At 42.0% G+C, this 72,089-nt stretch overlaps 3 protein-coding genes across 4 annotated transcripts; 1 reads left to right on the top strand and 2 right to left on the bottom strand.

The window, feature by feature from the left end:
* Positions 1-24,830: 24,830 nt before the first annotated feature.
* LOC110509833 (isotocin-neurophysin IT 1) lies at positions 24,831-28,858 on the bottom strand. The gene is made up of 4 exons (XM_021590966.2): positions 28,783-28,858; positions 28,447-28,574; positions 25,571-25,775; positions 24,831-25,193 (listed from the first exon to the last, which is right to left on the bottom strand). Coding segments are annotated over exons 1-4 (480 nt in total). The 5' UTR covers positions 28,784-28,858; the 3' UTR covers positions 24,831-25,047.
* A 3,857-nt stretch (positions 28,859-32,715) lies between these two features.
* Positions 32,716-62,821, top strand: LOC110509832 (ATP-dependent RNA helicase DQX1). Of its 2 annotated transcripts, none has more exons than XM_036967795.1 (12): positions 32,716-33,300; positions 47,265-47,651; positions 47,995-48,188; positions 48,521-48,962; positions 53,380-53,688; positions 55,884-55,983; positions 56,109-56,267; positions 56,910-57,101; positions 57,246-57,371; positions 57,497-57,687; positions 57,987-58,177; positions 61,756-62,821. In XM_036967795.1, the coding sequence occupies exons 2-12, from the start codon at positions 47,322-47,324 to the stop codon at positions 61,970-61,972; spliced, it is 2,451 nt and encodes an 816-aa protein (XP_036823690.1). In that variant the 5' UTR covers positions 32,716-33,300; positions 47,265-47,321; the 3' UTR covers positions 61,973-62,821. The 2 variants fall into 2 exon arrangements, with proteins under 2 accessions (XP_036823690.1, XP_036823691.1); XM_036967796.1 differs by lacking the exon at positions 32,716-33,300 and adding an exon at positions 45,270-45,396.
* Positions 62,822-65,136: 2,315 nt separating this feature from the next.
* LOC110509830 (endothelial differentiation-related factor 1 homolog) lies at positions 65,137-68,924 on the bottom strand. Its single transcript, XM_036968119.1, has 5 exons — positions 68,627-68,924; positions 68,125-68,176; positions 67,819-67,979; positions 65,888-65,981; positions 65,137-65,732 (listed from the first exon to the last, which is right to left on the bottom strand). Exons 1-5 carry the CDS (start codon positions 68,702-68,704, stop codon positions 65,671-65,673), a joined length of 447 nt encoding a protein of 148 aa, XP_036824014.1. The 5' UTR covers positions 68,705-68,924; the 3' UTR covers positions 65,137-65,670.
* Positions 68,925-72,089: the final 3,165 nt, after the last annotated feature.

The raw sequence follows: 72,089 nt of genomic DNA, 5'->3' as shown, positions 1-72,089 counted from the left end.
CAGACCCCTTGACCTTTTCCACATTTGGTACATTAGCCTTATTATAAAATGGATGAACAATTTTTCAATCTACAAACAATACCCCATAATGACAAACCAAAAACATGTTTTTTAGAAATGTATGTGTGTATGTATGTACACTTTGTGTTATGGAAATGTGACATTTACATAAGTATTCAGACCCTTTACACAGTACTTTTGTTAAAGCACCTTTGGCAGCGATTACAGCCTTGCGTCTTCTTGGGTATGACGCTACAAGCTTGGCACACCTGTATTTAGGGAGTTTCTCCCATTCTTCTCTGCAGATCCTCTCAGGCTCTGTCAGGTTGGATGGGGTGCTTCGCTGCACAGCTATTTTCAGGTCTCTCCAGAGATGTTGGATCGGGTTCAAGTCCGGGCTCTGGCTGGGCCACTCAAGGACAATCAGATATTTGTCCCGAAGCCACTCCTGTATTGTCTTGGCTATGTGCTTAGGGTAATTTTCCTGTTAGAAGGTGAACCTTCTCCCCAGTGTGAGGTCCTGAGCGCTCTGGAGCAGGTTTTCATCAAGGATATCTCTGTACTTTGCTCCGTTCATATTTCCCTCGATCCTGACTAGTCTCCCAGTCCCTGCAGCTGAAAAACATTCCCACAGCATAATGTTGACACACCCATGCTTCACCGTAGGGATGGTGCTAGGATTCCTCCAGACGTGACGCTTTTGGAAAAACTCTAAGCGAGCGGTTATGTGCCTTTTACTGAGGCGTGGCTTTCCGTTTGGCCACTCTACCATGAAGGCCTGATTGGTGGAGTGCTGCAGAGATGGGAGAATCTTCCAGAAGGACAACCATCTCTACAGAGGAGCTCTGGAGCTCTGTCAGAGTGACCATCTGGTTCTTGGTTACCTCCCTAACCAAGGCCCTTCTCCCCCGATTGCTCAGTTTGGCTGGGCAGCAAGCTCTAGGAAGAGTCTTGGTGGTTCCAAACTTCTTCCATTTAGGAATGATGGAGGCCACTGTGTTCTTGGGGACCTTCAATACTGCAGAAATTTTTTGGTACCCATATCTGTGCCTCGACACAATCCTGTCTCGTAGCTCTACGGACAATTCCTTCTACCTCATGGCCTGCTTTTTGCTCTGACATGCACTGTCAACTGTGGGACCTTTATAGAGACGTGTGTGCCTTTCCAAATCATGTCCAATGAACTGAATTTACCACAGTTGGACTCCAATCAAGTTGAAGAAACATCTCATGGATGATCAATGGAAACAGGATGCACCTGAGCTCAATTTCAAGTCTCATAGCAAAGGGTCTTAATACTTATGTAGGTACAGTGGGGCAAAAAAGTATTTAGTCAGCCACCAATTGTGCAAGTTCTAACACTTAAAAAGATGAGAGAGGCCTGTAATTTTCATCAAAGGTACACTTCAACTATGACAGACAAAATGAGAAGAAAAAAATCCAGAAAATCACATTGTAGGATTTTTTATGAATTTATTTGCATATTATGGTGGAAAATAAGTATTTGGTCAATAACAAAAGTTTATCTCAATACTTTGTTATATACCGTTTGTTGGCAATGACAGAGGTCAAACGTTTTCTGTAATTCTTCATAAGGTTTTCACACACTGTTGCTGGTATTTTGGCCCATTCCTCAATGCAGATCTCCTCTAGAGCAGTGATGTTTTGGGGCTGTTGCTGGGCAACACGGACTTTCAACTCCCTCCAAAGATTTTCTATGGGGTTGAGATCTGGAGACTGGCTAGGCCACTCCAGGACCTTGAAATGCTTCTTACGAAGCCACTCCTTCGTTGCCCGGGCGGTGTGTTTGGGACTCAAAATCTCACGATACATGGCCCCATTCATTCTTTCCTTTACACGGATCAGTCGTCCTGGTCCCTTTGCAGAAAAACAGCCCCAAAGCATGATGTTTCCACCCCCATGCTTCACAGTAGGTATGGTGTTCTTTGGATGCAACTCAGCATACTCGACAAGTTGAGTTTTTTTACCAAAAAGTTATATTTTGGTTTCATCTGACCATATGACATTCTCCTAGTCTTCTTCTGGATCATCCAAATGCTCTCTAGCAAACTTCAGACGGGCCTGGACATGTACTGGCTTAAGCAGGGGGACACGTCTGGCACTGCAGGATTTGAGTCCCTGGCGGCGTAGTGTGTTACTGATGGTAGGCTTTGTTACTTTGGTCCCAGCTCTCTGCAGGTCATTCACTAGGTCCCCCCGTGTGGTTCTGGGATTTATGCTCACCGTTCTTGTGATCATTTTGACCCCACGGGGTGAGATCTTGCGTGGAGCCCCAGATCGAGGGAGATTATCAGTGGTCTTGTATGTCTTCCATTTCCTAATAATTGCTCCCACAGTTGATTTCTCCAAACCAAGCTGCTTACCTATTGCAGATTCAGTCTTCCCAGCCTGGTGCAGGTCTACAATTTTGTTTCTGGTGTCCTTTGACATCTCTTTGGTCTTGGCCATAGTGGAGTTTGGAGTGTGACTGTTTGAGGTTGTGGACAGGTGTCTTTTATACTGATAACAAGTTCAAACAGGTGCCATTAATACAGGTAACGAGTGGAGGGCAGAGGAGCCTCTTAAAGAAGAAGTTACAGGTCCGTGAGAGACAGAAATCTTGCTTGTTTGTAGGTGACCAAATACTTATTTTCCACCATAATTTGCAAATAAATTCATTAAAAATCATACAATGTGATTTTCTGGATTTTTTTATTCTCATTTTGTCTGTCATAGTTGAAGTGTACTTATGATGAAAATTACAGGCCTCTTTCATCTTTTTAAGTGGGAGAACTTGCACAATTGGTGGCTGACGAAATACTTTTTTGCCCCACTATCTAATTTTTACTTTTAAAATATTTGCAAAAACATTCTTGTTCTTGTGTATGTATGTATGTGTGTGTGTATATATATACAGTGCCTTGCAAAAGTATTCGGCCCCCTTGAACTTTGCGACCTTTTGCCACATTTCAGGCCTCAAACATAAAGATATAAAACTGTATTTTTTTGTGAAGAATCAACAACAAGTGGGACACAATCATGAAGTGGAACGACATTTATTGGATATTTCAAACTTTTTTAACAAATCAAAAACTGAAAAATTGGGCGTGCAAAATTATTCAGCCCCTTTACTTTCAATGCAGCAAACTCTCTCCAGAAGTTCAGTGAGGATCTCTGAATGATCCAATGTTGACCTAAATGACTAATGATGATAAATACAATCCACCTGTGTGTAATCAAGTCTCCGTATAAATGCACCTGCACTGTGATAGTCTCAGAGGTCCGTTAAAAGCGCAGAGAGCATCATGAAGAACAAGGAACACACCAGGCAGGTCCGAGATACTGTTGTGAAGAAGTTTAAAGCCGGATTTGGATACAAAAAGATTTCCCAAGCTTTAAACATCCCAAGGAGCACTGTGCAAGCGATAATATTGAAATGGAAGGAGTATCAGACCACTGCAAATCTACCAAGACCTGGCCGTCCCTCTAAACTTTCAGCTCATACAAGGAGAAGACTGATCAGAGATGCAGCCAAGAGGCCCATGATCACTCTGGATGAACTGCAGAGATCTACAGCTGAGGTGGGAGACTCTGTCCATAGGACAACAATCAGTCGTATATTGCACAAATCTGGCCTTTATGGAAGAGTGGCAAAAAGAAAGCCTTTTCTTAAAGATATCCATAAAAAGTGTTGTTTAAAGTTTGCCACAAGACACCTGGGAGACACACCAAACATGTGGAAGAAGGTGCTCTGGTCAGATGAAACCAAAATTGAACCTTTTGGCAACAATTCAAAACGTTATGTTTGGCGTAAAAGCAACACAGCTGAACACACTATCCCCACTGTCAAACATGGTGGTGGCAGCATCATGGTTTGGGCCTGCTTTTCTTCAGCAGGGACAGGGAAGATGGTTAAAATAGATGGGAAGATGGATGGAGCCAAATACAGGACCATTCTGGAAGAAAACCTGATGGAGTCTGCAAAAGACCTGAGACTGGGACGGAGATTTGTCTTCCAACAAGACAATGATCCAAAACATAAAGCAAAATCTACAATGGAATGGTTCAAAAATAAACATATCCAGGTGTTAGAATGGCCAAGTCAAAGTCCAGACCTGAATCCAATCGAGAATCTGTGGAAATAACTGAAAACTGCTGTTCACAAATGCTCTCCATCCAACCTCACTGAGCCCGAGCTGTTTTGCAAGGAGGAATGGGAAAAACTGTCAGTCTCTCGATGTGAAAAACTGATAGAGACATACCCCAAGCAACTTACAGCTGTAATCGCAGCAAAAGGTGGCGCTACAAAGTATTAACTTAAGGGGGCTGAATAATTTTGCACGCCCAATTTTTCAGTTTTTGATTTGTTCAAAAAGTTTGAAATATCCAATAAATGTCGTTCCACTTCATGATTGTGTCCCACTTGTTGTTGATTCTTCACAAAAAAATACAGTTTTATATCTTTATATTTGAAGCCTGAAATGTGGCAAAAGGTCGCAAAGTTCAAGGGGGCCGAATACTTTCGCAAGGCACTGTATATATACATACATACACTTTTTTCCCCCATCCATTTTAGAGTAAGGCTGTAACGTAACAAAATATTAAGTCATGGTCTGATTACTTTCTGAAAGTACTGTATATATTCAGTTTTGCCAATTGATTGTTGAAGTTCTGTTGAAATGGTCGGAAAAAACAATGTTTCTTATAAAAAAGAAGTGATGCAGTCAGTCTCTCCTTAACTCTTAGCCAAGAGAGACTGGCATGCATAGTATTTATATTAGCCCTCTGATGACAATGACGTGCCACTCTGTTCTGGGCCAGCTGCAGCTTAACTAGGTCTTTCCTTGCAGCACTCGACCACAGGACTGGACAATAACTAAGATAATACAAAACTAGAGCCTGCGGGACTTGCTTTTTGGAGTGTGGTGTCAAAAAAGCAGAGCATCTCTTTATTACGGACAGACCTGTCCCCATCTTTACAACCATTGAATCTATATGTTTTGTCCATGACAGTTTTAAAATCTAAGGTAACACCAAGTAATTTAGTCTCCTTAACTTTTTTAACAGCCACACCATTCATTGTCAGATTCAGCTGAGGTCTAGAACTTAAGGAATAATTTGGTACCAAATAAAATGCTCTTAGTTGTAGAGATGTTCATGACCAGTTTATTGCTGGACACCTAATCCAAAACAGACTGCAACTCTTTAAGGGTTTCAGTGACTTCATTAGCTGTGGTTGCTGATGCATTTATGCTTGAATCATCAGCATACATGGACACATGCTTTGTTTAATGCCAGTGGCCGGTCATTGCTGCAGAGGATACGTTCATTAGAGATAACTGCATGTCAGATTGCAGACCAAAAAAATGCTTTAGTTCAAGTAATAGACACATCTCAACATCAACTGTTCAGAGGAGACTGTGAATCAGGCCTTCGTGGTCGAATTACTGCATAGAAACCAGTACTAAAGGACACCAATAATAAGAAGAAACTTGCTTGGGCCAAGAAACACAAGCAGTGGAAATATTTCCTTTGGCCTGAGTACAAATGTGAGATTTTTGGTTCCAAATGTCTTTGTGAGACGCAGAAAATCTGACTTTGTAGATTACATTCCTTTCTCCCTTTTTTCTCTCATGTTCTTTGTTTGTCTGTATGCTATCCTCTTCTAACCAGATGATTTCTGCATGCGTGGTTCCCACCGTGAAGCATGGAGGAGGTGGTGTGGTGGTGCTTTGCATGTGACACTGTGATTTATTTTGAATTCAGGACACACTTAACCAGCATGGCTACAACAGCAATCTGCAGCGATACGCCATCCAATCTCATTTGGGCTTAGTGGGACTATCATTTGTTTTTCAACAGGATGATGACCCAACACATACCTCCAGGCTATTTGATAAAGAAGGAGAGTGATGGTAGTGCATCAGATGATTTGGCCTCCTCAATCACCCGACCTCAACCCAAGTGCGGTGGTTTGGTTTGGACTGTTACTAGATGGGATGTTACTAGATGACATCACTTGCATAGATGAATATTAACAATTTACCTTACTGAAAATAAGGTGACGGAAAAGCAGCCAACAAGTGCTCAGCATATGTGGGAACTCCTCCAAGACTGTTTTAAAAGCATTCATCATGAAACTGGTTGCGATAATGCCAAGAGTGTGCAAAGATGTCATCAAGACAAAGTGTGGCTACTTTGAAGAATATAAAATATATTTATATTTTAACACTTGTTTTGGTTACGACGTGATTCCATATGTGTTAGTTTAGATGTCTTCACTATTATTCTAAAATGTAGAAAATATTAAAAATAAAGAAAAACCCTGCAATGAGTAGGTGTGTCCAAACTTTTGACTGGTACTGTGTATATATATGCTATCTAGCTAGCTAGAATCCATGGATCCATTTTAGCTAGATATCTTGCTATTCGTGAGATCGCCAGCTCACTAACTAGCTAAATGTGACAGATCTAATGTGACTCAAGTCAGCCTGGCTATAACTAACTTTAGCGAGATACTTTATTCTAAAAAAATAAAACGATTTAGAAGCGATCTGTGCAGTTTGTCTAGCTAGTGATTTTCTATAGCTAGTATCTTGGTTAGCCTACCCACATTGAATGTCGTTGATTGAGGCTAGCAAGCTAGTGTGTCAAATTCACATTAAATAGCTTTCAAACACAATTATAGAAGATAGCAAGATAGCAGGTAAAAATAAGGCAGAGTGTAATTTACATTAATCATTGTGTCTACATTGCTTGAGCAAACTTATTTTTAGAAGATTAGGATGAAAAGGTGGTCTCGGTACGTGCTTCCCAAACTTGGGGTCAGGGTCCCCTGAGAAGATCTATACAAACAAATTATTATATTTTCTTCTATTCAAATGGGTGTAGAATTAAACCTTTTTGTGTCAAGTAAGGACTGTTTACACTGTTGTTTGCTGTTGGCTAAATCCTAGCCTACTATTAAATACATTCTTTTTCCACAGGCTCCCATTTCATGACATGCACAGGCTGCAGCAGTGGGTAGCAGATTTCAGGTGGATGAATTGCAAACAAAGCCAACACTCTCGTCTCTGTGCCCATCACTTTGAACATAAGTGTTATCAGCATGATGACAAGGGAAAGGTCCGCCTCATCCCGACTGCTGTGCCAACCATTTTCTCCTTCCCTGATCATCTTCAAAAGGGGTCACAATGCCCAATTGAAAGACAAAGGAATGTGGTTGGTACAGAGGTAAGTGTGAACGTTGATCATGCGAAAGCGTCTGCTGTACATGATCACACTTACTGTGCAAGTAACGTCGTTGAGGATGCAGATGCTGCAACATCACTGTGATGCTGGATCTGCATGATGACACAAGTTGTGTGTCAGATGTAGGCCTACGTTACAATGATATAACTGTGATAGTCGATGTAAGTGAGGAAAGTGTGGCGTCAGAGGTCCATGATACTGTGGTTAGTGATCATGTTTATGCTTGGACACCCCTTGTTCCTGAAAACAACTACTGTAGGCTACTGACGTCACCAGGCAACGTTCCCACACCTCAGCTGAGCAATGAGAATCAAAATCCAATACCGACAAACCCACGCTCTATCCCAGTTTGCCTGCATTTTTTTGTCTTCATTGGCGTGAGTGTTATTTACTGTTTGTTTTCACATGCCACATACCCGAGGTCCTCTTGTGTGTTCCACCTCCAGCTAACGTTGATCGCATGCCATTTATCCAATTTCAATCGTTTTCCAAGCTGGCCGCTGCTGATTCCTTGCCTCTACCAGAGAGCTACCTGCCTAACTATAGTGGAGCTGCAGGCTGCATCACTAGGCGACGTTCCCACATTTCAGCTGAGCAGAGGATCCAATACGACAAACCATGCAGCAGATCCTCAATGGTATAGTGTCTTGGTTAAATACAAAGACTCCTTTACATTTGAATTGACAATGGTGCTTTTGTGCATCTAAGATGTTTTATAAGCGGCATGATTAGAGGCATAACCATATGGCTTTGGAAGTATAGGAGAAACTATTGTTAATGCTATCTATCAATCTTGCATACTGTTTTCTGAAAGTTATTTCAAAACATTTTACTGCAGTGGCCTAAGTCAGGGTCACACAGTGTTTCTTGATAGTCTTAAGCAAATATACTTTGAAACAAAAGTACACACCAAACACACATGGTTATGGGCTTAAAACAAGACACCTCTAACATGTCAGTTATAGAGTTGAAATGCATTACATTTTGAGTGCATCCCAATATTAAACTTTATACATCAGAGAAGACTGAAATATAACAATCGCTTGACATAGAAACAACTGATTTTTGGCATTACATTTTATTTTATTCATTATGATATTGTAAAAAAATATTAATAACATTCCACCCATGAGGCCACTAGAGGGCGATTTGGTAATTTGCCTGCAGGAAACTTTTGTTGGTCCTTTTCCTACAGAAAATAATCCAACTCTTAACACTGATTTGGACTACCTGTTTATTTCAAAGCACCCACACTGATGAAAGTGACCTTATGGAATTCCTAGATATTGTCACACCCTGATCTGTTTCACCTGTCTTTGTGCTTGTTTCCACCCTGTGTTCTCTGTTGGACTATTGCCAGTTCGTCTTGTCAGGTTTTACCAGCGAGTTTTCCCATCTCCCTGCTTTATCAAGTTCTGGTTCTGACTGTTCTGCCTGCCCTTACCCCGAGCCTGCCTGCTGTTCTGTACCTGCCTGACTGTGACCCATTTACGAACCTCTGCCTACCCTGACCCTCCCTACTGTTCAGTACCTTATACACTCTGCCCTGGATTACGGACCTCTGCCTGCCTTTGACCTGTCTTTTGCATCCCCCCTGTTTGGGTCAATAAACATCTCTTGTTGTCTGCATCTGGGTCTTATCCTGAGGTAATGGCAGACTTGGACCAGCTCCACAATGCTGTCTCCCTTCAAGGAGCCACCATTGGAAGACACGAGGAGTTACTGCAATGCCTTTATGGAAGGACTCCATACCCTGGCAGAACGCCATGATCAGGCGTTCGATAAAATCCACCTGCCACACTACGGGAGTCTTGACGTAGCTGGAGCAGCCTCTCTCCTGGACAACGGAGAATCAAACACCTTCCGAACTTCTGCCACAAACTCCTCTAGACTGAGCCAGACAGCAGACTACTCCCACACCGCCGTAGCCCAGGCTCCCTCCCTCTCGGACATCCTCGTTATGATGTACGACATCCTCGAGCGGTCCGAGGGGAATGAAGAAGGCTGCAGCTCAAAAATGAGGGAGCACTGGGAGAGAAAAGCCCGTCAGGTTCCAGAATCAAGAAGGGGCGAGTACCCTGGAGGGCCATACGGTGAACTTTTCCTCTTCCCTTACTCGCACCCCTTTCCATGCCATCCTGCTGTGGGGGAACCAGACGAAATCCCTCTGGGTACTCATTGACTCTGGGGCCAATGAGAGTTTTTTGGGGGGATGCTACCCTGGTGTCTGAGCTGGGCAACCCCACTCAGCCCCTCTCCATTCCCGTGGACGTTAGAGCGGTGGTCGGGCGCTCTATAGGCCAGGTCACTCACAATACCACTCCCATCAACCTACAAGTGTTAGGGAACTACAGCGAGGCAATCCAATTTATGCTGATTAAGTCTCCTCGGGTTCCCGTGGTATTGTGAATCTCTTGGCTCCAGCAACACAATCCCATCATAGACTGGACTGCTGGTGCCATTATGTGCTGGAGCCCATTCTGCCGTGCCCATTGTCTGAAGTCAGCACAGCCTGCCCCAGGACGTCCAGCTCACAGCCCAGTCTTCCTACAGGCTGGTACGCAGGGTGTAGGGTGCTATGGTCAATGTCTCCACCTAGTAATGAAATACAGAAGTGGAACAAGTAAAAAAAACTATTGGAAAACTGGGAAACTTTCTTTCAACTACAGTAGGTGTAATTGACATACAAATATTACTATATAATGCATGTTGAATATGTTGAGTATTGGAAAATTAACAACAGGGCTAAGCAACACTAGGGATAACAACAACAAAAAAACATAAGCTTAGGCAAAGAGATCTAACAAGTGGTTTGGACAACAGTTAGTGAGCTACTAAGCTCCCTCCATGTGTAAACAAGAAGTACAAATGGGGGGGGGGGGGGGGGGGGGGGGTTGTCACTGGACCAACAAACCGATGGGGACCTTCACAAAAGCCTGCTATAGTCCTTCTCTAGGTTAATACCTCTGGGGACTAAAGTATCTAAGGAATGGATCCAGGACGTCTCTCTGGACCTTCAGTATTTGTCAACATCGCCACCGCGTTTGTTTTGCTGACTTGTTCAATTCCAAAATAAAATAATTCCCAAAGAGAGTGTCTTTGTAAATAACTCCCGTGTATATTTGGCCTTGTGTTTTAGGTTATTGTCCTGCTGAAAGTGAATTTGTATCCCAGTGTCTGTTGGAAAGCAGACTGAACCAGGTTTTCCTCTAGGATTTTGCCTGTGCTTAGCTCTTGTAGACGAAAAATAGAGAGTGAACAAATGTGAACAATGATGATGTGATGAAGATGCCACTTGCTGACGCCAGCCTGGCGTGTTGATTCAATTTGTCCGGATGGATGGCTTTATATTTGAATCTCACAGGAGAGAGTCACACCTTCACTGTGGAAGTCTCGGGGAAGAGACGTTCCCAAGGAAGTCCTGAGGTCTGACGCCAGGAGAGGTATGACGACTGATCAAATCTATTTATATAGCCCTTCTTACATCAGCTGATATATCAAAGTGCTGTACAGAAACCCAGCCTAAAACCCCAAACAGCAAGCAATGTAGGTGTAGAATCACAGTGGCTAGGAAAAACTTCCTAGAAAGGCCAAAACCTAGAAAGAAACCTAGAGAGGAACCAGGCCATGAGGGGTGGCCAGTCCTCCAACTCAGACTGATAAACTTGAATTTACGAAATTGATGTTGCTGTGTGTGAATTAAATTGTGATGTTTGGATTGTTTCAAGATTTCACAAAGAGCTATGCGTTTTGATATGTCTTATTGCGTTGTATGTTTTCTGGATGGTGTATTTTTAAAGTGACTGGATTGTGTCAATTATTTCCTAACTAATAAATGATTAGTTGAATTGAGTAAATGCATTCCTCATTTTACAGAGTAATTATTTGACTATACGCTTATAATTTAGTAGGTCTATTGATAGTTATTAATTACACTACAAATAACACATGCTTGGGTACCACCTTGACATCTGTGATCTGTTTGCCTCAAATGGATGCTAGAACATTGGTCGCCAGGATTAGCTGCTTAACAGTGCAAGATAGACACATGTTCATTGTAGTCCTAAATCGGTGATACAATAATTCTCTATCTTGCTAGATCCTACAGAGATGCACAGGGTATGTTGCATTTATTCACATAATAATGGAGTCAGATTGATAAATGTAGTTTATTATTCAACATTTTTACACACCTACACTCTATTCCGTTTATTTGTATTCTAAAAAAACCACCCATACCCATAACATGAAGCAGCCACCTCCATGCTTGAAAATATTGAGTGGTACTCAGTGATGTGTTCAGTACATAAAGTTAATTTCTTTGACACATTTTTTTCCAGTTTTACTTCAGTGCCTCTTTGCAAACAGGATGCACTTTGATATTTTTATTATGTACAGGCTTCCTTCTTTTCACTCTCATTTATGTTAGTTTTGTGCAGTAACGACAATGTTGTTGATCCATCCTTGATACACCATCCAAAGTGTTATTAATAACTTCACCGTGTTTAAAGGGATATTCAATGTCTGCTTCTTTTTTTACCCATCTACAGGTGCTCTTCTTTGCGAGGCATTAGATTAGCAACTTATTATGTGACTCGTTAAGCACATTTATACTACTGAACTTGTTTAGGCTAGCCATAACATAAGGGGTTGAACACATTGACTCAAGACATTTCAGAATTTCATTTTTAATACATTTGTAAAAATGTATAAAAACATAATTGCACTTTGACATTATAGAGTATTATGTGTAGGCCAGTGACACGAAATCTCAATTTAACCCATTTTAAATTCAGGCTGTATCACAACAAAATGTGGAAAAAGTTGAGGAGTGTGAATACTTGCAGAAGGCATTGTAGAAGAAGGGGAGTAGTCTTGAGACAGTTGAGACACATGGATTGTGTATGTGTGCCATTCAGAGAGTAAATGAGGAAGTCAAAAGATTGAACTGCCTTTTGAAAGGGGTATGGTCGTAGGTGCCAGGCGCACCGGCTTGAGTGAGTCAAGAACTGCTGGGTTTTTCACGCTCAACAGTTTCCCATGTGTATCAAGAATGGTCCACCTCCCAAAGGACATCCAGCCAACTTGACACAACTGTGGGAAGCGTTAGAGTCAACATGGGCCAGCATCCCTGTGGAACGATTTTAACACAATGTAGAGTCCATGCCCCGAAGAATTTATGCTGTTCTGAGGGCAAAAAGGGGTGCAACTCAATATTAGGAAGGTGTTCTTAATGTTTTGTACACTCAGTGTTCAAAATTTTACATATAAGTAAGAGCATATTTGCATATCATTTACATCAGGATGCATAACCTTCCACTTCTCTAAGGGGTTCTTTATCTTGTCATTTTTACTCTGATGCAGCACTTGTTGATTGTTTTTGTGTTGGAGGACAGAAAGAAAGTACCTCATGTTGTACTCATGTCAAAAAAAGACAGGTGGACCCCTATAATGTCACAGCAAACAGTACAGTATATCTGACATCACTTCCAATATTTGTTTGACATAACTCATGTCAATGTAAATACAATGTTGTGAGCGTTTTATAGAATCCTGGAGTTGGTATATTGTACTACTTGTACATGAAGCTTTTATTAAATACTGTATCATTTACAATTTGTGTACATTTTGTTATACAAGGCAACTTTACTGATTAATTGGGACACAGCTCAAATTATTAACAGGCAAATCATCAAACTGCATAACTATTTTCACCAACTCTTCATTTTGTAACAAGTGGTATGTATTGTTGTGATTGCGTTGTGTTAAATAAAAAATATCATACAACTAACTGTTAGATCTCCTGAGTTGCACATGTAGGGATAATTAGAGCACATGTGATAGAGTTCTTAATACGTTACTTGCCTATAACTGCATACACAAAATTACCTTTCATGCTGAGAGTGGTTGTGGTCACTGGTGCCTGCAAATTTCCCCTCCCCAACCACTCTGCAGCCACGCAGATCCATGTCCCTGGCAACACTGGCAGAATGCATAAAATGTGGACGTGAGATGGTGTGTGGAGAGATACAGTTGAAGTCGGAAGTTTGCATACACTTAGGTTGGAGTCATTAAAACTCGTTTTTCAACCACTCCACAAATGTCTTGTCAAGAAACTATAGTTTTGGTAAGTCGGTTAGGACATCTACTTTGTGCATGACACAAGTAATTTTTCCAACAATTGTTTACAGACTATTTCACTTATAATTCACTATCACAATTCCAGTGGGTCAGAAGTTTACATACACTAAGTTGACTATGCCTTTAAACAGCTTAGAAAATTCCAGAAAATTATGTCATGGCTTTAGAAGCTTCTGATAGGCTAATTGAGATCATTTGAGTCAATTGGAGGTGTACCTGTGGATGTATTTCAAGGCCTACCTTCAAACTCAGTGCCTCTTTGCTTGACATCATGGGAAAATCAAAAGAAATCAGCCAAATTGTGGTTCATCCTTGGGAGCAATTTCCAAATGTCTGGAGGTACCACGTTAATCTGTACAAACAACAGTACGCAACTATAAACACATGGGACCACGCAGCCGTCGTACCGCTCAGGAAGGAGACGCGTTCTGTCTCCTAGAGATGAACGTACTTTGGTGCGAAAAGTGCAAATCAATTCCAGAACAACAGCAAAGGACCTTGTGAAGATGCTGGAGGAAACAGGTACAAAAGTATCTATATCCACAGTAAAACGAGTCCTATGTCGACATAACCTGAAAGGCTGCTCAGCAAGGAAGAAGCCACTGCTCCAAAACTGCCATAAAAAAAAGCCAGAGTACGGTTTGCAACTGCACACGGGGACAAAGATTGTACTTTTTGGAGAAATGTTCTCTGGTCTGATGAAACAAAAATAGAACTGTTTGGCCATAATGACCTTAGTTGTGTTTGGAGGAAAAAGAGGGAGGCTTGCAAGCCGAAGAACAACATCCCAACCATGAAGCACACAGGTGGCAGCATGATGTTGTGGGGGTGCTTTGCTGCAGGTAGGACTGCTGCACTTCACAAAATAGATGGCATCATGAGGGAGGAAAATTATGTGGATATATTGAAGCAACATCTCAAGACATCAGTCAGGAAGTTAAAGCTTGGTCGCAAATGGATCTTCCAAATGAACAATGACCCCAAGCATACTTCCAAAGTTGTGGCAAAATGGCTTAAGGACAACAAAGTAAAAGTATTGGATTGGCCATCACAAAGCCCTGACCTCAATCCTATAGAAAATGTGTGGGCAGAACTGAAAAGCGTGTCCGAACAAGGAGGCCTACAAACCTGACTCAGTTACACCAGCTCTGTCAGGAGGAATGGACCAAAATTCACCCAACTTATTGTGGGAAGCTTGTGGAAGGCTACATGAAACGTTTGACCCAAGATAAACAATTTAAAGGCAATGATACAAAATACTAATTGAGTGTATGTAAACTTCTGACCCACTGGGAATGTGATGAAAGAAATAAAAGCTGAAATAAATCATTCTCTCTACTATTATTCTGACATTTCACATTCTTAAAATTAAGTGGTGATCCTAACTGACCTAAGACAGTTAATTTTTACTAGGATTAAATGTCAGGACACTGTAAAGTCCATGGAAAACAAGAGCACCTCCTCCCAGCTGCCCACTGCACTGAGGCTAGGTAACACGGTCACCACTGATAAATCCATGATAATCGAAAACTTCAACAAGCATTTCTCATGCCTTTCTCATTTCCCATGCCTTCCTCCTGGCTACTCCAACTTCGGCCAACAGCTCCACTGCTCCACTGGACACTGTGCTATCTAACCTCCAAACGAGCTTCAACGCCATACAACACTCCTTCCGTGGCCTCCAACTGCTCTTAAACGCTAGTAAAACCAAATGCATGCTTTTCAACCGTTCGCTGCCTGCACCCGCACGCCTGACTAGCATCACCACCCTGGATGGTTCCGACCTAGAATATATGGACATCTATAAGTACCTACAGTGCCTTGCGAAAGTATTCGGCCCCCTTGAACTTTGCAACCTTTTGCCACATTTCAGGCTTCAAACATAAATATATAAAACTGTATTTTTTTGTGAAGAATCAACAACAAGTGGGACACAATCATGAAGTGGAACGACATTTAGTGGATATTTCAAACTTTTTGAACAAATCAAAAACTGAAAAATTGGGCGTGCAAAATTATAAAGTTAATACTTTGTAGCGCCACCTTTTGCTGCGATTACAGCTGTAAGTCGCTTGGGGTATGTCTCTATCAGTTTTGCACATCGAGAGACTGACATTTTTTTCCCATTCCTCCTTGCAAAACAGCTCGAGCTCAGTGAGGTTGGATGGAGAGCATTTGTGAACAGCAGTTTTCAGTTCTTTCCACAGATTCTCGATTGGATTCAGGTCTGGACTTTGACTTGGCCATTCTAACACCTGGATATGTTTATTTTTGAACCATTCCATTGTAGATTTTGCTTTATGTTTTGGATCATTGTCTTGTTGGAAGACAAATCTCCGTCCCAGTCTCAGGTCTTTTGCAGACTCCATCAGGTTTTCTTCCAGAATGGTCCTGTATTTGGCTCCATCCATCTTCCCTGTCCCTGCTGAAGAAAAGCAGGCCCAAACCATGATGCTGCCACCACCATGTTTGACAGTGGGGATGTTGTGTTCAGGGTGATGAGCTGTGTTGCTTTTACGCCAAACATAACGTTTTACATTGTTGCCAAAAAGTTCAATTTTGGTTTCATCTGACCAGAGCACCTTCTTCCACATGTTTGGTGTGTCTCCCAGGTGGCTTGTGGCAAACTTTAAACAACACTTTTTATGGATATCTTTAAGAAATGGCTTTCTTCTTGCCACTCTTCCATAAAGGCCAGATTTGTGCAATATACGACTGATTGTTGTCCTATGGACAGAGTCTCGCACCTCAGCTGTAGATCTCTGCAGTTCATCCAGAGTGATCATGGGCCTCTTGGCTGCATCTCTGATCAGTCTTCTCCTTGGTAGGAGGTCTTGGTAGATTTGCAGTGGTCTGATACTCCTTCCATTTCAATATTATCGCTTGCACAGTGCTCCTTGGGATGTTTAAAGCTTGGAAAATCTTTTTGTATCCAAATCCGGCTTTAAACTTCTTCACAACAGTATCTCGGACCTGCCTGGTGTGTTCCTTGTTCTTCATGATGCTCTCTGCTCTTTTAACGGACCTCTGAGACTATCACAGTGCAGGTTCATTTATACGGAGACTTGATTACACACAGGTGGATTGTATTTATCATCATTAGTCATTTAGGTCAATATTGGATCATTCAGAGATCCTCACTGAACTTCTGGAGAGAGTTTGCTGCACTGAAAGTAAGGGGGCTGAATAATTTTGCACGCCCAATTTTTCAGTTTTTGATTTGTTAAAAAAGTTTGAAATATCCAATAAATGTCGTTCCACTTCATGATTGTGTCCCACTTGTTGTTGATTCTTCACAAAAAATACAGTTTTATATCTTTATGTTTGAAGCCTGAAATGTGGCAAAAGGTCGCAAAGTTCAAGGGGGCCGAATACTTTCGCAAGGCACTGTAGGTGTCTGGCTAGACTGTAAACTCTCCTTCCAGGCTAATATCAAAAATCTCCAATCGAAAATCAAATCTAGAATCGGCTTTCTATTTCACAACAAAGCCTCCTTCACTCACACCGCCAAACTTACCCTAGTAAAACTGACTATCCTACCGATCCTCGACTTCGGCGATGTCATCTACAAAATGGCTTCCAATACTCTACTCAGCAAACTGGATGCAGTTTACCACAGTGCCATCCGCTTTGTTACTAAAGCACCTTATACCACCCACCACTGCGACCTGTGTGCTCTAGTCGGCTGGCCCTCGCTACATATTCGTCGCCAGACCCACTGGCCATCCAGGTCATCTACAAGTCCATGCTAGGTAAAGCTCCGCCTTATCTCAGTTCACTTGTCACGATGGCAACACCCACCCGTAGCACACGTTCAGCAGGTGTATCTCACTGATCATCCCTAAAGCCAACACCTCATTTGGCCGCCTTTCCTTCCAGTTCTCTGCTGCCTGTGACTGGAACGAATTGCAAAAATCATTGAAGTTGGAGACTTATCTCCCTCACCTACTTTAAACATCTGCAATCTGAGCAGCTAACCGATCGCTGCAGCTGTACATAGTCCATCGGTAAATAGCCCACCCAATTTACCTACCTCATCCCCATATTGTACTTATCTGCTCTTTTGCACACCTGCACATGACCATCTGATCATTTATCACTCCAGTGTTAATCTGCTAAAATTGTAATTATTCGCCTTCCTCCTCATGCCTTTTGCACACAATGTACATAGACTCCTTTTTTTACTGTGTTATTGACTTGTTTATTGTTTACTCCATGTGTAACTCTGTGTTGCTGTCTGTTCACACTGCTATGCTTTATCTTGGCCAGGTCGCAGTTGTAAATGAGAACTTGTTCTCAACTAGCCTACCTGGTTAAATAAAGGTGAAATAAAAATAAATAAATAAAGGAATTGTGAACAACTGAGTTTAAATGTATTTGGCTAATGTGTATGTAAACTTCCGACTTCAACAGTATATAGATAATCCGTTTTATTCATTTTGGTGGTTCAAAGGATCCAGTCAGTGGTAGGGTTGGGGCTGGGGTGTATATTCCAGAAGTCAATGTTAGAGTACTTAAGAGGTTAACTGACTGTGTCCGTGGATTCGGCCGAGTTAATGGCCATGATCATAGGTTTGAGATGGGCGAAGGAAGTGAAACCCCTGAGTGGTGATCTGCTTTGATTCGGCTACAGTGTTGAGTAGTGTGAAGACGGGCAGGTCGGATAGGGGAGACTTGTTTGTGGACTTAATGGTGCTGTTAATCGGATGGGAAAAGATGGGAGTGGTGATAAGCTTTTGGACTTCCTGACGGGCCGACCCTAAATGGTGAGGGTAGGCAACATCACCACCACCACGCTGACCCTTAACACAGGGGTGTGTGCTTAGTCCCCTCCTGTACTCCCTGCTCACCTACAACTGGCTACTCCAACACCATTATCAAGTTTGCTGACGACATGACGGTGGTAGGCCTAATCACCAGCGACGATGAGTCAGCCTACAGGGAGGAGGTCAGTGACCTGGTAGTGGTGCCGCAGCAACAATCTCTGTCAATGTCAGCAAGACCAAGGAGCTGATCGTGGACTAATGGAAACTGGGGGCGAGCACTCTCCCTCAGAAGGTTGAAAAAGTTTGTAATGGGCCCTCACATCCTGAAAAGGTTCTACAGCTGTACCATTGAGAGCATATTGAGTGGCTGCATCACTTCTTGGTATGGCAATAGCATCGTCCTCGATCTCATGGTGCTACAGAGGGTTGTGCGGAGGGCCCAGTACATCACTGAGGCCGAACTCCCTGCCATCCAGGCCCTCTATATCAGGCAGTGTAAAAAGAAGGCCCGGAAAATCGTTAAAGACTCCAACCACACAAGCCATAGACTGTTTTCTCTGCTGCCGCATGGCAAGAGTTTCCGGTGACACTAACAAGCTCTTGAACAGCTTCTATCCCCAAGCACTACGACTGATAAATAGCTAACAAAATAGTTCCACGGCTGAGTTGACCTTGCATTTATATTGACCTTTTATTTCAATATTGCACCGTCTCCATGCACAATCACAGGGCCCTACACACACAAACACTCACTCCATCATCATTTGCTCCATACATTTACATTGACTCTACAAACCCACACACCCACTCACATGCAAACTGCTACTACTCTGTTTATCTTATATCCTGTTACCCCTATTTATATCTACCTCCATCACTCCAGTATCCCTGCACAAGTAAATATGGTATTGGATCTGACTTTTTAAATATTTCCTGTATATAGTATGCTTACTTACTTACTTTATTGTGTATTTCCTATTTCCTATTCTTATTTCTTGTGCTTTTTTCTGGTAATACATTTGTGCCAGCCCCTCCCTGCTCTGTCTGCTGGGTTTTGCTGTGCTTACCCTCTGCAGGAGATTGGTGATTGAATAATTTTGCACGCCCAATTTTTCAGTTTTTGATTTGTTAAAAAAGTTTGAAATATCCAATAAATGTCGTTCCACCTCATGATTGTGTCCCACTTGTTGTTGATTCTTCACAAAAAAATACAGTTTTATATATTTATGTTTGAAGCCTGAAATGTGGCAAAAGGTCGCAAAGTTCAAGGGGGCCGAATACTTTCGCAAGGCACTGTACATACTGCTTTACTAATTTCATATGTATAAACTGTATTCTATTCTACTGTAATTTAGTCAATGTCACTCCGACATTGCTCCTCCTAATATTTATATATTTCTTAATTCCATTCTTTTACTTTTAGATTTGTGTGTATTGTTGTTAATTGTTAGATTCGACTGCACTGTTGGAGCTAGGAACACAAGCATTTCGCGACACCCGCAATAACATCTGCTAAATATGTGTATGTGACCAATAAGATTTTATTTGATGTTTTGGAATATTTGTATTCTGTACATGCTTCCTTCTTATCACTCTGTCATTTAGGTTAGTATTGTGGAGTAATTACAATGTTGTAGATCCATCCCCAGTTTTCTCCAATCACAGCCATTAAACTCTGTATGTCACGCCCTGACCTTAGAGCTTTTTATGTCTCTATTTTGGTTTGGTCAGGGTGTGATTTGGGTGGCCATTCTATGTTTCTTTTTCTATGTTTTTTTTATTTCTTTGTTTTGGCCTGGTATGGTTCTCAATCAGGGACAGCTGTCTATCGTTGTCTCTGATTGGGAACCATACTTAGGTAGCTTTTTCCCACATGGTTTTTGTGGGTAGTTAATTTCTGTTGAGTGTTTTCACCTTACAGGACTGTTTCGGTTATGCTCTTGTTTATTTTTGTTATAGTGTTCAGTTTTAATAAAACAAGCATGAACACTTACCACGAAGCGCTTTGGTCCGATGATTCCTCTTCTTCAGACGACAAAGACCGTTACACTGTAACTGTTTTAAAGGGACCATTGGCCTAATAGTGAAATCTCTGAGCTGTTTCCTTCCTCCCCGGCAACTGAGTTAGAAAGGACGCCTGTATCTTTGTAGTGACTGGGTGTTTTGATACACCATCAAAAGTGTAATTAATAACTTCACCATGCTCAAAAGGATGTTCAATGTCTGCTTTTGGTTTTACAATTGTTGCCTTTCTTTGCAAGGCATTGGAAAACCTCCCTGGTCTTTGTGGTTGAATCTAGAGTAAAGTGATTGAAATGCACTGCTCAACTGAGGGACCTTAAAATGATCTGTATGTGTGAGGTACAGAGATGAGGTAGTCATTAAAAAATCATGTTAAACGTTATTATTGTACACAGTGAATCCATGCAACTTATTATGTGACTTGTTTACTCCTGAACTTATTTAGGCTTGCCATAACAAAGGGGTTGAATTCTTATTGACTCAAGACATTTCAGCTTTTAATTTTTAATGAATTTGTAAAAATGTCTAAAAACATAATTCCACGTTGACATTATGGTGTATTGTGTGTAGGCCCAGTGATCCAAAATCTCAATGTAATCCATTCAGTCAACAGGTCTCCTGTAATGATGCAGCTGGCACACTTCCTCTATGCCTACCTTCATGTAGGCGGGCTGAAGCAGGCAGAGACAAGGGCACCCATACTCGTCTTGGAGATGATAGTGCCCACAGGAGGGGCTGGAAATATCGCCGGTGAGAAGTGTGACCATGCAACAGTGTTTTTTTACCCCAATATGTTCCCCTTTTTTGATTGATAGTTTACCATATTCCTTAGCTCACATTACTTATTTAGGCCTTTGGGAAGAACATTTCTAAAAGAAACTAAGCCATTTGAGAGTGTTGGAAGATAGCTCATGTTTTTCTCAGATTTTCCTTAATCTCTCCTCATTCTTTGTCCGTCTCTCTGTCCCCTCTCTCAGCGGGCAGCATTGTGAATCAGATAGGGATACCGCTGCACCTCGTTGCCATGACAAACGCTAATGGGGGTAGTCCGTCATTGTAAATAAGAATTTGTTCTAAACTGACTTGCCTTGTTGAATAAAGGTTCAATAAAAAATGAAAATTAATAATTTACAAAAATGAGTGGTGACTTTTCCATGGCAACTAATGTCATGCAGACCTTGGCCCAGGCTACAGACATTCAGGTGCTATGCATGATGGCTCGCCACTTTAAGGTTTAAGAAGTGTGTGTATGCCATGGCTAACACTGTGCTCTCTCCCCAGCACCCCTATAAAATGGAGCTTGTGTTCTGGCTGCTGTCTGGTAGAGATGGAGCCCTGGTAAAGGGCATGTGGGAGGAGTTTCTGCACTCTCACAGACACACTCTGCCTGAAGCTCTCAACAAACACATAGATAGGTGCCCAATACCATTGGTTGTTTAATGCACAATACAGTAGTATATTGACACATCAAGTGGTTTGTGATGATGTGAATTGAGGCTCAATTGGTAGTGCGTGACACTTGCAATGCTAGGGTTGTGGGTTCGATTCCCACGGGGGACCAGTACAAAAAGTTGCTCTGGATAAGTGCATCTACTAAACTGTTTTGTACAGATAATTATCAGACTCCAGTTACAAATGCTGGTAAACACTCCAATACATTTTGTTGAATTTTTTTCACAAATGTAGTGCACTGGGCCTATACTAGTTCTGTATTAGTGGACCAATACAGACGTCTTCAGCACAAGCAAAAAAAAACATCTTCATCCCCACCCCCAATAACAAAATCACAGCACCCCCAATAACAAAATCACAGCACCCCCAAACTACTTTCCGCGGCTATGGCATTGCAGTTCAGGCACTCTAAAAAGAAAAGGTTCCTTGAGTATCCTTTAGGGGTTCTTCAAATTGAAAATGTGGGGGAACCCCTATAAGTTATTTGAAGAACCCTTTAAAAGGGTTCTTCAAAGAACCCCTTTTAATGGATCCTCAGAACCTTTGAAGAACCTTTTGGGGTTCATTTTTGAACTATCCCCCTCCCCTAATAATAATTATTATTATGTGTAACAATAACAACAACAACACACTATTTTAGTTATCAGTGTTTATTATGATTTTAGTGGCAAAGCAGAATAAAACATTGAAATATTAGGTAAACTCCAAGCAGAGCCTCAAGTCCAATGGGTATATCCTCTGGTGTGTTGATGTTAATGTGTTGATGTTCTCCGTATCCATAGCCAGAATGATTTTGCAGTGCATGGTGATCGAGCAGGTTTCCTGTTTTATTCATCAGAGGTGTAGGGAGGGTGAAGTCTGTGAATCCCCAAAATATTAATTTTTCAGATGATAAAACGTGCACAGGAGAGAATTCATACCTTGGATTTTGAGGTGAATGTGAATGAAAAAAAAAACTGTTTTGATAATGGTTTTCATAAACATATCTTGTCCATAATGTAGAGGCCTATGGGATATTCATTGAAGAGGTCAGGGAGGAGGATGGTTAATGTGATCAGCATAACATACCAATTGACATACTTTTGTATGTCAATTCCAGACACAAAAGTGAGCAGTTCAGTCATCTGCACCCAATACAGCCAGCCTTCAACATATTCTTATAGCCCACATAGTCTCTTACCTCTTTGTTGGTTGATATCCATTGAATTGTGTCCATTTTCTGATTTAAAAAGATTGGCACAAAAATGAAAATATAGATGGTATCATCATAAAACAATATCAATTTAGTTCATGCAAGGGACAAACCTTACCATAAATTGAGGAGATCTTGCACCAAACGTATCAAAGTTTGATAAGCCTGCACCTGCTGTCTTATCAAACTTTGTGGATCTTAGAAGAATCCTTGTTGAACCCCTAATTGTTAGTGTGTGGTTTGTGTCATGTTCCTGGCACCTACTACCATACCCCGTTCGAAGGTACTTCAATATTTTGTTTTGCCCATTCATCCTCTGAATGACACACATTCACAATACATGTCTCTATGGTCTCAAAGCTTAAAAATCCTTCTTTAACCTGTCTCCTCCCCTTCATCTACACTGATTGAAGTGGATTTAACATCAATAAGGGATCATAGCTAGTTACATAGTTACATCAATAAGGGATCATAGCTAGTTACATAGTTACGTCAATAAGGGATCATAGTTTTCACCTGGATTTACCTGGTCAGTCTATGTCATGGAAAGAGCAGGTGTTCATAATGTTTTGTACACTCAGTGTATATTACAGTATGATTGTTTATTGTATATGTTTTATCTGAATTTAGATCAAATTGTGTGATTGTCAATTAAATGTGAAATCCTTTTGCAATCAAACCTCTGCAGTTTATTGCATGACTATCAATGTTGACTATAAAAGGTGTGGAGGCAATTGTCAAAGACCGAGGCCTGTACTCTGGAGCGGGATCGATTTGGAGGTGGAGGGTCCGTCATGGTCTGGGGCGGTGTGTCACAGCATCATTGGACTGAGCTTTTTGTCATTGCAGGCAATCTCAACGCTGTGTGTTACAGGGAAGACATCCTCCTCCCTCATTTGTTACCCTTCCGGCAGGCTCATCCTGACATGACCCTCCAGCATGACAATGCCACCAGCCATACTGCTTGTTCTGTACGTGATTTCCTGCAAGACAGGAATGTCAGTGTTCTGCCACGGCCAGCAAAGAGCCTGGATCTCAATCCCATTGAGCACGTCTGGGACCTATTGGATCGGAGGGTGAGGGCTAGGGCCATTCCCCCCAGAAATGTCCGGGAACTTGCAGGTGCCTTGGTGGAAGAGTGGGGTAACATCTCACAGCAAGAACTGGCAAATCTGGTGCAGTCCATGAGGAGGAGATGCACTGCAGTACTTAATGCAGCTGGTGGCCACACCAGATACTGACTGTCACTTTTGATTTTGACCCCTCCTTTGTACAGGGACACATTATTCCATTTCTGTTAGTCACATGTCTGTGAAACTTGTTCAGTTTGTCTCAGTTGTTGAATCTTGTTATGTTCATACAAATATTTACACATGTTAAGTTTGCTGAAAATAAACGCAGTTGACAGTGAGAGGACGTTTCTTTTTTGCTGAGTTTATGTTGAGTGGTCCTCCCACTACAACAAGGGAAACCATGCAGTTTATTAGGCTACAGATTAAATAAATGATGATGAACTTCACAGGGTGGTGAATGTGCAATGTGATGAGCTTGATGCACCTTTACAATAAATATTGAGGGTCTTATTCTGGTGAGATGATGATCGATGCTTGGCTGCTGTTTGACAAATTAAAAATATATCGCTCTTATCCATGGTAATCTCATATTGTAGGTAGCCTACCCACACTGTATCTGTGAGCTATTGGCTAGAGTGCATGTGCCAAGACCAGGGTGGGCACATTTGCAATATTACACAACAGTTTTTGTAACAAAACCATCAGTAGTTGAAAATGCGATGGAAACCCATTTAACTTGAATTTTTAATTCGGCACATAGGAATTTATTGTCAAAGGTTATTTTTGTGTGCACTATGTCATCACGCACAGCTTTTTATCCAGAAAAAAGTTTGCTTGATGGAAAAATCTCTGGTGGGAAAATATGCATATTGATTTATGCAGATTTGAGAATAATCACGTAAAAATTGGTCACAAATTGGATGGAAACCTAGCTCTTGACTATCCTGACAGTTGTTTTTGTACAGTAAGCTTTATTTGACTCTTGAAGCACAAGCGATTACACAAACAGTTACAAGCAAAACTAATCCTTTACATCTATGTCTGTCTTCTGTACAAAATGTATGTACATAGGTATGCCTCTGACATTGAGATGTGACAGATTTTTTACACTGTCTTTCAACTCAGGACTGCCACTGAATTAGAGGCTGTTTTATTTGTGGACTCTGTGGGGAGGGGTGTGGCTAATCATGTTCAGAAGCTTCATCAGCAGATCATGGCCATGGCTACTGCTCACTGATTGGCTTATGTATTCAGCTTCATCCTCCTCAGTACAGGATTGGTCAATACTACAACCCTCTAAAAGAGAAAAGACCAAAATAGACAATCTGTCACACAACTGTCATATTAAACTGAATCTGTATGGACTCACAACAAGTAATACATGTAAATAGTACATTATTACCATTGGCTAACACAACACCACATTTATTCCTAAACTCTTTAGTAATCGTGGAGCAAATAGTTTGGTTGCTGACAATGACAAAGTATTCAATACCACAAGAGCTTGGCACATGATATTAACAATTCAATTGTCTATTTAAATTGCCACAACCAGCAATCCATAGAAAAACAAACCCTACTGCATACAATGCGTTTTGCTCCTTTGCAGAATCATTCAGTGTGAACGGAAACATTTGCTATACATGAAAATAGGAGTATAGTCTTTGTCTTACCCACGTCACAGCAGATCCCCGGTGCAGCACAACGTCCCTCCTCAGAGCCACACACTCTTCCTCCGGCCTCACAGGGGGAGGGCAGGTAGTTCTCCTCCACGCAGCCAGCTGCCTCTGGCGAGCCCACGTAGCAGCCCATCCCCTCCCCACAGCAGATATTGGGGCCAAAGCAGCGACCCCTGTCCCCGGGGCCACATGACATGCACTGGAAAGATAATAGGAAAAAGAAAGTTATAGTTATATTGTTATTATAGAAACAAATTATATATTTATAGAACATTTAGTTTTTTCATAACAGTACAATACAATATACAGTATTGATAAACAAATACATTCTAAACCAGTTATAATTGTAAAATATAAAGATACAAAAGCATTCATTAGAAACAGTTCAATTAATTACCATTTTAAAAGCTTCTATGAAAATGTAAATAAATCAAAATAAAAGAAGAGTTGGATGGATCTTATAGCTTTCCTAGACGCAACAACTATGAAGCAACTATCAGCAGACAAAAAAGAACCAAGTATGGATGGCTTTCCCATAGAATTCTATTAAACATTTTGGGGTAAAGTAGCCCCACTATTTACACAAATGACAACACACGTCACTCAATTCAGTACTTCCTAGTTCAATATCAAACAGTTATTTCAGTTATATTAAAACCAGGAAACTCTCTGTAGTGTCCCCTGCTGATTATAGACTCATAAGGTTAATAAATTGTGACAATAAAATTATACCAAAGCTTATAGGCAATAGGATGGCAAAAGTCTTACAGACTTGATAATCAAACAGGGTTTATTAAAAAACCTCAAACAAATACAAGAACATGTTTCAGTTTAATACCATACGCAAACAAAAACAACAACATATAGATTTATCAATAATGGCTGTTGATGCCAAAAAGGCTTTCGACCGTCTTGAATGGCCTTTTCTATTCAAAACTTTTACATTTAATACAAATATTGTATAAATGTCTTATATCAAAAATATACACAAATAACGCATTATCTGATGAAATTGCTTTAGAAAGAGGCACAAGACAGGGATGCCCCCTCTCCTCTCTCATGTTTGCACTGGCAATTGAACCGCATGCAGAAAGAATTAGACAGGACCCAGTTAACGTAACAGGTATCAGTAATGGTAAACATGAATATAAACTAAACTTATTTGCAGATGATCTCCTGATATACCTGACCAATATTTAAAAGTCAATGCCCCCTTTGCTAAAAAATATTTTTCAGAATACTCAAATGTCAGGTTATAAAATGAATGTGGGAAAAAATGAACAATGCCAAGAAAAATAATAACTCACGATCTACAGCAATGCTTTAAGTGGACCACAGAAAATATTAAATACTTTGTTTGCTTAATAAGTGACAACAAACAACACATTAATAAAGATAACTTATCGTGTAACTTTTTAAATGTTTTACTTTAGTTTATTTGGTAAATATTTTCTTAACTCTATTTCTTTAACTGCATTGTTGGTTAAGGGCTTGTAAACATTTCACGGTAAGGTCTACCTGTTGCATTTGGCGCATGTGACAAATTTAATTTAATTGGAACTTTATTCCATTATGAAAGCAACAATATGAAAGCAGATCTAATTAAATGTAATAATTTTCCCAGAAATCTCACAGGTAGAATAAACCTCTTAGAATGGAATGGCTGACAAAGTTTTTGTATTTATTTATGGTAACCCCACTGAAGACATTCTTTATAAAGGTATACTTGGTCATAACAGACTTCATATGGGCAAATACAATTCACAGAATAAACCGTTTTACATCTTCCTAAGTCTGACTGTGGTTTTAACCTTTCAGACTTGAAATTATATAAACTCACTACCCAAGGTTTTTACTTGTGACATTAAGTTAAATGCACTAAAGAGGAACAATGGATATGTATGGAAGATGTGCATGCTCATCCGCAGAATATTTTTACGTGTCTATTTTTAAAGGATAAAACTTAGAACATTAAGAACTACATAGTGAAGAACATTAACAATATGGAAGAAAATGAAAAGTATTTTACAAGAACCAATATCACTCCCTGAAAACACAACCTTATGGAACAATCCTTGGATAGCTTTTGAGACATCACCGATAATTTGGTCCACATTGAGAACTAAAGGCATAGAAACCGTGAATTAAAAAGTAATTTTGGACTGACCAATGTTGATAGTTTCAAATACATGCAACTTAAAAGTTACACATCACAAAATGTTGATTTTAAATATTTTGGACATCAGCGCAACCTTGAGGGAATCGTATTTGAGTCCAACAAGAATGGTTCATATGATTGGGAAGATATACAAAACCTTGCAGAGAGCATATCCAACTGACAATCTCTTAGAAAACCAAGACAAAAGTGTATGCTTAATCCAGTATAAACGTATGTATAGAATGTATTATACAAGAGACAAAATGATCAATTCTACAGCACAACGGCAGAGTCATGTCTCAAGTGCAAAACTAATAATGACTCAATAATCCATTCTTTCTGGGAATGCTATAAAGTCTGGAAATTGTGGACGGAGTTGTCTGTCAGAAGTATTACAATGTAAAGATCCTTTTAATCTGTATGCATATTTCAAGACAGGTATATGGGATGTAGTGAGATACCCAATGGGCTGGACGATTCTCTTCTCATCACTCAATTTGAAAAGACGTATACTAAAAACTTGAAAGTCAATCAATCCGCACACAATGGAAAAAATTGAACGATTTATTATTTAAATGTTGAAATAGCCTAGGCGTCTCAACCCTTCAAAGGAAAGATGCAAGCCTATATGTAGCCACGAATCTAACTCTATAACAGACACACTGTAATAATAGACAATAACAAAGAGGAACTGCTCAGAATTACTTGGTACCTTTCTGGATGGGAAAGCAAGGGCTGATCTCTTGCCTCCTATGGGGCAGTTGGAGATGTAGCAGGCAGTGCATACAGATAGCAGGAACAGCAGACAGAGGGCGGACACTGAGGTGCCAAACATAGCCACTGAGAAAGAAGGAAAAATTGATTTAAGTTGATGCTACTTGTCTCAGGATAGAGATAAGATGGTATTATCAATCATAGACAGTTTATTGCTGCAATAATTATTGCAGTCTGTTACAGAAACATGTTTTTTCTTTTTTTTAAGATTAAGTCGTTTTAAGATTGTCAGAGAAAATACAAACACTGTATGAGATACAGAAGACACACTTACTGTGTTGAGGTTGAGGCTTTGGTGAGGATGATCTGCGAATTTGTCGATGGTTGATCTTGGTAAAGGTTGATTGTCTTTGTTCATGTTCCTTGCCAAAAGGTACCCTTTTATACCTCTTGCTCCGTCTCTTAGGCTGTGACATGGCCTCAAAACCACCAATTAAGTCCAATCAAGACGTTATTCCTAATTGTGTGACCTGATTAGTAAATGGAATGGACATTGAGATGGACAAGAAAAGGGCATATCAGGCGTGACCATGCATAAGAGGTATGGGGGGTCTGGTTAGGGGGGGGGGGGGGGGGGGGGGGGGAGACGAGCCCGAGCCCGAGTCAAGACTGAGACCAGAAAAAATGTGAGTCCAGTTCAAGACCATGAATTTTGTCAAATCACCACCATAACAATTCAAAATGTCCAGGATTTCTGTGTTCATATTTCAGAACAACATATGAATTCTTTAGACATTCAGAATGGTGACAAAATGCATGCTGGGGGAAAACAGAGCCACTATACAAAGTATTACTAACCCAAACACAGTGGGGAACAATGAGGGCCCTCTACACCTCTAAGGATTAATAAAATAATAACAATAATAATTGTTTGTGGACTTTTTGTGTTTTACAAAAAGTGCACTCTCCTATTACTGTTGCTGTCAGTATTACTGTTGCTGTCCTGACGAAGTTGTCACACACTAGGTCCAATAGGTTCGCCACTGCGCAAACTTCTAGAATAGATATAAAGACTGTTCAGGAATTAAGGTATCAAGAAATGAGTGTCTATATTGGACCTGGTGAAGCAGTTTTATGCACTTAATAAATGGAAGCTGATAATTATGAGTTTTTTCTCCGCTGGTCTCGGCTGGTCTCTGAAAGAAATTACGAGTCCGAGACCGAGTCAAGACCGAGTACAAATGTATATGACACCGAGACAAGACCGAGACACTCATAATATTGTCTTGAGACCGGTCTCGAGTGCTACAACACTCGTTCTACAGTACAATATGTTTATAAATGTTATGGGATGAACAACAAGGGTAGGAGGGAAGGGGGGATGAAAAGGGTAAAACAGGAGGGAGCTATGACTTCCGAGTTGATTTGTTTGTCAAATCAAATCAAATTATATTGGTCGCATACACAAATTTAGCAGATGTTATTGTGGGTGTAGCGAAAGGCCTGTGTTCCTAGCTCCAACAGTGCAGTAGTATTTAACAATTCACAACAATACACACAAATCTAAAAGTAAAAGAATGGAATTAAGAAATATATAAACATTAGGACGAGCAATGTCGGAAAAACATAGAATAGAGTACAGTATATACACATGAAATTAGTAAAGCAGTATGTAAACATTATTAAAGTGACCAGTGTTCCATTATTAAAGTGGCCAGTGATTCCATGTATATGTATATAGTATGGATGTAGCATGAATATATGGCAGCAGCATCTAAGGTGCAGGGTTGAGTAACCGGGTGGTAGCAGGCTAATGATGGCTATTTAACAGTCTGATGGCCTTGAGATAGAAGCTGTCTTTCAGTCTCTCGTCCCAGCTTTGATGCACCTACACTGGCCTAGCCTTCTGGATGGTAACGTTGTGAACAGGCTGTGGCTCGGGTGATTGATGTCCTTGATGATCTTTTTGGCCTTCCTGTGACATTGGGGGCTGTTTGTGTCCTGGAGGGCAGGCAGTGTGCCCCCGGTGATGCGTTTGGTAGACCGCACCACCCTCTGGAGAGTCCTGTGGTTGCGGGCATTGCAGTTGCTGTACCAGGCGGTGATACAGCCCGACAGGAAGTTCTCAATTTTGCATTTGTAAAAGTTTGTGAGGGTCTTAGGGGTCAAGCTGAATTTCTTCAGCCTCCTGAGGTTAAAGAGGCGCTGTTGCGCCTTCTTCACCACACTTTCTGTGTGGGTGGACCATTTCAGATTGTCAGTGATGTGCACGCAGAGGAAGATGAAGCTTTTCACCTTCTCCGCTGTGGTCCTGTTGATGTGGATAGGAGCGTGCTCCCTCTGCTGGACCAGGGTTCGAGTCGTGGCCGGGGTTGCCCCCTAATTCTCCACAATATGCCACAGACTATGAAGAATCCTTTATTTATTAAATTAACACATTCATTTTTAAAAATTACTTTACAATATATTATTGTGTGTGTGTGTGTATGTATGTATGACTTACTCAGCCTGTATTGGCTATGTAACAACTATTGTAATAAAAGGAAAAGAGAACTTCAGATAAATAGAGAAATGGCTCAAGGGATGATTAAAAGGTTCTCATTGTCCTTATTAATAACAAGAGCACGGTTGACCTTGACCTCACCATGTGTTAATCATGTATTTCTCATTACGTTTTAACCTGGACAGATCCTGTGAATTTAACTCAAGTCATTATCTGGACATTGTTAGGCCTATTTCCACCCCAACTTAATTTTTCTAATTAGGCCTACACCAATTATTACATCAAATTAAAACATCAATTGACGTCAAAGCCCTACATGATAATGCAAAAAAAATGACATGAGAAAAAATTATATTTGTGTGGAGAGGCAGACATTTTGAAAGGCCTTTAGTGGCCATATTTAATGCATCTAATAATTATAGCTGATATCTCGAATTTGTGCAAAAAATATTATAACGATATCAACTAGTGACATCCTCAAGAGGTTTGGTCCTCTTGGCATAAAGGTGTTGGCTTGACAGTAGCTGGACCAGGGTTCGGGTCACGGCCGGGGTTGCCCCCTAATTCTCCACAATATGCCATGGACTAAAAATAATAATGTATTTATTAAATGAACACATTCATACATTTTTTAAATGTTACAATCTAATAGTGTATAAAATATCTAAAATATGCACTATGCAGAGATTGACTAAATAAATAAGTGTAGAGTGTAGAGAAACATTGTACCACCTAAACCACTGTAAAACATATTTTCCATAACCAAAAATATTGTATTTTTAGCTGTTTAAAGCTCGTGTACAAAACCTCAAGTAGAAGAGGCAAACATGAAATTTAAGAACAGGAAGCAAAGAAATAGAGCACATAGAAAACATCTACCACTTCTTAGACTTGCTTTAATTGACTGACAAATCTATAATTCACTAATTTCCATGTGAATTTGGTCGGGTAGCCCAAAAAGTTACATATTGCATCTTTAAGAGTACATTTGAGATTTGGCTTGGCAAAATATTTCTGACCACTGACAAAGAGCCAGCTCCTCCTCCTTTGAATGTTGACTCCACCTGTGCACAGTGAGTTGGCGAAACATGGTCAGTATGATGTCATTCATCCCTGATATCAGGATACCTGGCATTGGTCACTTCTGGTGTTATGAGACTGATGGTTTCTCAACAGAGATGCTTTGTTTACATAGTAGGTTAGGATAACTGATGTTGCAAGTTAGATGAATTAGAGAAGGGGATACATAGTCAGTTGCACAACTGAATGCATTCTACCGAAATGTGTCTTCCGCAGTTAACCCAAAGCCTCTGAATCAGAGCCTTAATCGACGTCTAGGGAGCAGTTGTTTTGGGGGGTTAACTACCTTGCTCATGGGCAGAAAAGCAGAATTTTCCACCTTCGGTTTGGGGATTTCGAACCAGCGACCTTTCAGTTACTGGCCCAACATTCTTAACCACTAGGCTAGGTGAATTAGCGTGTCAGGTTAGGAGACTGAGGTTAGGGTTAAATTTAGCTACAATGCTACAGTTGTCCCCAACGCAAAAGAAACTGCCATTGAATTCTTACACTGCTCGATCGAAGGCAGTACAGCATGAAGACAGCCTAAAACTGCTTCTACAATAGAAATCCCCGATCACACTTGTATGCGATGTCATGGCGACGTTGGCTAGCTAAGCTCATGCGTAGAAACACGTAATCGGGTCTAACGGGTAGTCTCGCGCCAAACTACGCATGTGCAAGCCATCAACTCAATGGCATTCCTTGTCACTCTCACGAGGCTGAAGTAATAACAAGCTCAAATACTTAAGACATTGACTCGAATTTAGGTTGTGACTTTAGATTTCGAGAAAATTCACAACTAAGGAATACCCTATCACTTCTCTCATTGACTTATCAAACCGCAAATGGTCTGTTTGGTCTGTTTCTCAAGCGTTCCCGGAAGTCTTGCGATGTTGCGCATCTGGGTTTAGAAACTGTGGCTCTATGTTCACAACATACTTCAGAAACTAACGTCTGTGGGCGTGGCGAAGCGTTTGACCGGAGCAAGGAGTTTGCTTAGACAGGCAAGCGATTCGATAGATCAACAGCGGACGACGAGCTCTATTTTATTAATTAATGTCAACGGTTACGGAGAAACCAGAGGCAGAGAAGAAGCGAAGAGAGAATCTGTGAATGGTTGCAAAAAAATGAAACATTGTATCCGCATATTGTCTCTTCCAAGAAATGTGTGTGCAACAACAGTGAGCAGTAGAACGTTTCACTGACAGCTCAGCGGGTTATATTGTTTTGCTGGATATCCCGCGCCTTGGTGGGGATTTTAGGAGACTCTAGAGAAATGTGTCGAAGGTAAGATGCCAATGGCATTTGTCTACGTGGTTGTTTTCGACTCTCCCAGTGATCTTCATTATATTTACCTCCTATCGTGCGTGTGTGACTGTCAGCTGACACGTAGTTCCTGGCAGGTCGATATAGGCCTACTGGACTCGAGGTGGGCAGGAAAGGGGGCATATAAGGAAAGAAGAGAACGAAGGCAGGGGGAGTTATTGTGAGTTGACTGATACAGGTGTCGTCATCCGTAGTTTCTCATTACCAAAAACAGTATAAAGATCAGTCTTATATATTGTCATGGCCATACAGTTGTAATGCATTTGAACATAATCCCAAATCGGCTACATGCCAATATTACAATGATTTTGTTTGCATGATAGTAAATAATAGATGTAAAAAAAACTAGTCATTGTTTGCTAACGTTATAACATGGTTACAACACGTGATGTCATGCATCCAGTGCTGTTTCTTATTGTCTACTGTAAACTCCAAGCTGACATTAGACCCCTCCCACGTGATTCCCACATGATGATGAACAACACCAACCCCCCCCCCCCCCCCCCCCCCTTTCCCCATGGATGGACTCACCTTATGAGATGAGCTCCAATGTTTTCCCCATAGCCAATATAACCCCTGTGTATGCTTTGTTTTTGTATGCACGCCTATGTCAGTGTGCTCATTAAACATAGGCGAGTTGCAGGTAACCATGGATCAGAAGATACCTTTGGTCATGTAGTGTATGTGGACACCTGCTCATCCAACATCTCATTCCAAAATCATGGTCATTGATATGGAGTTGATCCCCCCCTTCGCTGCTATAACAGCCTTCACTCTTCTGGGAAGGCTTTCCACTAGATGTTGGAACATTGCTGCGGGGACTTGCTTCCATTCAGCCACCAGAGCATTAGTGAGTTTGGGTACTGTGGTTAGGCGATTAGGCCTGGCTTGCATTCGGCGTTCCAATTCATCCAAAAAGTGTTTGTTGGGGTTGAGGTCAGGGCTCTGTGCAGGCCAGTCAAGTTCTTCCATGCCGATCTCGACAAACCATTTCTTTATGAACCTTGCTTTGTGCACGGGGGCATTGTCATGCTGAAACAGAAAAGGGCCTTCCCCAAACTGTTGCCACAAAGTTGGAAGCACAGATCGTCTAGAATGTCATTGTATGCTGTAGCGTTAAGATTTTTCCTCACTGGAACTAAGGGGCCATGAATAACAGCCCCAGGCCATTATTCCTCCTCCACCAAACTTTACAGTTGGCACTATGCATTGGGCCAGGTAGCGTTCTCCTGGCATCCACCAAACCCAGATTAGTCCATCGGACTGCCAGATGGTGAAGCTGGAGCGACAGACATGGCAGCTCTGCTTCTAGCATCTAACAAACTTAGCATTATTATTATTATATAAAACTCTGGGAGGAAGAAAGGTTGAGGTGTATGATTGATCATGATTAACTACTCATGGTGTGATTGTGATAACATACAGGAACTCAATTCCTTTTGTTCACCCGACCTAGAATACTTCATAATCAAATGCAGACCGTATTATCTCCCAATAGAATTCTCTTCAGTTAGTCACAGCCGTGTATATTCCCCCTCAAGCCAATACCACAACGGCCCTCACGGAACTACTCTGGACTTTGTGCAATCTGGAAACCACATATCCCGAGGCTGCATTTATTATAGCTGGTGAGAAAGCAAATTTGAGGGAAATACTACCAAAGTTCTATCAACACATTGCCTTGTAGTACTCACACTTCAAAAACTCTCGACCGCCTGTTACTCTCCCTTCCGTGAAGGCTACAAGTCCCTCCCCCACCCTCCCTTTGGCAAATAAGACCACGACTCATTCTGCTCCTTCCTTCCTGTAGGCAGAAACTCAAACAGGAAGTAGCCTTGCTAAGGTCTATTTAATGCTGGTCTGACCAATCGGAATCCATGCATCAAGATTGTATTGATCACGAGGACTGGGATATGTTCCGGCTTGCTTCTGAGAATAACATTGCCGTTTACACTGACACGGTGACTAAGTTCATCAGGAAGTGTATACGGTAGTTGTTCCCACTGTGACTATTAAAACCTACCCAAACCAAATCTGTGGATAGATGGCAGCCTTCGCACAAAACTGAAAGCGCGAACCACAGCATTTAACCATGGTAAGATGAATGGGAATATGGTTGAATACATACAGTGTAGTTATGTCCTACGTAAGGCAATCAAAAAGGCAAAACGTCAGTACAGTGACAAAGTGGAGTCGCAATTCAATGGCTTAGACACGAGACTCTAGACAATCATGGATTACCAGCCACATCGGGAAAACCAGCCACATCACGGACACTGACGTCTTGCTCCCCAACAAGCTAAACACCTTCTTCACCAACTTTGAGGACAACACAGTGCCACCAAAGGTGGCCCATTCCCAAGGACTGTGGGCTCTCGTTCTTATTGGCCAACGTGAGTAAGACGTTTAAGCATGTTAACCCTCGCAAGGCTGCCGGCCCAGACGGTATCCCTAGCCGTGTCCTCAGAGCATGCGCAGACCAGCTGGCTTGAGTGTTTACGGACATATTCAACTCTCCCTATCCCAGTCTGCTGTCCCCACATGCTTCAAGATGTCCACCATTGTTCCTGTACCCAAGAAAGCAAAGGTAACCGTCCAAGTCACGGCCTTTTCTCCCCACTATCATCCAGAAGGCGAGGTCAGTACAGGTGCATCAAAGCAATACCCCACAATGACAAATCAAAATGAGGTTTTTATATATTTATATACCTTCTCCTCAGTGTGAGGTCCTGAGCACTCTGGAGCAGGTTTTCATCAAGGATCTCTCTGTACTTTGCTCCATTCATCTTTCCCTCGATCCTGACTGGTGCCAAGTTTCCTCCAGACGTGATGCTTGGCATTCAGGCCAAAAAGTTGAATCTTGGTTTCATCAGATCAGATAATCTTGTTTCTCATGGTCTAAGAGTCCTTTAGGTGCCTTTTGGCAAACTCCAAGCCGGCTGTCATGTGCCTTTTACTGAGGAGTGGCTGCCATCTGGCCACTCTAACATAAAGGCCTGATTGGTGGAGTGCTGCAGAGATGGTTGTCCTTCTGGAAGGTTCTCCCATCTCGATAGAGGAACTCTAGAGCTCTATCACAGTGTCCATCGGGTTCTTGGTCACCTCCCTGACCAAGGCCCTTCTCCCCCGATTGCTCAGTTTGGCTGGGTGGCCAGCTCTAGGAAGAGTCTTTGTGATTCCAAACTTCTTCCATTTAAGAATGAATGAGGCCATTGTGTTCTTGAGGATCGTCAATGCTGCAGATATTTTTTGGTACCCTTCACCAGATCTGTGCCTCGACACTATCCTATCTCGGAGCTTTAAAGGACAAATCCTTTGACCTCATGACTTGGTTTTTGCTCTGACATGCAGTGTCAACTGTGGGACTGTCACGGTCGTCATAATGAGGAGACCAAGGCGCAGCGTGATAAGCGTACATAACTCTTTTAATGAAAAGAATGAACACTGAACAAAACTATACAAAACAACAAAACAACCCGTGCCGCTGTATGACTAGTGCAAACGGGCAACTAAACATAGAATAACAACCCACAAACTATCCAAGGAATACAACGATAAACAGCTGCTTCTGATTGAGAACCAATCTAGGCAACAATAGACATATATAAATAACTAGACCAGGGAAAATCCATAAACATACAAAAAACCCTATACAATACAAAAACTACACAAACCACCCTTGTCACACCCTGACCTAACCAAATAATAAAGAAAACAAAGATAACTAAGGTCATGGTGTGACAGGGACCTTATATAGACAGGTGTGTGCCTTTTCTAAATCATGTCCAATCAATTGAATTTACAACAGGTGGACTCCAATCAAGTTGTAGAAACATCTCAAGGATGATCAATGGAAACAGGATGCACCTGAGCTCAATTTCGAGTCTCATAGCAAAGTGGCTGAATACTTAAAAACTTAAATAAATAACGTATTTCTGTTTTGAATTTGTTATAAATTAGCAAACATTTAAAAAAAATATATTTTCGCATCCCCAAGGCACTGTACATAGTCATGGAATCACTGGTCACTTTAATAAAGGATAAGCAGTTCATTCATTCGGACAAAATAAGCTAGTAGGTCCCAATCATAAGAATTCAAAAACACAACCATTAGGCTAAGCATTACCCAATTGAAACTAGTACTTCCCATTGCAAAAAACTTAACTTCTTGCTATTGTACAGTGGCCTGTTCGCCTTCAAGAAGGCAGATGTTTCCATACATTTTTGTAAAAATGGTCCCACTCATTACAGGTCAATGTGATTGGTTGATTCCACCATCACTCCAAAATTTTGCTATAGCACAGTTGAATGGCAGATGCCTTATATCAAGCGTCTGATGGCCTAGCCAATGGCTGACTTAGCTAGGTAGATTTATCTCCCCAGAGACCACCCAAGATGAATCCTGTTTGGATATTTTTTTGTTATCTTCGGTGTTAACACTTTCCTTTTCTAACAAAAACTGAAGAGATTAAATCAGAACATCATTGAAAATAATTATTAATATTTGTTATTTTATAAATCCTTAGCTCTCATTGTTCCCTACTGTGTTTGGGTGAGTCATCATTTATGACTAACTAATCATCCTGCCGTCTTCTTTCCAAGATGGCGTAGCAGTGGGGATGTCTGTTTTGATTGTCTTGTCCCGTCCCTTGTATATATTGTTTTTCTTCATATATATTTTGAATATACTTGTATTATTTTTTAAATTTCACTTCAACGAGGAGGCCTTTCTAATCAACCTGACCTGGGTATCCTAGAAGGATATTGACCTCATCCCATCAGTAGAGGATGCCTGGTTGCTCTTCAAAAGTGCTTTCCTCTCCATCTTAAATAAGCATGCCCCATTCAAAAAATGTATAACTAAGAACAGATATAGCCCTTGGTTCACCCCAGACTTGACTGCCCTTGACCAACTCAAAAACATCCTGTGGCATTCTGCATTAACATCGAATAGCTGCTATTCAATATATGCAACTTTTCAGGGAAGTCTGGAACCAATATACTCAGTCAGTTAGGAAAGCAAAGGCTAGCTCTTTCAAACAGAAATTTGCTTTCTGTAGCACTAATTCCCAAAAGTTTTGGGACACTGTAAGGTCCATGGAGAATAAGAGCACCTCCTCCCAGCGGCCCACTGCACTGAGGATTGGAAACACTGTCACCACCGATAAATCTACGATAATCAATCATTTCAATAAGTATTTTTCCACGGCTGGCAATGCTTTCCACCTGGCTACCCCTACCCTGGCCAACATCTCAGCACCCCTGCAGCAACACCTCAGCCATGCTCAAGGTCCTAAACAATATCATAACCACCATCGATAAAAGACAGTACTGTGCAGCCGTCTTCATTGACCTGGCCAAGGCTTTCGACTCTGTCAATCATCGCATTCTTATCGGCAGACTCAATAGCCTTGGCTTCTCAAATGACTGCCTCGCCTGGTTCACCAACTACTTCTCAGACAGAGTTCAGTGTGTCTAATCAGAGGGCCTGTTGTCCGGACCTCTGGCATTCTCCGTGGGGGTGCCACAGGGTTCAATTCTCAGGCCAACTCTTTTCTCTATATACAGTGCCTTGCGAAAGTATTCGGCCCCCTTGAACTTTGCGACCTTTTGCCACATTTCAGGCTTCAAACATAAAGATATAAAACTGTATTTTTTTGTGAAGAATCAACAACAAGTGGGACACAATCATGAAGTGGAACGACATTTATTGGATATTTCAAACTTTTTTAACAAATCAAAAACTGAAAAATTGGGCGTGCAAAATTATTCAGCTTACAGCTGTAAGTCGCTTGGGGTATGTCTCTATCAGTTTTGCACATCGAGAGACTGACATTTTTTCCCATTCCTCCTTGCAAAACAGCTCGAGCTCAGTGAGGTTGGATGGAGAGCATTTGTGAACAGCAGTTTTCAGTTCTTTCCACAGATTCTCGATTGGATTCAGGTCTGAACTTTGACTTGGCCATTTTAACACCTGGATATGTTTATTTTTGAACCATTTCATTTTAGATTTTGCTTTATGTTTTGGATCATTGTCTTGTTGGAAGACAAATCTCCGTCCCAGTCTCAGGTCTTTTGCAGACTCCATCAGGTTTTCTTCCAGAATGGTCCTGTATTTGGCTCCATCCATCTTCCCATCAATTTTAACCACCTTCCCTGTCCCTGCTGAAGAAAAGCAGGCCCAAACCATGATGCTGCCACCACCATGTTTGACAGTGGGGATGGTGTGTTCAGTGTGATGAGCTGTGTTGCTTTTACGCCAAACATAACGTTTTGCATTGTTGCCAAAAAGTTTAATTTTGGTTTCATCTGACCAGAGCACCTTCTTCCACATGTTTGGTGTGTCTCCCAGGTGGCTTGTGGCAAACTTTAAACGACACTTTTTATGGATATCTTTAAGAAATGGCTTTCTTCTTGCCACTCTTCCATAAAGGCCAGATTTGTGCAATATATGACTGATTGTTGTCCTATGGACAGAGTCTCCCACCTCAGCTGTAGATCTCTGCAGTTCATCCAGAGTTATCATGGGCCTCTTGGCTGCATCTCTGATCAGTCTTCTCCTTGTATGAGCTGAAAGTTTAGAGGGACGGCCAGGTCTTGGTAGATTTGCAGTGGTCTGATACTCCTTCCATTTCAATATTATCGCTTGCACAGTGCTCCTTGGGATGTTTAAAGCTTGGGAAATCTTTTTGTATCCAAATCCGGCTTTAAACTTCTTCACAACAGTATTTCGGACCTGCCTGGTGTGTTCCTTGTTCTTCATGATGCTCTCTGCGCTTTTAACGGACCTCTGAGACTATCACAGTGCAGGTTCATTTATACGGAGACTTGATTACACACAGGTGGATTGTATTTATCATCATTAGTCATTTAGGTCAACATTGGATCATTCAGAGATCCTCACTGAACTTCTGGAGCGAGTTTGCTGCACTGAAAGTAAAGGGGCTGAATAATTTTGCACGCCCAATTTTTCAGTTTTTGATTTGTTAAAAAAGTTTGAAATATCCAATAAATGTCGTTCCACTTCATGATTGTGTCCCACTTGTTGTTGATTCTTCACAAAAAATACAGTTTTATATCTTTATGTTTGAAGCCTGAAATGTGGCAAAAGGTCGCAAAGTTCAAGGGGGCCGAATACTTCGCAAGGCACTGTAAGTCAATGATGTCGCTCTTGCTGCTGGTGGTTCTCTGATCCACCTCTACGCAGACAACACCATTCTGTATACATCTGGCCATTCTTTGGACACTGTGCTAACAAACCTCCAAATGAGCTTCAACGACATACAACACTCCTTCCGTGGCCTCCAACTGCTTTTAAATGCTAGTAAAACGAAGTGCATGCTCTTCAACCGATTGCTGCCCGCACCCTCCCACCCAACTGTCATCCCTACTCTGGACAGTTCTGATTTAGAATATGTGGACAACTACAAATACCTAGGTGTCTGGTTACACTGTAATCTCTCCTTCCAGACTCACATTAAGCATCTCCAATCGAAAATGTAATCTAGATTCGGCTTCCTATTCCGCAAACAAAGCATCCTTTACTCATGCTTCACTCAAGCCCCCAACATTCTACTCAGCAAACTGGATGTAGTCTATCACAGTGTCAACCATTTTATTACCAAAGCCCCATATACTACCCACCACTGCGACCTGTATGCTCTCGTTTGCTGGCCCTCGCTACATATCCGTCGCCAAACCCACTGGCTCCAGGTCGTCTATAAGTCTTTGCTAAGTAAAGCCCCGCCTTATCTCAGCTCACTGGTCACCATAGCAACACCCACCCATAGCACACTCTCCAGCAGGTATATTGCACTGGTCATCCCCGAAGCCAATACTTCCTTTGGCCACCTTTCCTTTCAGTTCTCTGCTGCCAATGACTGGAACGAATTGCAAAAATCTCTGAAGCTGGAGACTTACAACTCCCTCTCTAACTTTAAGCATCAGCTGTCTTAGCAGCTTATCTATCTATCTGTACCTGTACACAGCCAATCTGTAAATAGTACACCTGACTACCTCATCACCATATTATTACTTACCCTCTTGCTCTTTTGCACCCCAGTATCTCTACTTGCACATGCATCATCTGCACATCTATCACAGTATTAATGCTAAATTGTAATTATTTTTGCCTCCTGGGTCTATTTATTGCCAACCTCCCTACTCTTCTACATTAGCACACACTGTACATATAATTTTTTTCTAATTTTCTTTTATTTTGTGTTAAACTGTACGTTTGTTTATTTGTAACTCTGTGTTGTTGTTTTTGTCACACTGCTTTGCTTTATCTTGGCCAGGTTGCAGTTGTAAATGAGAACTTAATCTCAACTGTCTTACCTGGTTAAATAAAAGTGAAATATATATATATATATTTTTATTACATTTAAAGTGTTTTTTGTGTGTTTTTTTTTTAAATGTGTAAAGAGGCTCAATTTGCATTTCAGCATGCATTTGTCCCACCATTCTGAATGTCTAAAGAAACCATATGTGTTCTTCTGAAATATGAACACAGACATACTGGACATTTTAAACTCTTATTATGGTGGCTATTTGACAAAATTACAATCATGTTCTTGAATTGGACTCGCATTTTTCTGATCTTGGTCTTGACTTGGTCTCGGACCCCTCGTCTCCCTCCCGGTCTCGGTCTTGACTCGGTCTCGCTCCCCCCTCCGGTCTTGGTCTTGACTCGGACACGATTCGCTCCGGTCTTGTTCCTGACTCGGACTCGATTCGCTCCGGTCTGGGTCTTGAATCGGTCTTGCTTTAGATGGTCTCGAACACAACACTGCTCCTAGACGTTTCCACTTCACAATAACAGCACCAAACCGGCTGCGCGTATGCGCCATCATGCATAAATGTATTTTGTCCCCCCACACCAAATGCGATCATGACACGTAGGTTAAAATATCAAAACAAACACTGAAACAATTGTATTAATTTGGGGACAGGTCGAAAAGCATGAAACATTTATGGCAATATAGCTAGCTAGCTTGCACTTGCTAGCTAATTTGTACTTTTTAGCTAGCTTGCTGTTGCTAGCTAATTTGTCCTGGGATATAAACATTGAGTTGTGATTTTACCTGAAATGCACAAGGTCCTCTACTCTGCCAATTAATCCACACATAAAACGGTCAACTGAATCGTTTCTAGTCATCTCTCCTCCTTCCAGGCTTTTTCTTCTCTTGACTTTATATTGCGATTGGAAACTTTCATAAATTGGGTGCATTACCGCCACTGGCTTCATTCGTCTTTCAGTCACCCACTGGGTATAACCAATGAGGAGATGGCACGTGGGTGCCTGCTTCTATAAACCAATGAGGAGATGGGAGAGGCAGAACTTGCAGCGCGATCTGCGTCAGAAATAGAACTGAATTCTATTTTAGCTCTTGGCAACGCATACGCTCGTTGGTGCACGCGAGCAGTGTGGGTGCAATAATTGAATAACATAGATTTCTAAATTTATTTTGCAATGCTCGCACACGCGACCCGAGCGGTGTAGTCAGCCTGTTACAGTGGACTGGGGCAGCTCTAGCAGAGCAGAAATTTGACAAACTGACTTGTTTGAAAGGTTATGAGGGTGCCACATTGAAAGTCACTGAGCTCTTCAGTAAGGCCATTCTACTGCCAGTGTTTGTCTATGGAGATTGCTTGGCTGTGTGTGTGTCCGTAATGGTTGTGGCTGAAATGGCCAAATCCACTAATTTAAAGGGGTGTCCACATATTTTTGTGTATATAGTGTAGCTAGGCCAAATCTCTTGCTACTTCTGTTTGTTGACATAACAATTGATGTGTACACATTACAAAATATACCCAAGCTCTTATTACCTTATGTAAGAACCGTAGCCTACTTATTTCATGCAGTATATTCATATTGTACCCATCCCATCCATCTTAAAGTCATATCAATTATTTTATCCATCATTTTAGTGAAGTTACTCTTATACCATTTTTTCAGAGATTTCTTGTGAATGTACAAAGACAGCCTCAGTCTAGAGTGGGTGTTAACCATAAGTGATTACATGTGTCAGTAAGTGCAAGTCTGTGTTGTGTGTGTGTAATAATGGTCTTATGTGTATTGCTAAATGCATACTGGGCAATTGCAGACATTCCAGGAGTGAATGGGATAGCACAAGCCCACAGCTGCTGTACAGAGCTACAGCTGCTCTGTGCTTTCTGACTGAAGCTGTCTGACTTCCTAGGCCTTCAGTGACTACACTAGAAATGATGCACTCTGTATAGCACAACTGTTACTATATACGTATTTAGTCAAGGTTGACATTGCCCTTACCCCTGTGAAAGGTTTGAGGCTTCTTACACTACATCAAACTTTCTCTCTCAGAATCATACATCATATTTTTGAAATAACATATGATATACAATACCAGTCAAGAGTTTGGAAAAACCTACTCATTCAAGTATTTTTCTTTACATCAAAACTATGAAAAAACACATATGGAATCATGCAGTAACCAAAAAAGTGTTAAACAAATCATGATATATTTTATATTTGAGATTCGTCAAAGTAGCCACCCTTTGCCTTGATGACAGCTTTGCACAATCTTGGCATTCTCTCAACCAGCTTCAGTTGGAATGCTTTTCCAACCATTTTGAATGAGTTCCCCCATATGCTAAGCGCTTGTTGGCTGCTTTTCCTACACTCTGCGGTTGGGTTGAGGTCGGGTGATTGTAGAGGCCAGAGCATCTGATGCAGCACTCCATCACTCTCCTTATTTTTTCTCTCTTTTTTTTCTATAGGGGTGGATCAGCTTAATATTGCGGAAAGATTGTTGCTTCCATCAATGTAATTGTCTGCATAATTTCCAATCCCCCATATCTTTTTTTGATAAATATATATATATCCATATACATACACGTATTTACCCATACATATACATAAATATATATATACACACATACCTATATATATATATATATATACATAGAGTGGGCAAAAAAGTATCTAGTCAGCCACCAATTATGCAAGTTCTCCCACTTAAAAAGATGAGAGAGGCCTGTAATTTTCATCATAGGTACACTTCAACTATGACAGACAAAATTAGAAAAACAAATCCAGAAAATCACATTGTAGGATTTTTAATGAATTGATTTGCAAATTATGGTGGAAAATAAGTATTTGGTCAATAACAAAAGTTTATCTCAATACTTTGTTATATACCCTTTGTTGGCAATGACAGAGGTCAAACGTTTTCTGTAAGTCTTCACAAGGTTTTCACACACTGTTGCTGGTATTTTGTCCCATTCCTCCATGCAGATCTCCTCTAGAGCAGTGATGTTTTGGGGCTGTTGCTGGGCAACACGGACTTTCAACTCCCTCCAAAGATGTTCTATGGGGTTGAGATCTGGAGACTGGCTAGGCCACTCCAGGATCTTGAAATGCTTCTTACGAAGCCACTCCTTCGTTGCCCGGGCGGTGTGTTTGGGATCATTGTCATGCTGAAAGACCCATCCACGTTTCATCTTCAATGCCCTTGCTGATGGAAGGAGGTTTTCACTCAAAATCTCACGATACATGGCCCCATTCATTTTTTCCTTTACACGGATCAGTCGTCCTGGTCCCTTTGCAGAAAAACAGCCCCAAAGCATGATGTTTCCACCCCCATGCTTCACAGTAGGAATGGTGTTCTTTGGATGCAACTCAGCATTCTTTGTCCTCCAAACACGACAAGTTGAGTTTTTACCAAAAAGTTATATTTTGGTTTCATCTGACCATATGACATTCTCCCAATCTTCTTCTGGATCATCCAAATGCTCTCTAGCAAACTTCAGACGGGCCTGGACATGTACTGGCTTAAGCAGGGGGACACGTCTGGCACTGCAGGATTTGAGTCCCTGGCGGCGTATTGTGTTACTGATGGTAGGCTTTGTTACTTTTGTCCCAGCTCTCTGCAGGTCATTCACTAGGTCTGGAGGAGAGGTGACCACGAAGAAACGGAAGACCAGTGGGATTTTTGCTCAACGTTCTTGGATCATTTTGGCCCCACGGAGTGAGATCTTGCGTGGAGCCCCAGATCAAGGGAGATTATCAGTGGTCTTGTATGTCTTCCATTTTCTAATAATTGCTCCCACAGTTTATTTCTTCAACCCAAGCTGCTTACCTATTGCAGATTCAGTCTTCCCAGCCTGGTGCAGGTCTACAATTTTGTTTCTGGTGTCCTTTGACAGCTCTTTGGTCTTGGCCATAGTGGAGTTTGGAGTGTGACTGTTTGAGGTTGTGGACAGGTGTCTTTTATACTGATAACAAGTTCAAACAGGTGCCATTAATACAGGTAACGAGTGGAGGACAGAGGAGCCTCTTAAAGAAGAAGTTCCAGGTCTGTGAGAGCCAGAAATCTTGCTTGTTTGTAGGTGACCAAATAATTATTTTCCACCATAATTTGCAAATAAATTCATTAAAAATCCTACAATGTGATTTTCTGGATTTTTTCCTCATTTTGTTTGTCATAGTTGAAGTGTACCTATGATGAAAATGACAGGCCTCTCATCTTTTTAAGTGGGAGTACTTGCACAATTGGTGGCTGACTAAATACTTTTTTGCCCCACTGTACTTTTTTTTAGAATATACCTTTATTATTCCCCGCAAACCCTACCACCCTTCCCCCAATTGCAGTAAACTACTAAAAAACACTTAGACTTCTACCTTCAGTTTATACATCTTATTCACTCTCATTCTTGGTCAAATAGCCCTTACACAGCCTGGAGGTGTGTTGGGTCATTGTCCTGTTGAAAAACAAATGATAGTCCCACTAAGCGCAAACCAGATGGGATGGCGTATAGCTGCAGAATGCTGGGGTAGCCATGCTGGTTAAGTGTGCCTTGAATTCTAAATAAATCACAGACAGTGTCACCAGCAAAGCACCATCACACCAACTCCTGCATGTTTCATGGTGGGAACCACACATGAAAAGATCATCCGTTCACTTACTCTGCGTCTCACAAGACACAGCGGTTGGAACCAAAAATCTCAAATTTGGACTCCTCAGACCAAAGGACAGATTTCCACCGGTCTAATGTCCATTGCTTGTGTTTCTTGGCCCAAGCAAGTCTCTTCTTCTTATTGGTGTCCTTTAGTAGTGGTTTCTTTGCAGCAATTCCACCATGAAGGCCTGATTCACGCAGTCTCCTTTGAACAGTTGATGTTGAGATGTGTCTGTTGAACTCGGTGAAGCATTTCTTTGGGCTGCAATCTGAGGTGCAGTTAACTCTAATAAACATATCCTCTGCAGCAGAGGTAACTCTGGGTATTCCTTTCCTGTGGCAGTTCTCATGAGAGCCAGTTTCATCATAGCGCTTGATGGTTTTTGCGACTGCACTTGAAGAAATTTTCTAAGTTTTAGACACTTTTCGGATTGACTGACCTTCATGTCTTAAAGTAATGATAGACTGTTGTTTCTCTTTGCTTATTTCAGCAGTTCTCGCCATAATATGGACTTGGTCTTTTACCAAATATGGCTATCTTATGTATACCCCCCTACCTTGTCACAAAACAACTGATTGGCTGAAATGCATTAAGAAGGAAAGAAATTCCACAAATTAACTTTTAACAAGGCACCTTTTAATTTAAATGTATTCCAGGTGACTACCTCATCAAGCTGGTTGAGGGAATGCCAAGAGTGTGCAAAGCTGTCATCAAGGCAAAGGCTGGCTACTTTGAAGAATCTCAAATATAAAATATATTTTGATTTGTTTAACACTTTTTTTGCTTACTACATGATCCCATATATGTTATTTCTGTAGAAAATAGTAAAATAAAAAAAAAAGGGGTGGTGTGTCCAAACGTTTGACTGATACTGTATATTACATTTCCTTCAGTGACAGGGGTCAATCAACTAAGTTGGGTGGAATCTAAAACTTGCTATACAACTTTCAACACAACAGCATCTCTTCTCTGATCCTCTTCCCAGGTAATCTCCAGTCACTCCATTACCACCCCTCATCCCCTCTCCCCAACCCACCCTGCGATGATGTCGTCACCCTCTGTGGCCACCCCCTTGACAACGTCCCCCCCCACCCTACGCCCCCCCTCCGCCCTAGACTCTCTCTCCATGTCCTCTCTACTGTCCGGGGACCTAGAGGATGAGATGGGGGATGGAGAGGGGGAGGAGGGGGGCCTGGGGGACCTGGAGGTGAACCCGTATGATGGCTTGCCCTTCTCGTCACGCTACTACTCTCTGCTGGAGGAGAGGAAGACGCTTCCCTTGTGGAGCCTCAAGTACCGCCTGCTGGAGCACCTGGAGACACACAGCATGGTGGTGGTCAGTGCCCCCAGTGGCACAGGCAAGAGCACACAGGTAAGAGGCATGTAAAGCACATACAAACGCGCACACAGGTATAGTCACACACATTAGCACTGGTGATGAAGAGCCCAGAGAAAGCAAAGGTGGGGAAACATGCCAAACATACAGGTTTACAAACATACAAACATATAGGATGCACACATTCACACTCGTACACACATATGGCTAGGGACCCTCCAAATGTACACAATATTCAGACACTGAAGATAGACAGACCGCTGAACTAACTCAAGCAACTAAGCACACAGGCTATCACTCTATACACACTGACTTTGTGTGCATATCAGTCTCTCACTTAGTCTCCCTCTTTCTCTCTCCCTCATCCTCTCTCTCCCAGGTGCCCCAGTGGTGTGTGGAGTATGCCCTGTCCCATGACTTCTCTCAGGGCTTGGTGTGCTGTTCCCAGCCCTATGCTGTGGCTGCAGCGAGTCTGGCCCTCAGGGTGGCTGATGAGATGGACCTGAGTCTGGGCCTGGAGGTGGGCTACTGGGTCCCCCACGACGATGGCTGTACCCCTGATACACTACTTAGGTGAGGAGAGATGTAGACAGCCAGGTGTGCATGAACATTGGCGCATGTGTATGTACACACACATACCACATTGGTTCAAGCTTGGGTACACACACATCACCCAATCTGATGGCACGTTTCGTACTCATCTTCTTCGATCTCATTTATCCACCCTCTTTAAGCTCTCCCTTGACCTGGGAAAGAATATTGTAGTCCTTGTTTCCTCCTCTATCTTTCTCTCCCCTGAGGTTTACAACAGTGCAAGACAATAGGATTAAGGGATGGGGTCGTTTCTCTCCCTGATCCCTCTTCCCCCCCCCCCTCACCCTCTCTCTCCCCCCTCCCTCTCTCAGGTTCGTCAGTGACTCTCTGCTCCTGGGGGAGATGATGTCGGACCCCCTGCTGCGTCAGTATGGGGTGCTGGTGGTGGATGAGGTCCAGGAGCGCACTGTGCCCTCCGACGTCCTTCTGGGCTTGCTGCTGGACGTGTGCTGCCAGCGCCCCGACGACCTCCGTGTGGTCCTCCTCACCGACCCCTCCCTTGCGTCCAGCCTCGCCACCTTCCTGGGTGAGGGAGTTCCGGTTCTAACGCTGGATGAGCCTGTCGCGGATGAGGACCGGCCCGCCAGAGATACACCCTACACAGAGACAAGGAGGAGGGCACCGGTTGTCGTGGAAACGGTGTATAGGGATCCTGGAGGGAGGGAGTCTGCGGCAGCGGCATGTTACATGGTGTTGGATCTCCACCGCAGGGGAGAGGAAGGGGATGTCATGGTCTTTCTCTCCAGTGCCCAGGTAGATGCGCACACACACACACACACACACACACACACATTATACTAAATATATACACAGTGGGGCAAAAAAGTATTTAGTCAGCCACCAATTGTGCAAGTTCTCCCACTTAAAAAGATGAGAGAGGCCTGTAATTTTCATCATAGGTACACTTCAACTATGACAGACAAAATGAGAAAAAAAATCCAGAAAATCACATTGTAGGATTTTTTATGAATTTATTTGCAAATTATGGTGGAAAATAAGTATTTGGTCACCTACAAACAAGCAAGTTTTCTGGCTCTCACAGACCTGTAACTTCTTCTTTAAGAGGCTCCTCTGCCCTCCACTCGTTACCTGTATTAATGGGCCCTGTTTGAACTTGTTATCAGTATAAAAGACACCTGTCCACAACCTCAAACAGTCACACTCCAAACTCCACTATGGCCAAGACCAAAGAGCTGTCAAAGGACACCAGAAACAAAATTGTAGACCTGCACCAGGCTGGGAAGACTGAATCTGCAATAGGTAAGCAGCTTGGTTTGAAGAAATCAACTGTGGGAGCAATTATTAGGAAATGGAAGACATACAAGACCACTGATAATCTCCCTTGATCTGGGGCTCCACGCAAGATCTCACTCCGTGGGGTCAAAATGATCCAGAACCATACGGGGGGACCTAGTGAATGACCTGCAGAGAGCTGGGACCAAAGTAACAAAGCCTACCATCAGTAACACAATACGCCGCCAGGGACTCAAATCCTGCAGTGCCAAACATGTCCCCCTGCTTAAGCCAGTACATGTTCAGGCCCGTCTGAAGTTTGCTAGAGAGCATTTGGATGATCCAGAAGAAGATTGGGAGAATGTCATATGGTCAGATGAAACCAAAATATAACTTTTTGGTAAAAACTCAACTCGTCATGTTTGGAGGCCTAAGAATTCTGAGTTGCATCCAAAGAACACCATACCTACTGTGAAGCATGGGGGTGGAAACATCATGCTTTGGGGCTGTTTTTCTGCAAAGGAACCAGGACGACTGATCCGTGTAAAGGAAAAAATGAATGGGGCCATGTATCGTGAGATTTTGAGTGAAAACCTCCTTCCATCAGCAAGGGCATTGAAGATGAAACGTGGCTGGGTCTTTCAGCATGACAATGATCCCAAACACACTGCCCGGGCAACGAAGGAGTGGCTTCGTAAGAAGCATTTCAAGGTCCTGGAGTGGCCTAGCCAGTCTCCAGATCTCAACCCCATAGAAAATCTTTGGAGGGAGTTGAAAGTCCGTGTTGTCCAGCAACAGCCCCAAAACATCACTGCTCTAGAGGAGATCTGCAATACCAGCAACAGTGTGTGAAAACCTTGTGAAGACTTACAGAAAACGTTTGACCTCTGTCATTGCCAACAAAGGGTATATAACAAAGTATTGAGATAAACTTTTGTTATTGACCAAATACTTATTTTCCACCATAATTTGCAAATCAATTCATTAAAAATCCTACAATGTGATTTTCTGGATTTTTTTTCTAATTTTGTCTGTCATAGTTGAAGTGTACCTATGATGAAAATTACAGGCCTCTCTCATCTTTTTAAGTGGGAGAACTTGCACAATTGGTGGCTGACTAAATACTTTTTTGCCCCACTGTAGCTAGTCTCATCAACTACTGGGGCAGTTTTTAGTCTTATCATGTCCTTAGACAATAGATGCCCAGTAGTCCTACTGCTGGTAACGCAGAAATGGTTCAGAAGGCTAAGTGGGTTACTTTGGGTCGAGTTAGTTAGGATTAGTTGGTGCATGCAACAGCAGACTTGTGGTATTATTTTACCGCACGGGCCACACAGTATATGAATATATTATGAGTTAAATGTAAGTCGTTTTGGATAAAAGTGTCTGCTAAATTACCTTCCTTTCTATCCCACCTCTTCTTGTCAGTTTCTGCTAGACTTCCTTCTACATGTAAATCCCTATTGAACTATGTTGTTTCTTAATGCCATCTTCCTTGTCTGTTGTTGCCTCTCACCCTGGGGACAGAGAAACAGGGACACTGTAATCTTAGACTACTGAATGGCACCAGGGTGGGTCAGGTGTCCTGTTTAACGCATCCAGAATACACATACAGTTGAAGTTGGAAGTTTACATACACTTAGGTTGGAGTCATTAAAACTCGTTTTTCAACCACTCAACAACTTTCTTGTTAACAAACTATAGTTTTGGCAAGTCGGAGGACATCTACTTTGTGCATAACACAAGTCATTTTTCCAACAATTGTTTACAGACAGATTATTTCACTTATAATTCACTTTATCACAATTCCAGTGGGTCAGAAGTTTACATGCACTAAGTTGACTGTGCCTTTAAACAGCTTGGAAAATTCCAGAAAATGATGTCATGGCTTTAGAAGCTTCTGACAGGCTAATTGACATAATTTGAGTCAATTGGAGGTGTACCTGTGGATGTATTTCAAGGCCTAACTTCAAACTCAGTGCCTCTTTGCTTGACATCATGGGAAAATCCAAAGAAATCAGCCAAGACCTCAGAAAATAATTGTAGACCACCACAAGTCTGGTTCATCCTTGGGAGCAATTTCCAAATGCCTGAAGGTACCACGTTCATCTGTACAAACAATAGTACGCAAGTATAAACACCATGGGACCATGCAGCCGTCATACCACTAAGGAGGGAGACGCGTTCTGTCTCCTAGAGTTGAACGTACTTTGGTGCGAAAAGTGAAAATCATTCCCAGAACAACAGCAAAGTACCTTGTGAAGATGCTGCCGGAAACAGGTACAAAAGTATGTATATCCACAGTAGAACGAGTCCTATATCGACATAACCTGAAAGGCCACTCAGCAAAGAAGCCACTGCTCCAAAACCGCCATAAAAAAGCTAGACTACGGTTTGCAACTGCACATTGGGACAAAGATCGTACTTTTTGGACTGGTGCACTTCACAAAATAGATGTCTACATGAGAAAGGAAAATTCTGTGGCTGTATTGAAGCAACATCTCAAGACATCAGTCAAAGCTTGGTCGCAAATGGGTCTTCCAAATGGACAATGACTCCAAGCATACTTCCAAACTTGTGGCAAAATGGCTTAAGGACAACAAAGTCAAGGAATTGGAGTGGCCATCATAAAGCCTTGACCTCAATCCTATAGAAAATGTGTGGGCAGAACTGAAAAGTGTGTGTGAGCAAGGAGGCCTACAAACCTGACTCAGTTACACCAGCTCTGTCAGGAGGAATGGGCCAAAATTCACCCAACTTATTGTGGGAAGCTTGGGGAAGGCTACCCAAAACATTTTACCCAAGTTAAACAATTTAAAGGCAATGCTACCAAATACTAATTAAGTGTATGTAAACTTCTGACCCACTGGGAATGTGATGAAAGAAATAAAAGCTGAAATAAATCATTCTCTCTACTATTATTCTGACATTTCACATTCTTAAAATAAAGTGGTGATCCTAACTGACCTATAACAGGGGATTTTTACTAGGATTAAATGTCAGGAATTGAGAAAAACTGAGTTTAAATGTATTTGGCGAAGGTGTATGTAAACTTCCGACTTCAACTGTACATGCCGTGCAGAGAGAGAGAGCACTGAGCCCCATCATATTCACATCCACTTCTCTCACACACACTGCCACTATGTCAACATCACCACACCCTAGCTCCTCGACTAATTCCTGGATATGGTTTCAAATCCTGAGGCAGACCAGGACTTCAGTACAGTAGTTGATGCCAAGGCTGCAAAACACAGAGCTAGCTAGCCAGGAGGACGGATCTGGTTAAGACTCACTGTAAACAAAGTAAACAAGGACACAGATAAGCACTGTCTGTTTAGGGAGAGGGAAACGAAGAGGGAGGGTGCGAAAGGGGGAGAGACATGAGAAAGTAGAACGGGCACTGGGACAGAGGACCCAATACGCTCAAATAGATAATTTTTTAACTTTTTAAAACAATGTTAACCCATTGGTGTAGCTAGCTTAAGTAGAAGAAGCCATTACAAAGTATGGGGACTTTACCAGGGCAAGGAGGCAGTGGGTGGGGTAAGGGCAAAGATGAGAAGTTGGTTCCACTCTTCCCCTTTAAATTCCCTCTGTGCCCTATGTGCAATCCCTTTAACTGGTAGCCACTCCCACTCTCCTGCCATATGGAGGGAAGAAATGATAGCCTTGGAGGGGCAGAGTGGAGAGAGGAAAGAGTGGATGCATTTGGGACCATGTGTACCTTACACACTACATTTCACTGCATGTAGGTAGCATAAATAGCATGTTTTCATTTAATTTATATTACTCTCTCTACTTGTCCACTCATTCACTTTTTTTATGGCTGGACAACTTTTAGAATGCCAGGACTTAACATTTCTCAAGAGATTTACTAAGTGCCCAGGATAGGACAGTATGTATTCTCAAACCTTTCTTCTCTCTCCTCCTCTCTCAGGAGATTGATGAGTGTGGCTCTCTGCTGGAGAAGGAGTCTGTTGCCCTGAGCCCTCAGCTGGGGACCCTCAGAGTTCTGCACCTCCACGCAGGCCTCGGAGGGGCTACCCAGCGCGTCTATGAAGCCGAGCCAGAAGGGCCTTCTGGGGACACGGAGGGATCCAATGGGTCTGAAGGACTGGAAGGGCCAGGGATAGGGGCGGGGACGGGAGCGACGCGCAGGGTCATCCTCACAGACACCCTGGGGGAGGCCTCCTTCTCTCTATCTGGAGTCCGCTATGTCATAGACACAGGCATGCAACTCAAGACAGTGAGTACTCATTTATTAGAGATAGGAAGGAGGAGGAGTATGTGTGGTACTATCCTACACAGCGGGCACATATAAAATTGTATTAGTCACATGAAATGCTTACTACGAGCCTCTAACCAACCTAGCAGTTTCAATAATTACGGATAAGAATAAGAGATAAAAGTAACAAGTAAGTAAAGAGCAGCAGTAAGAAATAACAATATAAACAGAGTCAATATGCACCGGTTAGTTGAGGTAGTATGTACATGTAGGTAGAGTAAATTAAAGTGACTACAGTTGAAGTTTACATACACTTAATTTTAAGCCGTCACGACCAGGCAGACGAAAATTCCAAATAGTATCCTTAAAGTTTGTAGAAACATGTCAAACGTTTTTTATAATCAATCCTCTGGTTGTTTTTACAATATATAATCGATAACATTTCAACCGGGACTGTAGCTTCTTCAATAGGAGAGAGAGAGAAAATGTCTGCTCCAAGCTTGTTGCGCATGCAAAACGCTGCTGGCACCCAGCCATACAATGACAAGATGTGATCTTTCTCACTTAGTTTCAGGCTTTTATTTTGAAAAATATGTCTAAAGACTGTTCACACCATGGGGAAGCCATAGGAAAAGGAATCTGGTTGATATCCCTTTAAGTGGAGCGAAGGCTGGCAATGGAACAGAGAGCTTTCAGGAAAAAACGGGTTGGATTTCCCTCAGGTTTTCACCTGCAGTATCAGTTCTGTTATTCTCACAGACAATATTTTGACAGATTTGGAAACTTTAGAGTGTTTTCTATCCTAATCTGACAATTATATGCATATTCTAGATTCTGGGCCTGAGAAATAGGCAGTTTCATTTGGGTACGTTTTTCATCCAAACATCAAAATACTGCCCCCTACACTCAACAGGTTAACATGTTGGTATTACAGACTCGGACAGGGAGAGGTTGAAAATGTCAGTGAAGACACTTGCTAGTTGGTATGCGCATGCTCGCAGTACACGTCCAGGTTAATCCGTCTGGCCCTGTGGTCTTGTGAATGTTGACCTGTGTAAAGATCTTATTCATATCGGCTGCGGAGAACATGATCACACAGTCTTCCGGTACAGCTGGTGCTCTCATGCATGTTTCAGTGTTATTTGCCTTGAAGCGAGCATAGAAGTAGTTTAGCTCATCCGGTAGGCTCGTGTCACTGGGCAGCTCTCGGCTGTGCTTCCCTTTGTAGTCTGTAATGGTTTGCAAGCCCTGCCACATCCGACGAGCGTCAGAGCCGGTGTAGTACGACTCGATCTTAGTCCTGTATTGACGCTTTGCCTGTTTGATGGTTCGTCGGAGGGCATTGCGGGATTTCTTAGAAGCTTCTGGGTTAGAGTCCCGCTCCTTGAAAGCGGCAGCTCTAGCCTTTAGCTCAGTGCGGCTGCTGTCTGTAATCCATGTCTTCTGGTTGGGGTATGTACGTACGGTCACTGTGGGGACGACGTCATCGATGCACTTATTGTTGAAGCCAATGACAGATGTGGTGTACTCCTCAATGCCAATGCCATAGCAAAATCAAATCAAATGTATTTATATAGCCCTTTGTACATCAGCTGATATCTCAAAGTGCTGTACAGAAACCCAGCCTAAAACCCCAAACAGCAAGCAATGCAGGTGTAGAAGCACGGTGGCTAGGAAAAACTCCCTAGAAAGGCCAAAACCTAGGAAGAAACCTAGAGAGGAACCAGGCTATGTGGGGTGGCCAGTCCTCTTCTGGCTGTGTCGGGTGGAGATTATAACAGAACATGGCCAAGATGTTCAAATGTTCATAAATGACCAGCATGGTCGAATAATAATAAGGCAGAACAGTTGAAACTGGAGCAGCAGCACAGTCAGGTGGACTGGGGACAGCAAGGAGTCATCATGTCAGGTATTCCTGGGGCATGGTCCTAGGGCTCAGGTCCTCCGAGAGAGAGAAAGAAAGAGAGAATCTTCTTCATCTGACCACTTTTTTTATTGACCTAGTTACTGGTGCTTCCTGCTTTAATTTTTGCTTGTAAGTAGGAATCAGGACGATGGAATTACGGTCAGATTTTCCATGTGGAGGGCGAGCTTTGTATGAATCTCTGTGTGTGGCCACAATAACCACAATGCTGCATAACCTCAATAGACTATTGAGGTGCACCCAGTCCCAGTGCCATGCATAACCTCCCACTCTTCCTGCCTCCGTCTCATAGGTTTACAACCCTCAAATTAGAGCGGACTCCCAGGTCCTGCGTCCCATCAGCCGGCAGCAGGCAGACATGCGGACGCAGAGGGTAAACGGTGACCTACCAGGTAGGTTAAGGTCAATCAAATCTGTTGTAAGAAATCATCATGGACAGAAGAGACATACAAAGCTGTTACGGGACTAATTTCCTCTCTCTGTGTATTCTTCTGAACCCTCTCTCCTGTCCCTCCAGGTCTGTGTTTACGTCTGTACCCCCAGGCTCTGTATGAGGAGGGCATGGCAGAGGCCCGCAGCCCGGGGGTGGTGGAGGAGAACCTCAGTCACCTGGTGCTGCTGCTCAAGAGGCTGGACATCGCCGACATGGGCCAGTGCAAGTTCCTGGACAGGCCTGGTAAGGAGGGCCGTGCGTCATCTAGCTATTTCTGCCCTGTTTCCTTTGAATGAATAAAGTGCACCTTGAACCAGACCTGGGTTCAAATACGTGTATTTTTGAGTATATGGTATTTAAAATACTTTTTTCTTTGTATTTGACTATTTTCAATTACACTGCACAAAAACAAGTACTTTTATTTCAGTATTTGAATGGTTATTTGTAAAAGCCAAATAGTCTACACAATTGTATTTTCAAATGCTTATTTCAAATACTATTTTCTAGCTTAAATGCATTTGACTCACTGTATTTTCAAATACATTCCAAGTGTATTTTCAAATACATTCCAAGTGTATTTTCAAATACATTCCAAGTGTATTTTCAAATACATAAAAATATTCAACTACTTGTCTTTTCAAATAAAATATATCTGAATACTTACTTTGAATGTATGTAAAAGTAATTGAGATTTGTTTTAAATACATTTGAACCCAGGTCTGCCTTGCATTCATGGGATTCATGTAGCATTCATGTTTTTACTAGGTGCCTTCTATTTTGTGATATCAGGCAAAATATAAGATCTTTCCATATCCGTCACTTTCTTCAACCCTCCCTCTCTGTTTTATTCACTCTCTTTTATTCTCTCCTCTCTCCCTCCCCCAGCTCCAGAGGCTCTGATGCAGGCTCTAGAGGACCTGGACTACCTGGCAGCACTGGATGATGATGGGAACCTATCTGAGGTGGGCATCATTATGTCAGAGCTGCCCCTGGAGCCCCCTCTGGCTAAGGCCCTCATCGCTGCCTGCGAGTTTGACTGTGTCAACGAGCTGCTCACCATCGCTGCCATGCTCACAGGTACACACTGCACACACATACACTGTCCAAGGTGCTTAGTACTGGCTGTAAAATGAGCCTTTTTTACATGCATTACAGAATATTGCTTTGTTTTGTTTCTATAACTTAACTTCATTTAAATTCTCCACCTGTGTGTGTTCCCAGCTTCCCCCTGCTTTGTGACCCCCACACCCCAGAGAGAGGAGGCAGCAGCCACTCACAGACGCCCCCTGTTGCACAACGAGGGAGACCACCTCACCCTCATCAACATCTACAACGCCTACATACAGCGTGAGACCATATACCACACACACACATTCATGGATCTACACACATAGGCATGGAGCAGACATGCATTTCACACTATCTCTACTCCTTGAATATTAATATGTGTGTTTCTCTGATTAATATTTTAGACAATGAGGATGATGCCTGGTGCACTACCAACTTCCTGAACCCTGCCGCATTACGATTGGCTGTGGTGATCAGGGCAGAGCTGCTGGAGGTGATGCAGCGAATAGAGTTGCCCGTCTCGCCTCCTTCCTTTGGTTGCCAAGACAACTGCACTAATATCAAGCGTGCACTCATCTCAGGGTTCTTCCTCAAGGTAAAAGGACTCATCAGTCCACTTCTCCATTTAAGATGTAATTTAGTTTGTACGTGTCTAACATTTGTTTTTGTCTACAAATATAGACCTTAACCTTTCTCTCTATCCTCCCCCTATTTCTTCCTCCTCTCTTTGTCCTTCTCTTACTGTCTGTCAAAATGTTCACATTGTCCTCTCTTTCCATTCTGGTGCCCCCCCCCCCCCCCCCCCCCCCCAAGTCTCTCCTGTCCTTTCTGTATTTGTTTCCCTCGATCTCATTTGATTTCATCTTCTCCCTTCCCCTCTCCTCTCTTTTTCAGGTGGCTCATGATGTGGACGGCTCAGGTAACTACCTCCTGTTGACTCACCGTCACGTGGCTCACCTCCACCCCTTCTCCTCCTATCTGTGTCGCCGGCCGCGCCTCAACCCCCCCTCCTGGGTGCTCTACCACGAATTCACCATCTCCCATGACAACTGCATCTGCACCGCCTCCGAGGTGCACCCCCACATGTGAGTAACCCTAAAATGTTTTGTGCACTTTTGTTGTTGAGAAAATCCATGTACATTAAAACTTGTTTTTCAACCACTTCAAACTCGTTTTTCAACCACAAATTTCTTGTTAACAAACTATAGTTTTGGCAAGTCGGAGGACATCTACTTTGTGCATGACACAAGTAATTTATCCAACAATTGTTTACAGACAGATTATTTCACTTGTAATTCACTGTATCACAATTCCAATGGATTAGAAGTTTACATACACTAAGTTGACTGTGCCTGTAAACAGCTTGGAAAATTCCAGAAAATGATGTCATGGCTTTAGAAGCTTCTGTTAGGCTAATTGACATAATTAATTGCCTACCTTCAAACTCAGTGCCTCTTTGCTTGACATCATGGGAAAATCAAAAGAAATCAGCCAAGACCTCAGAAAAAATTGTAGATCTCCACAAGTCTGGTTCATCCTTGGGAGCAATCTCCAAACGCCTCTATCTCCAAACGTACCACGTTCATCTGTACAAACAATAGTATGCAAGTATAAACACCATGGGACCACGCAGCCGGCAAGGAAGACGCCACTGCTCCAAAACCGCCATAAAAAAGCCAGACTAGGTTTTGCAACTGCACGTGGGGACAAAGATTGTACTTTTTGGAGAAATGTCCTCTGGTTTGATTAAACAAAAATAGAACTGTTTGGCCATAATGACCATTGTTATGTTTGGAGGAAGAAGGGGGGGCTTGCAAGCCGAAGAACACCATCCCAACCATGAAGCACAGGGGTGGCAGCATCATGTTGTGGGGGTGCTTTGCTGGTGCACTTCACAAAATAGATAGCTTCATGAGGGAGGAAAATTATGTGGATATATTGAAGCAACCTCTCAAGACATCAGTCAGGAAGTTAAAGCTTGGTCGCAAATGGTTCTTCCAAATGGACAATGACCCCAAGCATATTTCCAAAGTTGTGGCAAAATGGCTTAAGGACAACAAAGTCAAGGTATTGGAATGGCCATCACAAAGCCCAGACCTCAATCCTATAGAAAATTTGTGGGCAGAACTGAAAAACGTGTGCGAGCAAGGAGGCCTACAAACCTGACTCAGTTACACCAGCTCTGTCAGGAGGAATGGGCCAAAATTCACCCAACTTATTGTGGGAAGCTTCTGGAAGGCTACCCGAAACGTTCAAGTTAAACTATTTATAAAGGCAATGCTACCGAATACTAATTGAGTGTATGTAAACTTCTGACCCACTGGGAATGTGATGAAAGAAATAAAAGCTGAAAGAAATAATTATCTCTACTATTAATCTGACATTTCACATTCTTAAAATAAAGTGGTGATCCTAACTGACCTAAGCCAGGGAATTTTTACTAAGATTTAATTACAGGAATTGTGAAAAACTGAGTTTAAATGTAGTTGGCTAAGGTCTATGTAAACGACTTCAACTGTGGATAGTGTGTTGTACACTAACCCTGAACTTCATTGGGACATCCTCATAGTGGTGTCTTTTAGAGGTCGACCGATTAATGGGAATGGCTGATTTAATAAGGGCCGATTTCAAGTTTTCATAACAATCGGAGATCGGTATTTTTGGGCGCCGATTTGAATTTTAAAAAATAAATAAATTGTACCTATATTTAACTGGGCAAGTCAGTTAAGAACACATTCTTATTTTCAATGGCGGCCTAGGAACGGTGGGTTAACTGCCTTGTTCAGGGGCAGAACGACAGATTTTCACCTTGTCAGCTTGGGGGATCCAATCTTGCACCCTTACAGTTAACTAGTCCAACGCAATAACGAACTGCCTCTCTCTCGTGCTCTCCACAAGGAGTGCTGTTACGCGAATGCAGTAAGCGAAGGTAAGTTGCTAGCTAGCATTAAACTTATAAAAAACAATCAATCATAATCACTAGTTAACTACACATGGTTGATGATATTACTAGATATTATCTAGCGTGTCCTGCGTTGCACATAATCTGACTGAGCATACAAGTATCTAAGTATCTGACTGAGCGGTGGTAGGCAGAAGCAGGTGCATAAACATTCATTAAAACAGCACTTTTGTGCGTTTTGCCAGCAGCTCTTCGTTGTGTGTCAAGCATTGCGCTGTTTATGACTTCAAGCCTATCAACTCCCGAGATGAGGCTGGTGTAACTGAAGTGAAGTGGCTAGCTAGTTAGCGCGCGCTAATAGTGTTTCAAACGTCACTCGCTCTGAGCCTTCTAGTAGTTGTTCCCCTTGTTCTGGGTAACGCTGCTTCGATGGTGGCTGTTGTCGTTGTGTTGCTGGTTCGAGCCCAGGGAGGAGCGAGGAGAGGGACGGACGCTATACTGTTACACTGGCAATACTAAAGTGCCTATAAGAACATCCAGTAGTCAAAGGTATATGACATACAAATGGTATAGAGAGAAATAGTCCTATAATTCCTATAATAACTACAACCTAAAACTTCTTACCTGGGAATATTGAAGACTTATGTTAAAAGGAACCACCAGCTTTCATATGTTCTCATGTTCTGAGCAAGGAACTTAAACGTTAGCTTTCTTACATGGCACATATTGCACTTTAACTTTCTTCTCCAACACTTTGTTTTTGAAATATTATTATATATATATTTTTTAATTTGACCCCGTTTTCTCCCCAATTTCGTGGTATCCAATTGTTTAGTAGCTACTATCTTGTCTCATCCCTACAACTCCCGTACGGGCTCGGGAGAGACGAAGGTTGAAAGTCATGCGTCCTCCGATGCACAACCCAACCAAGCCGCACTGCTTCTTAACACAGCGCGCATCCAACCCGGATGCCAGCCGCACCAATGTGTCAGAGGAAACACTGTGCACCTGGCAACCTTGGTTAGCGCGCACTGTGCCCGGCCCGCCACAGGAGTCGCTGGTGCGCGATGAGACAAGGATATCCCTACCGGCCAACCCCTCCCTAACTCGGCCAATTGTGGCCAATTGTGGCCACTAGGCCAATTGTGCGTCGCCCCACGCACCTCCCGGTCGCGGCCGGTTACGACAGAGCCTGGGCGCGAACCCAGGGTCTCTGGTGGTACAGCTGGTGCTGCAGTACAGCACCCTTAACCACTGCGCCGCCCTGTTTTTGCATTATTTAAACCAAATTGAACACGTCTGATTATTTATTTGAGGCTAAATAGATTTTATTGATGTATTATATTAAGTTAAAGTAAGTGTTCATTCAGTATTGTTGTAATTGTCATTATTACAAATATAAATAAAAATCGTCCGATTAAACGGTATTGGCTTTTTTGGTCCTCCAATAATCGGTATCGGCTTTGAAAAATCATAATCGGCCAACCTCTAGTGTCTTTACTTCCTTTTAGAATACTAGTCCTCTGATAAACAGTAAACTGTACTATGTGTCAGAGGATAGTGGTGCATACCAGGTTGTCTTTTGTGATCAGATCAGATCGCACAACGAGAAGCATTAAACTTCTCTGGAACCAGGTCAATATGATATAGCAATCTTCTGAGATGTGCACATGTCATTACATTGAGGTAAACTAGGCATTTAAGTGCATTACATTGATAACCTACTTTGGTAACCTTGGCCTATTAATGTTTCCTGTGCAGGTTGGTGGAGCTGGCCCCTCTGTACTACCTAGGCAACTTGCCGTCCAGCGAGGGACGGGACCTTCTGATGGAGCTGAGACAGAGTCTGCTGCCCCCAGAGGAGGTACAGGAGAGGGGCCCAGAAGGAGTCTATGATACACGCCACATTGAGGAACACTTAGACAGGACCGGAGATCCACGTAATCAAGACAGTACTGAGCTGTGTGTCATACAGTGACGGGAATGGTGTGGGCAACCAAAAGCAGAACCAAGAGCGGAGAACCTGAGAGAAGGGACTTGGATGCACTATGCAGGATACTCTCAAGTTTTACCAGGAATACACCATAGATCTATACTGTACTATTGCATGGACAGTTGATGAGGGAGAGTACGTACAGTACACTATCCAGCCATACAACATTGTATGGAGGCAATTGTTTCAATCTGAGTGAATAAGGGCTCACCTACAGGGGTTAGTGACATTTTTCTTAAATGAGATTAAATGCATTTTATTTTGCACATGAAAATGTGTGAGTTAAGGGCAATTTCAGACTGAATCTACAGAGTTCCTATAAAACAAACTGTATACTGGTATGCAAAGTAATATATATATATTGGGAATTATATATTGCCATGAATGTTGACTATTCTGCAAGAGTCCCTGATACTTCACTGAACAGACAGTCAGCTGTCAATAAGTGGACATGCATTCTTTCAATGATGACTGGTGAGGTATGGCATTGATGCTGTCACTTCCAGGGAATTTGTGTTTTTGACTGTTGTGGCACCAGCACCCATCTCTTCAGTAGAAACTATTGGTTGACCTAGGATCTCTCTGTCGAAGTGCCCAATCATAGAAGCTGACTTGATGTGGACTGGACATGTGATTGCAGGGCTCAGTTAGGTTTAAACAGGGTGATCTACCATTGTACGGAGCTTTAGAATCCAGTTTTTGTTACTGTTGTTCTTTGTATGCTAGTGTGTTTCCAATGTGTTGAAATAATATAATATTTGGTGTGTAAATCAAGGGTGTCGGGTCAGCCTCCCTCTATCTAATAAATATTTTAAATATATTTTGAACATGAAATGAAAGGTTTATTTGTTGAATTTTAGCTTGAAATGGTTAACTACTTCATGTTATACATTCAGCCCTTCAATTATTGAGGGACAATCTGTGGTCGGTGAAACATCGCATCCAGGTTTCTCACCCAAGTAGCATGGGGAATTTGGGAAATAAGTTAATTAGCATAGCATAATAAAAGTAGACATTTTGTTTAGTAAAATATGCAATATTTACTGCTGTTCAATGGCCTCCCATACGATGGCATAGTTGATATACCGCTGTTCAATGGCTTATAAATGCCTCATGGCAAAAGAGCTTGCCAGTTTGTAGTCCTAAAAAAATGAAATGAGTTACCACTGGTTTATTCAGCCATTCCTATGGGGAAATTAATGTAGAAACAATAGGGGGTTTGGATAAACTCGGTTAAGAGGCTTAGGGGATCTTATACGTTTTGTTTTATGAGTTACAATTATATATATTTTTTTTAATTATGCAGGGCCAATTGTGCACCACCCTATCTATACATTGTTAGTTAAGATGACCTTTATGAATTATGTAGCCTAGATGTGCTTTTTTTCGATTACACAAATGCTCCAAAATTCACAAAATGTGACAGTTGATGAAGATTAGCTCAAAGAGTAAAATGTATAAGATCTCCATTCATTTTCCCATAGGCTTTGTCCAACGAACCATGGCGGAGTTAGTGCCTACAAAAAAACAGCATTTGTTTGCTATCTATAGCCTATGTCGGTGTAACCGGTGTGAAATGGCTAGCTAGACACGCTAGTAGCATTTCAATCGGTGACATCACTTGCTCTGAGCCCTTGGAAGTAGTTGATTCCCTTGCTCTGCAAGGACAGCAGCTTTTGTGGAGCGATAGGCAACGATACTTTGAGGTTGAATGGTTCAAGCCCAGGTTGGGGCGAGGGGGTATTCAACTCTTACCAGTGGAGAATGGTGGTAGGAGTTATCGGAGGATGGGCTCATTGTAATGGCTGTAATGGAATAAATGGAATGCTATCAAAGTGGAAACCACCACATTCCATTCCAGACATTACAATGAGCCCATCCTCTTATAGCTTCTGCCACCAGCCCCCACTGACTCTTACCATACGAGGTCCAGAGTCTGCTGGTTTTCTGTTCTACCTGATAATTAATTGCATCCATCAGGTATAATGTGGGGAGCCACTTGTGGATTTAACAGTTCTAAAGCAGTTCCACCTCCAAAACAACCACTATGCAGATGTTGGCTAAACCTGATCTGATTTAATTGAGCCCTAGGCCAAAACTAATTGTAGGCTATACCTTAAGAAAGAATGTAAACTCAAATCTTGGAACAGCACCCTCAAGGGGCAGTATTGGACAAGTATTGAGCACTCCTCCCACCAGCCTCCACTGACTCTTACCTTACGAGGTCCAGAGCCTGCTGGTTTTCATTTTTGGACTTAAAAATTAATATATACCCATTGATTCTTAAAGAACATAACTCATGAGCTTAATTCAACTTGTGGTACCCAACAGTTGAGGTTGCTTTGTTATTGTTTCTTCTGTTTATTGCCGCTTTACGGCTCTATTCAATCCGCATTGCAGAAGTTCAGTTTTACAGCATGATTGAAATTTAAAGGCAATGTTCCCGCTTTAGCAGACTGCATTCACGTTAAACTGCTTATGTCGGCTTAATTGGAAATGACCTTACACCAAATCTGTAACGCTTCAGTTTTACAGATTGAACAGAGCCCTCAATCAGATTTAGCGTTAACCAGCCGTAGCAGACACCAGCATGCATAGTGGATGCTTTGGCGGTGTCTAGGTGGAACTGAGTTGAAACCATCAAATCGGTGAGCAGCTGCTCTTGCGATCATTGTCATGAAGCCACTCCCGCGTTAATGTTGAGAACGAGAAAGTGTAGGCTATATAGAAATAATTACTCAAATCGAAAAATCATCCTAATCAAGTTGTAGATTACATCACGTTCCAGTGTTCAAACTTGTAAACGCGACTCCGTACAGTCAATGGCAATGTCCACTTTAGGTATAGTGGTGAGCCACTTGCGACAGTTCAACCTCTATGCGAGCAACATCTAACCCATACAACTCATGGCCCTACTCACCCATACAAATAGTTTCACTTCCCTTTACTTGGCATAGTGCTTTTGTGCAAACTCATAAAAAAATATTGGTTGTATCAAATGGGTTGTACATTCATTGTAGAACCTGAGTGAGTACAGGGCCAGTGTCAGACTGGTTTTATTACTGCTAGCAACGTAGGACACCAAAATATCTAATTTCAAGGCCTTCTCTAATGTAAAACTGAAGAAAACATTCTAAATAACCATCAGATGACAAGTAGACTGCCAAACTTTATTTTAAATTCAAAACCAAGCTACAGCAGGAGGACATGTTCATATTGTAATGACCTAATATACAATGGGTCTGAAAAGGCCACAAACAAGCACTTCCGAAATGGATAAAGAACATGCTCCGAGAAAAAGTAAAATCGATGCACATGGCCATGGTAAAATTCACCTAGTCTGTTTCAAACATCCCAAAATAAGTTAATGCCAAAGCAGTAGCGAACTAAATAAAAATTACATTTCACAGCACTTTTGGTTTGCAAGTTTTGCAATGCATTCAATCATTGTTTATAAGAAGTATTTTGTGATGACTTGTCAGTATATGCAGCTTGTAACATGGTGGATCACCAGGTCCTGTAGCAGGACAGGTGGAGCTCAGCCCAGGTGGGTGGGTGGGGGGGGGGGGGGGGGGGGGGGGGCAGGGTCATAGCGGAGTAGGGAGGTGGGGATAATGGAAGGGGACTTGGGGATGAAAGTGGGGTACATGGGGAAAGGGGGGGCTGATTTCGAGGCTTTGTCCTCATTTCTTCTTGGGTTTTGCCTCCAGGGGCAGTCCAATATCTTTCCCGCGCAGTTTCAAACCTGTGAACAAAAAGTTGCGATGTCAGACAAAAAAAGTACCAATGGTAAAATCCAAAGTACAGATGAATGAGGTGGCATACTACTCCGAGACCTGATTAAACATAGGGGTTGATTAGGAAAAATGTCAGTGTGAGTCTTTCCCAGATTCCACTCACCGATTGCTCTCTCAATCTTTCCCATGACCTGATTGTTGGGAATTGCTTTCCCACACTCATAGTCAGCAATGACCTGAGGCTTCTCATTGATTTTCTGAAAGTGAAAGCCAAAAGAGATGTCAGGAAAAATCTGTAACCTAAAATGTTTATTCTATTTAGACCTACAGTGCATTCAGAAAGTATTCAGACCCCTTGACTTTTCCCACATTTTGTTACAGCCTTATTCTAAAATGAATTAAATTGTTTCCCCCCCTTCAATCTACACACAACACCCCATAATGACAAAACAAAAACAGGTTTAGAATTTTTGTAAATGTATTAAAAATGCATCGGAAATATCACATTTACATAAGTATTCAGACCCTTCACTGAGTACTTTGTTGAAGCACCTTTGGCAGTGATTACAGCCTCGAGTCGTCTTGGGTATGACCCTACAAGCTTGGCACGCCTGTGTTTGGGGAGTTTTTCACATTCTTCTCTGCAGATCCTCAAGCTCTATCAGGTTGGATGGGGAGTGTTGCTGCACAGCTATTTTCAGGTCTCTCCAGAGATGTTCGATAGGGTTCAAGTCCGGGCTCTGGCTGGGCCACTGAGACTTGTCCCAACGCCACTCCTGCTTTGTCTTAGCTGTATGCTTAGGGTTGTTGTCCTGTTGGAAGGTGAATCTTCGCCCCAGTCTGAGGTCCTGAGTGCTCTGGAGCAGGTTTTCATCAAGGATCTCTCTGTACTTTGCTCCCTTTATCTTTCCCTTGGTCCTGACTAGTCTCTCAGTCCATGCCGCTGAAAACATCCCCACAGCATGATGTTGCCACCACCATGCGCCACTGTAGGGATGGTGCCAGGTTTCCTCCATACGTGACGCTTGGCATTCCAGCCAAAGAGTTCAATCAGACCAGAGAATCTTGTTTTCATGGTCTATTTTCTTGCAAACTACAAGCCGGTTGTCATGTGCCTTTTACTGAGGAGTGGCTTCCGTCTGGCCACTCTACCATAAAGGCCTGATTAGCGGAGTGCTGCAGAGATGCTTGTCCTTCTGGAAGGTTCTCCCCTCTCCACAGAGGAACTCTGTAAGAGTGGCCATCGGGTTCTTGGTCACTTCCCTGACAAAGGCACTTCTCCCCCCGACTGCTCAGTTTGGCCAGGCGGCCAGCTCTAGGAAGAGTCTTGGTGGTTCCAAACTTATTTAATTGAAAAATGGAGGCTACTGTGTTATTGGGGACCATCAATGCTACAGAAATGTTTTGGTACCCTTCCCCAGATCTGTGCCTTGACACAATCCAGTCTCGGAACTCTACAGACAATTCCTTCGACCTCTAGGCTTGGTGTTTGCTCTGACATGCACTGTCAATTGTGGTATCTTATATAGACTGGTGTGTGCCTTTCCAAATCATGTCCATTTAAATGAATTTACCACAGGTGGACTTAAGAAAACATCTCAAGGACAATCAATGGAAACAGGATGCACCTAAGCTCAATTTCGAGTCTCATAGCAAAGGGTCTGAATGCTTAAGTAAATAAGGTATCCATTTTTTACTTTGAATAAATAAGCTACAATTTCTAGAAACCTGTTTTCACTTTGTCATTATGTGGTGTTGTGTGTAGATTGAGGGGGGGAAATAATTTAATCAATTTTAGAATAAGGCTGTAATGTAACAAAATGTGGAAAAAGGCAAAGGGTCTGAATACTTTCCAAATGCACTGTACAGTCAAACTGTTGAAATGTCAATCATCACTGAGGCCATCAATTTTAAGGTACACATACATTGGAGGCATCTTCAAAGTGTCCTCCCATCCTCATATGTACTGATGTGAAAGTATTGGACATAATTTTCACCTACACTGTGTTTAGATGAGTGCAGAGGAGACAAGGAAGCCACAGAAATGCACCAATATCTTAATGAGTCATATGGGTTTGCGGTAGCATTACTCACAGTGGCTAGGTCTTTCTGGGTGAGGCCCTTGTTCTGGCGTCCCTGCTGGATGACCTTTCCCACCTCCAGGGAGACCCGCTGGTGCTGCAGCTCCTCCGTCTCACGGTCCAGCTTGGCCGTGTTCTTGGTCATCAGGTGCTGCTTGTTCTGCCCTGCAGACCCTGTGGAGACATTCATTGGCATGGTAAGCATAAACAAGCCATAACATAATTTAATTCAGAAATCAATCCTTCATGTCCCAGACTTCCCAGTAGGGGAGTTGGTGGATTGCACCTTGCATGGATTGCTGTATAGAACAAGGCTTACATTTCTTAGTAGTCTCGAGGTCTTCTCCACGTCTCTGTGCAGCTGTGATAGCCTAGACAAAACATGGCATATTATTCAAATGTACTCTACATCGTTCCATAACACAGGGATATATTTAGTTAGCTTGTACAGCTGACGAGTAGGCCAGGCCAGGGGGGCTGATCCAACACAGAATCAAAACACAGGCTACGAAAAACGCAGAAAATGTTTGATAAAGTCCAATTCATCGACGTCAGTCAAATGATTAGACGCCAACCCACATAGTTGCTATTTCTGTCCACGTCGACCGTTTTACCGAGCAGGAAACGCCAGGGAGAGGCGAGGTCACAATCAAATCCCCGGGATTTATTAGCAAGCTTCCCTGCCAGTGACAGTGTGCAGCCTACATGGGCTCAGTGGTTTGATTAATTAAATCGCATATTTATTTACAATATATCGAGTTGTTTCTCAGGTTCACATGCTAAGTGGCTAATGCTAGCTGCTCTAGCTAGCAGCTAGCTACCTGCTTAGATTTGGCCTGCGCAGCAGTCGGACCCTTCTTCCTCAAAACCGTCACGGTGTCCCAGTCGCTTTCTGCCATTGTTTCCAGGAATTATTCGATAGCCGTAACGACAATAATTATACAAAAATAAAGCTAACGTTAAATGCCTGGGTATCAAAACGATATCTGGCGACGTAAGGCTACTTCTTTCCTACGCTTGCTTTGACAACAACAACAAACGACGAACTAATAACAAACACCCACGCTTCTTTCAAATCCAAAGCTTTATTCAAAACAACCTCAGATATGTTAACCTAGATCTACAGTGACCTCTGCTGTTAAAAAGGAAGTGCTTGAGAACAAAGGAAATGTCAATGATCTATGTTTTTTTTATTTATTGCAGAAACACCTGTATACATACAAGAAGTATACAAAAAGACAATGATACAATATTCAAGGGGTTACAACAAATTACAGATTATACAAAGACCTTAAAATATACGCACGTATTGATTGTTTTAACAGCTTTCTTGTTAGAAGAATGTAGAGTGGTCTTAATGTACTGCTCGAATTCCTTATACAAAACATGGAAGATGTTTTTTTTATTAGTGAATTTACATTTATTCATATTTCCCATTAGCACAATTAGATTTATGAGGTTAAAAAAAATGTCTTTATACTTATTATAGTTAAGGAAACCGAGCAGCACATTCTCACATAACAAACAAAAGTCATCAAGAATATTAACAATTATAAAACTATGAATATCTTGACATAATTTCTTTACAAAGAGACAATGTCAAAATAAATGCAAAACTGTTTCTGGATGTTATACACAAAAAATACAGTTAATGTTAATGTCTTTTCTTAGTTTCTTCAGGTGGTGCAGGGTAAAATGTTTGTTTTCCAGTCTTCATAGGTTGATGTTACATGTTACCGTAACAACAAAGTAGTAACCTTAACCACAGTGTTTACTTTATGCCTAACCTTAAATTTTGATCATAGAGCACATTTTTGCTTTCATTCATTTTTTACGATATAGCCAGATTTGACTTATTGGCTGTGGTTATTGTGATAACCAGTATTAATTGCTTGATGTTACAAAGTATCCCGTGTTCATAATGTAATAGTGGTTGATATTAAGTATCCATACAATGTACTGTAGCAATATAAACATGGGTGGAGGCTGCTGAGGGGAGGATGGCTCATAATAATGATTGTAATGCAGTCAATTGAATGGTATCAACCACATGGAAATCACTTGTTTGATACCATTCCACTGACTCCATTCCAACCATTATTATGAGTAATCCTCCCCTCAGCAGTCTCCACTGGATTGGGAATTCAGAGGTGGAGTGGAGGAGCCTCTATTTGAAGGTGTAGAGTTAAGATTGGGGTTGAGCCATGCCCTGTCAGCTGCCATCTCTCCACACTTTCCTCTTGCCCCATGTCCAGCTAGTCTGGCTGATACAAACTCGAAGTCCTCCTCCAAGTCTGCTGTGTACCACATGGGTCGCATCAGCCAGGCAAATGTCCATCCTAACCCTAACTTCATGTCCACACCCCGGTTCAACCCTAACCCTTACCTCAACCCTAAAAGTAGACTGGTAATACATTGTACTTAGAGCTGTAGCACAAACCAAAACCATAACCCTAGTAATACATTGTACTTAAAGCTATGGAAACAACCAAACCATAACTCTAACCCTAGGCTGGTAATACATGTACAGCTGTAGAGCCAACCATAACCCTAAATTTAACCCTAGACTGGAAATATTGTACTTATAGCTGTAGCACCAACCCCAATCCTAGACTGGTAATACATTATAATTCTAACTTTATGTCCACACCCTGGCGTAACCCTTACCCTAGCCATAACTCTAGCTTCATGTCCACACCTTGGCTCAAACCTTGGCAATAATAACCCTAAGAGTTTATCATCCTTTTCTCTTTGGACCCATAAGATGCTGGAGCTCGGCTCCCCCTTTGACCCAAGGTGCAGGAGCCTGGCTTCGATTGCTCTGGCTCCATTTTAACAGTTACTATAAAACAGGTCATCAACAAGGTTACAAATACATACTGGAACGAACTTAGTAATTTTTCTCTGTAGCCTTTAACTCCTGATGATTTAATTTAGTATTTGATGGAATTTGCCTATTATTGTTGTGGAACAGGTTTAAAAATGGTTCAACATGCATACGCAGATTGTGTTGAGGGTATTTTCTTTATTATACACTGAGATAACTACGTAACAAGGTGTACACTTTTTAGGTAAGATTAGCCAATTATGTATTGCTGATGCTATGTATTGGCCCTTGAGAGAGACTTTGAAGCCACCGGTCGCCCATATAGCCACTCCCCAGTATGAGCAGTCCTCCATAGGAATGAATAGAATGCTACAGTATTTCAATTAAATGCTTCAAGGACAAAATTACATGTATTTACACTGAACAAAAATATAAACGCAGCATGTAAAGTGTTGGTCCCAAGTTTCATGAGCATAAATGAAAGATCCCAGAATTGTTCCATGTGCACAAAAAGCTTATTTCTCTCAAATGTTGTGCACAAATTAGTTTATATCCCTGTTAGTGAGCATTTCTCCTTTGTCAAGGTAACCCATCCACCTGACATGTGTGGCATATCAAGAAGCTGATTAAACAGCATGATCATTATTACAATAAAAGGCAACTCTAAAATGTGCAGTTTTGTCACAATGCCACAGATATCTCAAATTCTGAGGTAGCATGCAATTGGCATGCTGACAGCAAGAATGTCCATCAGAGCTGTTGCCAGAGAATTGAATGTTAATTTCTCTACCATAAGCCGCCTCCTAACATTGTTTTAGAGAATTTGGCTGTACGTCCAACCAGCCTCAGAATGGCAGACTACATGAAACCACGCCAGCCCAGGACCTCCACATTTGGCTTCTTCACCTGCATGATTGTCTGAGACCAGCCACCTGGACAACTGTGGGTTTGCACAACCAAATAATTTATCCTCATCAAGGTCTTGACCTGACTCCAGTTTGGTGTCGTAACCAGCTTCAGTAGGAAAATGCTCACGTTCCATGGCCACTGTCACGCTGGAGAAGTGTCCTCTTCAAGGATGAATCCTGCTTTCAACTGTACTGATATTTTAACATTTTTATTTCACCTTTATTTAACCAGGTAGGCCAGTTGAGAACAAGTTCTCATTTACAACTGCGACCTGGCCTAGATTAAGCAAAGCAGTGCAATGAAAACAACAACACAAAGTTACACGTGGGATAAACAAACGTACAATAACACAATAGAAAAATCTATGTACAGTCGAGGCCAAAAATGTTGAGAATTACACAAATATTAATTTCCACAAAGTTTGCTGCTTCAGTGTCTTTAGATATTTTTGTCAGATGTTATTATGGAATACATTGTATAATTACAACCATTTCATAAGAGTCAAAGGCTTTTATTGAGAATAACAGTACATGAAGTTGATGCAAAGA

This window comes from Oncorhynchus mykiss, chromosome Y, assembly GCF_013265735.2.
Source record: "Oncorhynchus mykiss isolate Arlee chromosome Y, USDA_OmykA_1.1, whole genome shotgun sequence".
Taxonomy (NCBI): Eukaryota; Metazoa; Chordata; class Actinopteri; order Salmoniformes; family Salmonidae; genus Oncorhynchus; species Oncorhynchus mykiss.
This window is presented reverse-complemented; position numbering and strand designations above follow the sequence as displayed.

Excerpts from the sequence above, each read along its gene's own strand:
- LOC110509833 (XM_021590966.2), bottom strand. Across the intron at positions 25,776-28,446 it reads TTGCTTTCCCATCCAGAAAG|TGCATGTCATGTGGCCCCGG; the intron begins GTACCAAGTAAT and ends TTATCTTTCCAG. Across the intron at positions 25,194-25,570 it reads GGGGATCTGCTGTGACGTGG|AGGGTTGTAGTATTGACCAA; the intron begins GTAAGACAAAGA and ends TTTCTCTTTTAG.
- LOC110509832 (XM_036967795.1), top strand. The coding sequence starts at position 47,322 with ATGATGTCGTCACCCTCTGTGGCCACCCCCTTGACAACGTCCCCCCCC. Across the intron at positions 53,689-55,883 it reads CAGGCATGCAACTCAAGACA|GTTTACAACCCTCAAATTAG; the intron begins GTGAGTACTCAT and ends TCCGTCTCATAG. Across the intron at positions 57,372-57,496 it reads CTACAACGCCTACATACAGC|ACAATGAGGATGATGCCTGG; the intron begins GTGAGACCATAT and ends TTAATATTTTAG.
- LOC110509830 (XM_036968119.1), bottom strand. The coding sequence starts at position 68,704 with ATGGCAGAAAGCGACTGGGACACCGTGACGGTTTTGAGGAAGAAGGGT. Across the intron at positions 68,177-68,626 it reads CGCAGGCCAAATCTAAGCAG|GCTATCACAGCTGCACAGAG; the intron begins GTAGCTAGCTGC and ends TGTTTTGTCTAG. Across the intron at positions 67,980-68,124 it reads CCTCGAGACTACTAAGAAAT|GGTCTGCAGGGCAGAACAAG; the intron begins GTAAGCCTTGTT and ends ATGTCTCCACAG.